At 40.8% G+C, this 68,600-nt stretch overlaps 4 protein-coding genes and 1 long non-coding RNA gene across 5 annotated transcripts; 2 read left to right on the forward strand and 3 right to left on the reverse strand.

The window, feature by feature from the left end:
• Positions 1-8,465: 8,465 nt before the first annotated feature.
• Positions 8,466-28,695, reverse strand: LOC124290572 (ovoinhibitor-like). Its single transcript, XM_046727319.1, is given in 10 exon segments — positions 8,466-8,604; positions 10,161-10,280; positions 10,626-10,745; positions 11,606-11,725; positions 12,082-12,173; positions 12,176-12,206; positions 12,570-12,689; positions 13,548-13,667; positions 15,046-15,157; positions 28,611-28,695. Coding segments are annotated over 10 exon segments (1,059 nt in total).
• A 1,443-nt stretch (positions 28,696-30,138) lies between these two features.
• LOC124290660 lies at positions 30,139-31,123 on the forward strand. The gene is made up of 2 exons (XR_006901996.1): positions 30,139-30,175; positions 30,978-31,123. It is a non-coding gene; the product is annotated as an uncharacterized LOC124290660 (long non-coding RNA).
• A 3,755-nt stretch (positions 31,124-34,878) lies between these two features.
• Positions 34,879-36,298, reverse strand: LOC124290573. Its single transcript, XM_046727320.1, has 2 exons — positions 36,147-36,298; positions 34,879-35,362 (listed from the first exon to the last, which is right to left on the reverse strand). Exons 1-2 carry the CDS (start codon positions 36,296-36,298, stop codon positions 34,879-34,881), a joined length of 636 nt encoding a protein of 211 aa, XP_046583276.1.
• Positions 36,299-44,293: 7,995 nt separating this feature from the next.
• Positions 44,294-52,612, forward strand: LOC124290631 (organic cation transporter protein-like). The gene is made up of 10 exons (XM_046727399.1): positions 44,294-44,436; positions 46,912-47,131; positions 47,554-47,657; positions 47,836-47,990; positions 49,191-49,359; positions 49,699-49,914; positions 50,313-50,539; positions 51,073-51,254; positions 51,705-51,856; positions 52,069-52,612. Exons 1-10 carry the CDS (start codon positions 44,294-44,296, stop codon positions 52,172-52,174), a joined length of 1,674 nt encoding a protein of 557 aa, XP_046583355.1. The 3' UTR covers positions 52,175-52,612.
• A 2,773-nt stretch (positions 52,613-55,385) lies between these two features.
• LOC124290630 (organic cation transporter protein-like) lies at positions 55,386-64,508 on the reverse strand. Its single transcript, XM_046727398.1, has 10 exons — positions 64,312-64,508; positions 63,903-64,122; positions 63,043-63,146; positions 62,076-62,230; positions 61,564-61,732; positions 60,929-61,144; positions 59,695-59,921; positions 57,375-57,556; positions 56,586-56,737; positions 55,386-55,728 (listed from the first exon to the last, which is right to left on the reverse strand). Exons 1-10 carry the CDS (start codon positions 64,452-64,454, stop codon positions 55,578-55,580), a joined length of 1,719 nt encoding a protein of 572 aa, XP_046583354.1. The 5' UTR covers positions 64,455-64,508; the 3' UTR covers positions 55,386-55,577.
• Between the last annotated feature and the right edge of the window lie 4,092 nt (positions 64,509-68,600).

The following is a 68,600-nucleotide window of genomic DNA, read 5'->3' on the forward strand; positions in this document are numbered from 1 at the left end:
CCAGTTCCTGCAGAACTGGCATAGTTCCATTACTGAAAGCCCGAGAGGTGTGTACTTATAATATAAGTTTTGAAAAATACCTTTATCTACCTAAAAACGTCTATTATCCAATCTTGAAATTTAGAACAACAAATTACAACTTACCAGTTGAAACCGGACGCTGGTCTGATACCCCAAGAGTGGAACGTCTGTGCAATCTATGTAATTCCCCGGCGGTTGGTGACGAGTTCCACTACCTTTTTAGGTGTGAAGCCCTTCTCCAGCTGCGGTTTATACACATACATAAAGATCTCTACGAATGGGCTAAAATGTAAAGCTAAACAATGTCTATCTGGCACCAGAGTAAAAATGTGAAAAAAATGTCTAAATTCATCAACAACATCCTTAGATTAGTCGCAGCTGTATGAGACTCATGTTAACTTAAATTTGTCATATTTCATTGAAAATCTCACTCACTATATGTATTTACCTTATATTCCTGACATCCTGATTACATTATCATATGCGAATTTACATAATACTTTTCTCATGTACCACCGTTGGTGGGTTCTTCTGAGAATAAAAAGACTGTCAAGACTGATAATACGGGTGCATTATGAACAAATACAGTTGTCTTATGAAACGATTTATTTAAGTATGTTTCCAAAATGTACATGTAGAAGGGCATGGAGTCACTTAACCTGTCACCTCTATGGTCATGTGGACAAGGCGTCCGACTTTCTATGTAGAAGGTCTGCGGTAAGAATCTCAGCACGGGAATCGGACATTTTATGGCCGCTTCATACACATAATCCTAGCTCGCCATTCCCAGAGTATTAAATCGTCAATCCCAAAGTCATTTCTAGGTTATCAATTAAAACTTTAGACGAACAATTAGTTGTTTTAGTCGCACTTTGTGTTTTCGTTGGAAAGTCATAGTCATTTACGATCAGCTGGAATTGAATACGTGAAGGATGCAATCAGATGCAAGTTTGTTTTCGAGGTTTATATTTGTGTAAACGTCAGTCCCCACATTCAAATAAATGTCATAACATACTTACGGCATATGTTGGAATACAGATGATTATTTTCATTGACAGTAAAATGTCAACAGAAGGCACTGGGATACTGAAACAGCATTTATTGACCACCCAAAGGAAACTACTGTATTTCAAGAAGTAATGTTCCGAAAATAAAAGTCACAACATAACAGTATGACATACGTCATTTACCTAACATAAATGTTTGCTAACTGCAGCCGTAGAATTTAGGGTCACAGGCAGGGCATCGTTTGGTAATTCATACCAGTGAGTATAAATTATTATATGGACTTGTCTTTATCATTATCACAGCTAATTTTTAGTCGTCTAATATGGTCGCTGTTCTTTAGATTAAAACTTAATCTCAGTGTGTAATTGGTAACTGCTCTGTAAAAGTGCATATTCTTTCTCTGATAATGTATACGTGTTCTGATGATCAAATATCCGAAAGCAGCTGTGACGTGGTGCATGGTTTGTTGTATTTGCTTCATCGCTTAAACAAGATATTGGTTGAAATGCCATCTCAGTGATCCGGAAGCCACAAATTTCAGATTAGAGGTATAGAGATTTCACTTGCTGGACTCATAGCCCATGCCCGTTTAACGACCTCAGGTGAATGCCCAGGGCAAAAGTAGGGAAAGCTGAGCGCTTACTTCTTTGATACATGCTTCTGAATTATCATTCTGATATATTTTGTTTGTTGTTAGCGTCTGCACATGGGACCCAAACCCCCGGTTCACGTTTTTAGTTTCATCAGCACACTCTAAGCGCCACAGACCAGAAAGACTTCGTATTTACAGCCACTTCAATCTGACATGCCGTGGTTTAACCAAATTATTGTTGAAAATGGCATTTGTTTTCTATTTTACCAACGCTTCTCTAACGTGAACTCCAGGCTCGGTTATCCGGTTATCAGATAGCTAAGAAAACAGTTATTATTATATCTGGGCAAACACAATGCAAAGTACTGTCATTACACAAAAGAACACATGTAAACTTGGTTTTTATTCTTCCGATACCACACTTCTAGCTCTGCACCGAAATGTGCAGATTGTGTATTATTAGTATGGTTGTGTATGTCCGCAAGACCTCTTCATTAGCCGTCTGGCATGCGTACTTCTCTATGGAACAACGTTCACTCGGCACCCCAGCATGCCTGGTTGATCATATGGTCCTGAAGCTGGTTTGACGATTAGTCCTGTAAATATGAATCAGTGCATGTTTGTTTGTTTGGAGACAGATATCCGGTCAGTTTTCCTGAAGTCAACAACCTCAACATTCCGCCACTGTGTTCATTTACAAGTCAGTATGTTTGTTTATCTAATGCTGCTTAGAACAACAGGAAAAACAAACAAAGATTTGTTTGTTTCAGCAATATATCAGGCATATGGAGGCGGCCTGTGAATTATCGAGTCTGGACCAGACAATTCAGTGATCATCATCACGAGCATCCCTCTAAGCAGCTGACGTGTCAACCAAGTCAGTGAGCCTGACCACCCGATTTAGTCGCCTCTTTCGACAAGGATGAGTTGCTGAAGTTCAATTCAGGTTGTTCGAAATTGCTCACTTGCGAAACCGTAACATTTAGGGAACGTCGAGTATAATCTTTATTTATTATTATAGGGTTTCACGCGACGCAGAAATACTTGTTTTGTACGCACAATGTGTCGAATGAACTCAGAAAATGTATGTTTTTGATGTTTGAAATTAGTAACTTGGGTCCCAGTGTTGATATGTCCATGTATTTCTTCACAATCAATTCAGAACAAATAGATGAAAAAGGTTTTATATTATATGTATTGAATCACAAATATTTTTCTTACGTTCATTATTTGAGCAACAATGATTTTGTAAAAGGGACTAATATCACTTGTTGTGGTCGGGCTTTCCTGTTGTTAAAAGGTCACGCCACTTCTTAAAAGCAGGTGTATAACGCACAAGTACAAATCTCTCATTGCAAACATATTAATTACAGGGAAATACGCAGTGGATGGATTCAATGAAGGTTAATAAATTGCCGTGTATTTTCTTGAATACTGCGCAAAGTGACATAAAATGCAACAATCTGCATTTATGAAACCATGACTTTACTGGAATGTTGGTGTACATTTATATTCATGACGTTTGAGTATTTACACACGTACATGTTGTATTTACAAAGAATCGCTGATGCTACGGTCGCAAATACACTCAAGAATATCTTTATATCTACACACAAACCTATTTAGTACCTGTACACAATATATTTGTGATAATGATATGTACAGGGAAACACCGCTGTGTAGATTTTTAGAGATCCTTACATAGACTATTTACACACCCATCACAAGTAAAATCCACAAAATTCATGAAAACATAGCACCCTACACACATAGACACAAACGGCCTATTTAACCACAAACTGACTATGGTGTTTCTTTACTAGTGCAAACACCGTCTCTCTTCATCAGGTGACACGTCAAACAATGTTGACATTGCAATTGCTTTCCCTCAGCACACAATCGAGGTTTGGGGCTAAATCAAAAACATTAAAGTGCACAGGAGAAAATGGTGTGCTGGTATGTGTAGATCACTGACCGCAGCTATTGGCTCTAAATGCTCCCCATAGCTACTGTGACGGTTAAGGGGTTCTATAATTAACTTACTTTTCACAGTTGTCACATAACATTAATAATAATATAATAATAACACACGTTGGAAACAATAACCAGAACTTTATTTACATGGATAGTGACGATCAGGGTCGTTATCCCCAACAAGGTTATTAGACAAATTACTTATTATATTTAAAAATGCATAACTGGATTTGCACAACTATTACCTAAATACGAGATTGGAAATCATAAAGCCAGCGCAAAAGACAAGCTGGATTGCCGCTGACAGATCGTATTTACTCGGACTGAAGTCAGCGCACGTCCCTATCTTGTGATGTTTACAACCGCTCTCTTAACAGCTGATCGTTAGAAAAACAACGTCACAATCGAGACTTATGTCACTTCCGGGTCCATATGGAATGAACAGATACGATCCGTCAGCGCGAGAGTTACAACTTAGAATAATAACCAAGTTCATCATAACAACCAAGTATGAGAGAAAAATGGAAACGTAACATGATAAATAAACAACTTAAGATATTAGTTTATGCATAAAAAGAGTTACATTCGAAGAAACACAAATAGTGATGACGTCACAACTCAAAATGGCGCGGGCCAGTAACACAAGCGATCGAGACAACGAAATAAAAGACCGGTAAGGAAATTGAGGGGAAATGGAACGTAACCCCGGTGAACACAATGAAACAACTCATTCATAATAGTCCTCTGACTCCGAAACGAAAATGCTATAATCTACCAAGAAAGAATAATGACTATAAACCGAAAGATAAAGATTGATCGACAATAGGACAACGATGTATAAGGCTAACCATAACAGCTACCATGCAGCATATCGAATGTACGGTTTTATTGTTTCATTTTATTTATGTAAATGTCTATGTGGGAAACCGTTGACGTTAAAGCGACTTGAATGAATAACAAAATTCCTTGATAAACGCAGAGTTGGTACACAATATATTTCGTCTTAAGCAGCAGTAACATATAACTGTATTGTGTTTGAAGAGCTGACTCAATATACAACGTGTTTTATACATGCTTCAATATTTAGTTGTCAACATAAAATGAAATGTTTCTGGATCCTACTTGAAAATCACTAACCGCCCGTTGGTCCACACAAGCAAACAAAACACATACAGGAAATTCACGGCCCATGAGTGATTTACAGTTATTGCCGCACCATGTCTCAGCTAGTCATGGCTGAGCAAATACACAAACACTCACATAACAAACAGTGTTGTATAGATTGATGTATTCATACAACGGTTTAATGTCTTAATAACCTCCTGCACCGATACGATCGTCATAAGAGTCTGCATGAAGTAAATGTACAAATTAATTCAAATATCGCCACACCAAAGTACACCATGCTATGGGTCACATGGCTAGATTTGCAAACTGTTCATACCGCCGTGGAGAGAAGTATAACCATCAACATATTGGTTTCACACTTTCAAAGGGTCACGTGAGGCTCATATCCAATAAAACGTAACTACTATTATAAACTTTAAACCAAACCGATCCTTATCATCGCCAAGTAAAGATCCAGGTTACAGTTGGTCTTCCTATGTTATTCATGAGTATAGAATGCTTGTCAAACAAAAAAACAACAAAAACAACCATTCTGATAAGCGATAACCCAATGCCCATTTTCATGTTTTTTGTATGATATTGTGTTCAAATACCCAACGGTCATTGCTGATACCATATTAATTCTACATAACTTCCATTAATTAGACAGTCAGAACTATTCATGTTGTCGTAGCTCATGGGGAAGGTGTGGTAGCCAGCGGTTAGAGCAATTCTCGACATGATCACAATTTGTGAAACTTTTTTGGTGTCTTCAAGTTATTTTATTTTTGGAATTAAATGCGGCGTAAAAACACACTCATTCACTACCTTACTTAGTAACTTATTGACCCTTGAAGGTCCGGGTTAGAATGACCCTTCAGTAACCCATGCTTGTCGTAAGAGGCGACTAACGGGATCGGGTGGTCAGACTCGCTGGCTTGGTTGACACATGTCATCTGTTCCCAATTGCGCAGATCGATGCTCATGCTGTTGATCATTGGATTGTCTGGTCCAGACTCGATTATTTACAGACCGCCGCCATATAGCTGGAATATTGCTGAGTGCGGCGTAAAACTAAACTCACCCACTCGCTAGTAACTTATTGTTACTTCAAGACTTAATTAAAATATGTAACTAAATATCAGAGAATGATCTGTGTCGGTTATGTGCTTAAATATCATCTTGTCATTGATGTGCCTTCAGTCCTGCACAACGGACTCTAAATGGATTTCTTTTGATTAAGGAAGAGTGGTTCGGACTATTCTGTTTTGTTTTACTTTTGTCTTCTGTATAAGAGTTGTTAGTTTATAAAATATTTTTTTTAAATTCTGAATAAAAGGTATCTGTAGGAGAGTGGGATATTTCTTGAGGGGATGTTGTATCACGATAAATAAATCATAGTGACAATGGTAGGTGTTGACGACAAAATCTTCTGTTTACCAAAGGTAGTTTGTAAGTGCCCCCGTAATCGCGCCGGGTATGGGTGAAGTTCCTGATTTTGACAAGTCTGTCTCTGTGGAATATTATTTCTAAGTGATTCTGCTCATCATATTTACCTAATTTCATTCATTGTTTGTGTGTGAACTAGCTTTGCGGCATCTGCGAACAGCGGAGACTGCACACTTGGTGATACAGCCAATAAATATATCATTCACAGTCTGCAAATAGCAGACCACGGAACAAATATCAACCTGATCCAAATATCAACCTAGTACAGGGTGTCTCAATCAGAAGACAATACTACAGGATCGATTGGTATGATACCAGGAACTACGAAATCGAACTCGTGCAAACGTACAAATAGCTTACTATTAACTAGCAACAGAAATACATTCTCGAACGCCCATGTCCAAGGTATGGAACATGGTACAGAAAATTGAAGGTAAAGGTACTAAATCTAGCGTCCATCATCTTAAACATGGAGATCAATTACTAACCGATAAATCATTGCGAATAAACTGGGTGAAACTCTTGCTAAACATTCTTCCTCTTCTAATTATGTGCCTAAATTCCAACAATATAAAAAACTTTTAATTTCAATTCAGATAATGGGGAAGATTATAATGAACTATTTTCTATTCATGAGCTCCATACTGCTCTTGAACAAGCTCACGATACTGCTACAGGAGCTGATAACATACATTATCAACTCCTGAAGCACTTAACAGAAATGGGGCAATTGTTGCCTGTCATGGGTTATGTCTTCAATGAATCACGATTGTCTTTCCACTATAGTGATGGTCCCGTCTGGTTAAACCGAGATGAACGTCAAACCAAAGTCAACCTCTTTCACTCACTCTCTCTCTCTCTGTCTCTCTCTCTCTCTCTCTCTCTCTCTCTCTCTGTCTCTCTCTCTCTCTCACACACACACACTCTCTCACTCTCGCTCTCTCTCTCTCCCTCTGTCTCTGTGTGTCTCTCTCTCACACACACTCTCGCTCTCTCTCTCTCTCTGTCTCTCTCTCTCTCACACACACTCTCGCTCTCTCTCTCTCTGTCTGTCTGTCTGTCTCTCTCTCTCTCTCACACACACTCTCTCTCACTCTCACACACACACACTCTCGCTCTCTCTCTCGCGCGCTCTCTCTCTCTCTCTCGCTCTCTCTCTCTCTCTCTCTCTCTCTCTCTCTGGTCGCTATTACCTCATACTGTGCAGGGAAGTGTCACTAAACAGTTCTATTGCGACAACATACTGACATCCGGCCTATTTTGGACATTTCGTCTTTCATGGATGCACAAATAATCAATTCAGCAGCATATCCGTAGAATGAGATGACCAGTCATGAGCCCAGACTTTCCTCCATTGAACACGTGTGGCACATGATCAGGAGACATAACATCGACGTCATTGATTACCGACCATGCTGGCTTAACTTGGCCTGATGTTGCAAGACGAACCGGACAGACTGCGTTACATATACTCTTTAATAAAGTAGGGGAACTTCATTTTCTTATTTACGATTGAAAAAATAGGGATGAGGGACAGACTGCGTCACATCATTATTGGCTGTATGCCTCGTCGAGTGAAGGGATGTTTGACAAATCGTGATGGTTATTACGCACTACTGACACACAACGTCAACTTCGAAAATACACGACCCCTGCCGTCCATCGAGACCGTTGGGTTGTGCGTTTAAAGTATGTGGCATTACATTCGTCTTCTTGAGTCGAACTTCATATTGTTTATACGAAAAATGTATATCTGTGCTGAAGGCTGATAAGCGGAAAGTCGAGTTGTCGGAGTGAACATTGTATGTAGTGTTATTTGCTAAGGTACTGTATAAATATATTGAGTCATGATTTAGAGTTATGCTCCTTTTGCTTATCAAATTACCGTGCTCTACTGACAACATGTCTTTCATGCGGCTGCATAGCATGAAGTAAGCTTGTATGTTTCAGTTCCAGGAAAAGAAAACGAATATATACATGTTATATATATGTTATGAGGTTTATTGAACTATTTGATTGATTGACTGGAGTAACAGTAAGTTATTGATTGTTATTTTGTATTTTGAAAACCAAGAGTATGAGCATCCTTTCTCAGTCACGTTTAGATCCAGGTATCAGCATTCGCCTGAAATGGAATGCAGATATATACACAAGGACGTTCAATCTGCAATGCCATTCACTCTCATATACACACGTAAAAGAAACATTCTACAATATAAAGGAATATTATACCGCAAACCAATATTCACGAGCAGTCATTTCTTTCTCAGTTTAAAAGAGACTACATATTTGGCTTTACATGAATGTTCTTACTTTACAACTTTCTCTGTACGGTGTTTCTGCCGGAATCAAGACGGATATTTCTCCAAGTCTGAAGGCGGAGACGAATCCACCTGATGATGTCTTGGAAACTGTAACCGCGACAGAACCCAATTCGGACTAAGGTGACACTCCTGAAGAGACAGAAGTAGCAAATATAATTCCAGCTAAGGACGTGTTGCAACATATATGCCTGAAAGTGAATGTGCCCTAAACATCGGGTAAGTTGTTCACCAACAAAAGGCTATAGTACAGTGTGTCTACACAGAGTCGGGAGTTCAGGTATTAATCTTATATTCGATAATAGTTTAATACATTATTTGAGGTAAAGGATAAAAGACATATTCAAAAGATCGTGTTTAAGGCTGATTATTTCAACAAGACTCATTATAAATATACACACCCTTAACTTTCCCGCAAAATGGCATACAGATATTTCTCATATGCATGGTCAAGAAGCAAGCATTGTTTGAAAATAACTAAAGGCATTATCCGGCAATGAATGAATACATAATTCATTGAAATTATCGTCCACGTAAAGTCATTCTTATTTGATGAACACACTTCCCAAGTATAAAGGGAAGAACTATTTGACAATAACCTAAGCCAGTATCTGGTAATGGATATACGTAGAAGCCGTTGAAATGATCGTATTTTTCAGTCTTTGTAAAGTGTTTCTAATCTGAAGAATACACATCCCAAATGTACACACCCTTGACACTCCAGCTGGCATTGGTTGTCATAAGTCACGCCATCACTGCCACAGACAGGTGAAAGGAGAAATTGACAGGCACAAACCTTGGGACATGCTCCGTCGGACACTTTCGTGGCACTATGGAAACACAAAGGTAAAGTTTAATTATAGGAAGTCTTCAAGGAATATTAACTACAAGTCTGACATCGTATTCTCCATATGCACGTGTAAGCGAATTTATCATCTTCAAAACTAAGTGTATACCTAGATGAGGAATCAACCATTTTGAATTATGTCAGTTTTTCATTATGATATTTAATACCCTTATTTTGTTCTTTGTTTCACATAAAGCAAAGGAAACATGCCTCCGAACAATATTCATTGGCATCGATATGGTAAAAGTAAAAAGGAAGGATTATTTGATGATGACTTAAGACACTATCTGATAATGGATATACATATAAACCATCGAAATGATCGTATTTTTCCGTCTTTGTAAAGTGTTTCTAATCTGAAGAATACACATCCCAAATGTACACACCCTTGACACTCCAGCAGGCAAAGGTTATCATAAGTCACGCTATCACTGCCACATACAGGTGACAAAAGACGAGGACAGGGCAAACCTTGGGACATGCTCCGTCAGACGCCTTAGTCGCACTTTTGAAGCTAAACAGTAGCGTTTAATTGTAGGAAGTCTGCTAAAAGTATGACATCGTTTTCTCTATATGCACATTTAAGCGTATTAATGATCTCCAAAACTGACCAGTGCATACTTCGATGATGAATCAGAGATTAATATTGTAAGAGCTGCCTCATTATACTAATAAACCCCTTGTTTTGTTCTGTGGTGGCCAGACAGGAAACCAACATCCGTTCCTAATAAAAACTATTCGTTGACGTAGATATGGTACACATACACAGGCAAAGATTTCTTATTTATACCTTAAGACCTTTCCCGGTAGATTTAAAGACACACATTCCAAATGTACACACCCTTGACACTCCAGCTGGCATTGGTTGTCATAAGTCACGCCATCATTACCGCAGACGGGTGAAAGGAGAAATGGACAGGCACAAACCTTGGTACATGCTCCGTCGGACACTTTCGTGGCACTATTGAAACACGACAGAAAAGTTTAATTGTAGGAAGTCTTCAAGGAATATTAACTGCTATGAGTGTGAAATCGTTTTCTCTATTTACGATTGTAAACGTATTAATCATCTCCAAAACTGACTAGTACATACCTCGATGATGAATCAAAGATTTATATTGTAACAGCTGCTTCATTATATTCATAAGCCTCTTGTTTTGGGTCTACAGAAAGAAAATATCCCCGTCCTAATAAAACATATTCGTTAGCGTAGATATGGTACAAGTACAGAAGCAAGGATTATTTGATTATTATACCTTAAGACATTTCCCATAATTTTAAAGACACACATCCCAAATGTACACACCCTTGACACTCCAGCTGGCATTGGTTGTCGTAAGTCACGCCATCACTGCCACAGACAGGTGAAAGGAGGAGTGGACAGGCACAAACCTTGGGACATGCTCCGTCGGACACTTTCGTGGCACTATGGAAACACAAAGGTAAAGTTTAATTATAGGAAGTCTTCAAGGAATATTAACTACAAGTCTGACATCGTATTCTCCATATGCACGTGTAAGCGAATTTATCATCTTCAAAACTAAGTGTATACCTAGATGAGGAATCAACCATTTTGAATTATGTCAGTTTTTCATTATGATATTTAATACCCTTGTTTTATTCTTTGTTTCACATAAAGCAAAGGAAACATGCCTCCGAACAATATTCATTGGCATCGATATGGTAAAAGTAAAAAGGGAAGGATTATTTGATGATGACTTAAGACACTATCTGATAATGGATATACATATAAACCATCGAAATGATCGTATTTTTCCGTCTTTGTAAAGTGTTTCTAATCTGAAGAATACACATCCCAAATGTACACACCCTTGACACTCCAGCAGGCAAAGGTTATCATAAGTCACGCTATCATTGCCGCATACAGGTGACAAAAGACGAGGACAGGGGCAAACCTTGGGACATGCTCCGTCAGACGCCTTAGTCGCACTTTTGAAGGAAAACAGTAGCGTTTAATTGTAGGAAGTCTGCTACAAGTATGACATCGTTTTCTCTATATGCACATTAAAGCGTATTAATGATCTCCAAAACTGACCAGTGCATACTTCGATGATGAATCAGAGATTAATATTGTAAAAGCTGCTTCATTATACTAATAAACCCTTTGTTTTGTTCTGTGGTGGCCAGACAGGAAACCAACATCCGTTCCTAATAAAAACTATTCGTTGACGTAGATATGGTACACATACACAGGCAAAGATTTCTTTATTATACCTTAAGACCTTTCCCGGTAGATTTAAAGACACACATTCCAAATGTACACACCCTTGACACTCCAGCTGGCATTGGTTGTCATAAGTCACGCCATCATTACCGCAGACGGGTGAAAGGAGAAATGGACAGGCACAAACCTTGGTACATGCTCCGTCGGACACTTTCGTGGCACTATTGAAACACGACAGAAAAGTTTAATTGTAGGAAGTCTTCAAGGAATATTAACTGCTATGAGTGTGAAATCGTTTTCTCTATTTACGATTGTAAGCGTATTAATCATCTCCAAAACTGACTAGTACATACCTCGATGATGAATCAAAGATTTATATTGTAACAGCTGCTTCATTATATTCATAAGCCTCTTGTTTTGGGTCTACAGAAAGAAAATATCCGCGTCCTAATAAAACATATTCGTTAGCGTAGATATGGTACAAGTAAAAAGAAGCAATGGATTATTTGATAATATTATACCGTTGAAAGACATTTCCCAGTAATTTAATAAAGACACACATCCCAAATGTACACACCCTTGACACTCCAGCTGGCATTGGTTGTCGTAAGTCACGCCATCACTGCCACAGACAGGTGAAAGGAGGAGTGGACAGGCACAAACCTTGTTTTGGGACATGCTCCGTCGGACACTTTCGTGGCACTATTGAAACACAAAGGTAAAGTTTAATTATAGGAAGTCTTCAAGGAATATTAACTGCTATGAGTCTGAAATCGTTTTCTCTTTGTAAAGTGTTTCTATATGCGATTGTAAGCGTATTAATCATCTCCAAAACTGACTAGTACATACCTCGATGATGAATCAAAGATTTATATTGTAACAGCTGCTTCATTATATTCATAAGCCTCTTTTGTTTTGGGTCTACAGAAAGAAAATATATCCCGTCCTAATAAAACATATTCGTTAGCGTAGATATGGTACAAGTACAGAAGCAAGGATTATTTGATTATTATACCTTAAGACATTTCCCATAATTTTAAAGACACACATCCCAAATGTACACACCCTTGACACTCCAGCTGGCATTGGTTGTCGTAAGTCACGCCATCACTGCCACAGACAGGTGAAAGGAGGAGTGGACAGGCACAAACCTTGGGACATGCTCCGTCGGACACTTTCGTGGCACTATGGAAACACAAAGGTAAAGTTTAATTATAGGAAGTCTTCAAGGAATATTAACTACAAGTCTGACATCGTATTCTCCATATGCACGTGTAAGCGAATTTATCATCTTCAAAACTAAGTGTATACCTAGATGAGGAATCAACCATTTTGAATTATGTCAGTTTTTCATTATGATATTTAATACCCTTGTTTTATTCTTTGTTTCACATAAAGCAAAGGAAACATGCCTCCGAACAATATTCATTGGCATCGATATGGTAAAAGTAAAAAGGGAAGGATTATTTGATGATGACTTAAGACACTATCTGATAATGGATATACATATAAACCATCGAAATGATCGTATTTTTCCGTCTTTGTAAAGTGTTTCTAATCTGAAGAATACACATCCCAAATGTACACACCCTTGACACTCCAGCAGGCAAAGGTTATCATAAGTCACGCTATCATTGCCGCATACAGGTGACAAAAGACGAGGACAGGGGCAAACCTTGGGACATGCTCCGTCAGACGCCTTAGTCGCACTTTTGAAGGAAAACAGTAGCGTTTAATTGTAAGAAGTCTGCTACAAGTATGACATCGTTTTCTCTATATGCACATTAAAGCGTATTAATGATCTCCAAAACTGACCAGTGCATACTTCGATGATGAATCAGAGATTAATATTGTAAAAGCTGCTTCATTATACTAATAAACCCTTTGTTTTGTTCTGTGGTGGCCAGACAGGAAACCAACATCCGTTCCTAATAAAAACTATTCGTTGACGTAGATATGGTACATATACACAGGCAAAGATTTCTTTATTATACCTTAAGACCTTTCCCGGTAGTTTTAAAGACACATTCCAAATGTACACACCCTTGACACTCCAGCTGGCATTGGTTGTCATAAGTCACGCCATCAGTGCCGCAGACGGGTGAAAGGAGAAATGGACAGGCACAAACCTTGGTACATGCTCCGTCGGACACTTTCGTGGCACTATTGAAACACGACAGAAAAGTTTAATTGTAGGAAGTCTTCAAGGAATATTAACTGCTATGAGTGTAACATCGTTTTCTCTATTTGCGATTGTAAACGTATTAATCATCTCCAAAACTGACTAGTTTATACCTGGATGATGAATCAGAGATTTATATTGTAACAGCTGCTTCATTATATTCATAAGCCTCTTGTTTTGGTTATTGGTCTACAGAAAGAAAATATCCCCGTCCTAATAAAACATATTCGTTAGCGTAGATATGGTACAAGTACAGAAGCAAGGATTATTTGATTATTATACCTTAAGACATTTCCCATAATTTTAAAGACACACATCCCAAATGTACACACCCTTGACACTCCAGCTGGCATTTGTTGTCGTAAGTTATGCCATCACTGCCACAGACAGGTGAAAGGAGAAATGGACAGGCACAAACCTTGGGACATGCTCCGTCGGATACTTTCGTGGCACTATTGAAACACAACAGAAAAGTTTAGTTGTAGGAAGTCTTCAAGGAATATTAACTGCTACAAGTCTGACATCGTTTTCGCTATATGCACGTGTAAGCGAACTAAGTGCATACCTAAATGAGGAAATAATCGATTTTGAATTATAACAGTTTTTTCATTATAGTATTAACAACTCCTCTTTTGTCCTTTGTTTCATATAAAGCAAATGAAACATGCCTCCGAACAATATTCATTGGCATTGATATGGTAAAAGTAAAAAGGGAAGGATCATTTGTCATACGTCATGCCACCATTGCCGCAGACAGGTGATAAAAGTCGAGGACAAGGGCAAACCTTGGGAGATGCTCCGTCGGTCGCCTTCGTGGCACTATTGAAGCACAAAATGTACTTTTGACTATAGGAAAGTCTAGAAACATATAATATGTGATGGAAGTTTGACATAATATTTTGTTTAATCATCACCAAGCACATTAACCATCTCGATAGCTGTATTAACAATGTAATGTTTCTAGGAGGTGTTTCATTATACTGTCATTGTTTGACAGCAAGCACACATATAGCTGATAACAATAATCATTCGCATGGGTATGGCGAAGGTAAAGAAGGATTCATTAGTTTAGGATAACCTGCAGGACGTACCCTGGCTCCTATGCTCGCACTCAAGGCGGTAGGGTAGCCTAGTGGTTAAAGCGTTGGCTCTTCACAATATGTGAAGCCCATTTCTGGTGTCCCTCGCCTTGATATTGCTGGAATATTGCTAAATGCGGCGTAAAACCATACTTACTCACTCACTCACATACATAAAACTGAAATACTGCTCAGGGCGATGTTAAACTCGCTACAGTTGTAAACATGCTCGATGATGCATAATATAAGGTAAATGTAGGATGACATGATGTATGCCTACCCGGCACAGGAGAGGAAACATTCGTTGGTGTAAGTGTTGCCGTCGTCCCCGCAGACAGGGGTGTTGGTGTCATCACAGGGATAGTCCTGACCTTGACAGACGCTGGTCAGAACTAAGTAAACACAGCGATCAAAGTAAGAGGGTTACAAGGCATCGAGGAACACAGAGGACGTACTCAAATTCGGCCACCATTACCTATCTGTTAAAAATCATACTTAAAACAGACAGAATATGTTTATCAACAAAACTGTCATCATAAAATGGCGAAGATATGATACCTTCAAAGTGGCGTAAAATAACATACCAACCAATGATATGATACGATGGAACAATGCCTTACATATGCATGCTGTTATAGGAAATATGACATACCCGCCAGCACTATGATATACTTCATCCATTCACCCATGTCGTCAGTTAGAACTGTGTTTCAAGGTCCCAGAGCACACCTCAATATATACAGGGGATCTGATGGCAATAGTTGTTTCATGACCTGGCCGTGATTGACTTGAAGCAATATACACAAATATATATTGCCACTTGAGTGTGTTGTTTATGGGTTTTACACCACATGAAAACGGCTTTATGAATTAAAAGAATCAAACAAATGTAGACCGAATGTGGGTCGCGAAACAGTGGTCTGTTATTGCGTAGTGGAGGTAACGGTGACGCTGGTCACGTTGCATCCATCTATCTTTTCTTTTTGTCCTGTGAGATTTCACATATTAAAATATTTCATTGAATCATTAAGTGGGACTGTGTAATAATGGTATGGACAGTTTTAGGCAAGTGACATTCATCTGAAATGCAATGAAACCCTTAGAAACATGTATACCCATGCCAATAATGGTTGTCACCCACTTCAATTTTATTAATAGGCAACATTGGCATGAGTATATATCGCTAGGAGAAAGTATGTGCATCTCTTAAATCCGGTAAATCTTATCTGATATCCAGACAGGTTTAGAACGTTTACATTCCAATAGTAAATTTCTCCTTTTGTCGGGCAAGTAATTAACGGCTCAGTCCTTTAATTGAGAAATATTCCAGTACATATATTCTTTTCAAAGAGCAAGATATTGGCATTGCTCTTTACCAACGTGCACGCCCGACATGTAATTTAGTTATAGAAGTCAAATAGTAATTTGTGTTCATTTGCTTTATGTACGAGTATGTTGTGAACGTTTTAGGTGAACGGTGTTCAGGAATTATCATTATTAGCATTTTACACCAGTACTTCAGACAACTAGTGTAAGATGCAAAATGAGTATCTCTCGTATTCTCCACGAAACATATTTCCTGGTGTTGAGATACCAACATTCAAAACCGTTTAGGATTAACCCTGTCAATTGTATAGAATTGTTTACATCCCTGTATCTTAGCTTCACAAAGTAAAGTAGGTTGTATTTGAGGAACAAGTAATTTAAAATGCAGGGCTTACATAACTGAACACTACACTAGGGTGGCACGATAATCTCTACAACTACTCTCGTGTAATCTGAATCGGAGGGGTGACCGATTCGTCCAAGACGCAACAATTCGAAGAGTTACGTCACTTAAGCCAGCCAGGATACCATGACAGTGAGTTCCGAGGTTTAAGCGAGACAAAACAAACAGCGTATAATATATAAACAGCAAAGATTAAGTAAAACGATTATCTTTATTTTTGAAGTCAGAAACACAAGTCCCAAATGATGTAAAGTACAAACCTACAACATTGTTGAGGCTTTTTCCAGTCACCTATAAAATATATAGCTTTTGGGGCAATATTAGCAATTAAAATTGTGAAATTATAATTATTTCTAAAATATTATTCATTCCACAGGTATGGTGTGAGTTGCAGCATAAAAGCTATTCTTCTAAGACAACTATAATAAAAATTTCTGGGAACATAAACGATTGCAAGCAATCCTTCCAAATTGATGTATTGAAAGGTTTATGGCCACTTAAGAACCGTACTCTTAACTTTATTATTTATGGAGAGCTTAAAAACCGCACACGTGTCATCCAGTTAAAAGCAGAATGATTTGTTTGCGTGGTAAAGCTTTAACTGCAAATCCTCCTCCTCTAAAGTACAAGCTCATTTATCATGACAGTATTTTAAGAAACTGTACTCACCAATGGATAACTTGCATAAATTAGTCAACTATGTACATCACATCAATGGATAACTTGCATAAATGAGTCAACTATGTACATCACATCAATGTATAACTTGCATAAATTAGTCAACTATGTACATCACATCAATGGATAACTTGCATAAATTAGTCAACTATGTACATCACATCAATGGATAACTTACATAAATTAGTCAACTATATACATCACATCAATAGATAACTTGCATAAATGAGTCAACTATGTACATCACATCAATGGATAACTTGCATAAATAAGTCAACTATGTACATCACATCAATGGATAACTTGCATAAATGAGTCAACTATGTACATCACATCAATGGATAACTTGCATAAATAAGTCAACTATGTACATCACATCAATGGATAACTTGCATAAATTAGTCAACTATGTACATCACATCAATGGATAACTTGCATAAATTAGTCAACTATGTACATCACATCAATGGATAACTTGCATAAATTAGTCAACTATGTACATCACATCAATGTATCAAACTATGTACATCACATCAATTGCATAAATTAGTCAACTATAACATCACATCACATCAATGGATAACTTGCATAAATTAGTCAACTATGTACATCACATCAATGGATAACTTGCATAAATTAGTCAACTATGTACATCACATCAATGGATAACTTGCATAAATTAGTCAACTATATACATCACATCAATGGATAACTTGCATAAATGAGTCAACATGTACATCACATCAATGGATAAACTTGCATAAATTAGTCAACTATGTCCACATCATCACATCAATGGATAACTTGCATAAATTAGTCAACTATGGGATAACTTGCATAAATTAGTCAACTATATACATCACTTGCTATCAACTATGTACATCACATCAATGTATAACTTGCATAAATTAGTCAACTATGTACATCACATCAATGGATAACTTCAATGGATAACATAAATTAGTCAACTATATACATCACATCAATGTATAACTTGCATAAATTAGTCAACTATATACATCACATCAATGGATAACTTGCATAAATTAGTCAACTATATACATCACATCAATAGATAACTTGCATAAATTAGTCAACTATGTACATCACATCAATGGATAACTTGCATAAATTAGTCAACTATGTACATCACATCAATGGATAACTTGCATAAATTAGTCAACTATATACATAACATCAATGGATAACTTGCATAAATTAGTCAACTATGTACATCACATCAATAGATAACTTGCATAAATTAGTCAACTATGTACATCAAATCGCTTTCAAAGTACTAAACTGTTAAAAGTGCATGTTCTTAAGAAATCGCATTTAAATGCATTGAGCAAGGGCCATAACTCTTGAAACAATTCATTTAGTACACCAATGTTTGCCTCATTTCAGACCATGGCAAAACATTTTGTGTTTTGGAATTTTAGTCCCCACTGAGAAGCTGTCGGAAGGACTGGTCGACGAACGAACTGAAAAACTCCGTTCCTATGTCGTCCACCCAAATTCACAATTTGTAGCGAAGGTAATCTCAGGTTAATATGCGTGCAACCTGAACACTGATTGAGAGAGCTTGAGTTTATCATTGCGTTACATAGTCTTCAGTGTTCAGTCCTCAGTTCAAGGTCAAGTTATCAAAGACTTTGATAATAATTTCGATCACTGGTTTCCAGTCATGATTAATTACGGACGGTTGCTACAGTAACATGACTGCTGCGTTAAAATAGTGCTTGAGGTATGCCTTACTATCATCTTCTCAGACAGGTCTTAACTGAGATGAACTGTTGCAGTCATCGGGAGGAGCAGTTGGGTTTCTTCCATCAGTCATTTCATTTACACCACTGAAACAACATATGTGCAGACCCGTGAAGATCCAGGTTAGAATTGATCTTCAGCAACCCATGCTTGTAGTAAGTGGCGACTAACGGGATTGGGTGGTCAGGCTCGCTGACTTGGTTGACACTTATCATCGGTTCCCAATTGCGCAGATCGATGCTCATGCTGTTGATCACCGGATTGTCTGGTCCAGACTCGATTATTTACAGACAACCGCCATATAGCTGGAATATTGCTGAGTGCGGCGTAAAGCTAAACTCACTCACTCACTCACTCACTCACATATGTGCAAGTGAAAAGGCTACACTTACATTCAAACTAATGTGGAACAAAATGTTGAGTCAGTATCGTATAAGTCCAGCTTTCGAGTTTGGTCTCCACTCGTGCACAGAATCAAACCAAGGATTCAGGTTTGATGAGACAATGCTTTAGCTTCACTGTTCAATGGTAAAATAGATCATGGGAATTTGTATCTGATAGAATGGCGACTTCTTTAATCTTTATCTGAGAACATATTTATGATCGACCAAACTGACTAAACACCACCTTGATAAATCAACGATTTACAAAAGTCCTTATTGGTTGAGCGTTTTTTACGTTGGCTAACATGACACACAAAACATATCTAAAATGATATTCGTTAACATGGTTAAGACAGAAGGATGATTTGATCATAACATATGACATTCATGGAAATATTGTATTCGACGTATTTAGCACCCTTCCCTAATAAGCGTCCCCTATTAAAAATACGTTGCACGCTCAGTTCTAACGCTAAATACGTCCAATACAGTAATTACATTGCATTATTTTGTAGAAAATGACGTTGGATCGGTCATGTCTGCAGGATGCACCCACATTCAATGCCAAGGGTTGCAATGCGATGGACACCAGCAGGAAAAAGAAACAAAGGACATCCAAAGGTGACTTTGGGAACATCTGTGCAGGCAGAGATGAAGGACGCAGGGTGGACCTGGGGAGTGGTGCAGCAATGGGCCCAGGACAGACACCATTGCAAAACTCTAGTATCAGTCTGATGTCTTGAGAGCACAAAGAGGAATAAATAAGTAAGTAATTTGTTATATATTGATCTGTAATTCTAGTTACTTTTATGATACATTGGTTTCACACTTAATTATTGTGTGTGAGATTATTACAAACTGGAACTCAACATACGCTCCAACATTTTTTTATTTTAAATGCCTGTACACGTGAATGTGGAAAAACGGGAACACACAGGGAATCGTATGCTGATAGTTATTGGCTTCGACAAATAATGGTTGTCATGGGCGTAGCATAACAACAGATGAAAACGGTTATATAATCCAGAAGGTATATATAACAAAGGTCGGGTTAATATAGGGCGGGCCACCCTTATCTGTCGTTATGGCGCTCTGGAATCAATGACAGTGGTTAAACACTTTTGTATTGGGTTTTGTTGCTTTTCAAACATTTAAATGTTTCATTGAATCATAAAGTTGGATAATATAATGATCGGTTGGACGTATAAGTACACAACTGATATTCACATGAAACTGTATAAGTAGTTCCAGTTTCCATGAACTCTTTCATGGGTATTCAAGGGGTTTATGTGGCATTCATTTTCAGGGGTGAAACAAATTCTATTCCGACACTTCATCATGTTTAAGGCAGAACATGAAACACGGAGGAACATTTTCTGTCGCCCGACGAAAAAACTGCATCTTCAGATGTCTTGGCTCATTTTAAATTGAAAAGATTTATGGTAGAACGTCATGAAAACCCAACTGCCTTGCCAGACCTGTGCAGTGCTTTTATCAATATTGAAATAAGGAGATAAAAATAATTCCATTTCCCATCTGTAGATCCCTAAAAGTAATCTATAAACCGATCGTGTACAGGATGGAAGAAAGTTATGTTATTAGTGTTTGATTTTACGACTGTGTGTCACTCTAACTTATTTTCACAATAAACTGTGTACTGATTCAATGCATATTCGATTTGTTATATTGTTGTCATATGTAACAATCTTAATATTTTTGGAGGACATAAAGATGATCTGTCTATCTATCTATCCTGACATCTCTGGTGTTGACGTCTTATAGTAGTATCAGTCTAATTTAAAGATAAAATTGGCCTTGCATAGATGTTTGCAGTTGCTAATGAATTTTAATCAATGGAACCATGACAATTTGTCAAACTTACCAATTAGAATGCAAGTTACAAACCAACCTCAATCTTGAGCTGTCAATATCAGTACAGACAGTGGAAACCGCCTAAGTAAACAGACCGGATAAGTAAACACTATTCTTTGGTCCCGTCAAATTTCTTCATTAATTAACACTATTAGAGTCCGGTTAACGGTATCTTCCCATTAGACAGACCTCCCAAAAGACAGACCTCTTAAAGCAACACATTTTGTGGTTGGTTGCATAAGGCTTTATTAAGCTGTACCCTTGATAATAATGGTATGTGCCCATTTTAAATTAAGACATATTGCATCAACATATATGTACATAAACATATATTTGCCAGATCACATTTACTTGTGAATATTATCCAAAATAATAATTTATATACATGTACCTTTCAAACATACTATGAGACCAAGCACCATATTATTTTACAACACATGTTTGTCAGTGCACAGATAACACTTATTAGAAAGTCACTTGAACATCATCATTTTCTCCTTTCACCTTGTTCTTGGCATACAGGTAGCCATTAGAAGGGTGATCGGAAATAAGGTCATAGGAAAAAAGTCATTGAAAAAAGGTCAAGAAATATAACTATTAGAATACATCCTGTTCTCCAGTTATATACTTTGTTTTTACTGAATTTTATAAATACTATTTCACTTTTGTCTTCAAATAATCTTAAGTACTAAAAACATCCTATTCTCCTGTTATTGGCAAAAACTAATTCAACAACTGTTATAAAAACGTCGTATTGTCCAGTTATTTATACTTGCATGATCTTGAGTGTTTTCTTTATGAACATGATGTAACTGGCCTCGAACATGTAAATAGGCTTATTGAGGTGAGCTTATGCATAACTTGTGAAGTTAGATGTCTGTTCTGTAAACATCCTACTATTGAAGAAATTGTTTATCTTATGAAAAGTGAATATTCACCGCTTAACTCTTAGGTTGCCAAATTTATCAAAACTGGACTTTGTTCAATGTTATAATATGTATCAATATGCTGTATGTTCTCTGTGTCACTATATGTGATTTTTTAGAATAAAATCTCGGTTCTATTCTGTTCTGTTCAGTAAAAGGATTTGTTATATGTTTTGAGAAGGACACAGGAGATAGGGGTGTGTTGTTACTATACGTACGCTGTAATGACTCTGGGTCAGCTCATTAATTAAATAGGGGTGGACAGCATGGCTCAGCTAATAAGGGTACTCATTGAGTCTGTCTTATGGGAGGTCTGTCTTTTGGGAGTGAACCCGGTTAACTAAACTCGGATCAGTAAACAATATACCGTTTAACTAAACGTTTTCCCATGGGCCCTGGAAGTAAATTACTTAACAAAAGAGACCGGATAACTAAATTAGCGATCACCACATAATCCGACATGAGGGGCACGTGTCAGTCTCCAGCTAAACAAACATCCTACTTACAGCTCAGTGGCGTCATGCAGTTGACAATACACTGACATTTGGAGGCCAGCGCTGATAAGTTGTTCATTGTTTTATGTCGTATTACTTACAAATGTTGCCTGTTATTCTGTTGTATACATATACATGCATATGGTTGTCATTTGCAGGTTTTGATAAGTTTGGATAAATAAAATACCTGATAAGTAAACAATTTTGGCGAGTCCCTTGAAGTTTTACTTATCAGATTTCCACAGTATTTCGACCGGTTTCACTCGAGAAATTCGCAGTAGAAAGTCGTACTTTCTTGTTGGAAAGGGTGTCTTTGTGTCACCATGACCGTAGCTTTGGTTTCTGGATAATAGGAGTTACGTTGACGTTCGATTGGTCGGAAAAGTGACAATGAAACCAAACGCCGTTAAGTTGAGATTTGGAGTGGATCTAGGGATAGCGTACGTTTAACGATGTGCTGAACCTGGAGATACAGATGATGACTGAAAGCTCAACAGGAAACCAATCATTAAAATACACGAACCAAACCAATAACGGGTTGCTTGACAACGCTATAAGAATCTATACCGAAACGTCGCATCATAACATAACGAAAAAGTTGTTATCCATAAAGTATCGTAACTTTCTGAAGCTCCGGTTCTTGTCAAAATGTCTTCTGTGTCGCCTAGTATCATGCATTGGAACAACGCAACAGAAACTGCTTACCCGTCTCTTTATGAAGCTGCCCATAATCATACTAACCAGTTGAAATAGATTTTCATGCCAATCCCATCATGAGTAAATGTATAAATATGTTTAAACCAAATAGATTTTCGTATAGACTATCCCTTAACACCACTTTTACCACCTGCAATTCCTAAAGACCCACGCCAAGTCAGCAATTCCTGTCATGGATATGCAACGATTTTGTAGGGTAGGGTATTGTCCTACGTTACCTGAAACAAGTAAGATGGGCGTTGTCCTCGTTTGTAAACTACCCGACAAAGAAACAACCATCCGAGTCATGCAGGCCAATATTTAGCTGGGACACAACAGACCAAAATGAAGACGATGGTCACTGTTAAGGGGTTCATCGGAACATTCACTATAAGGTAGGCCACAAAGATCTGTTACGCTTTCAGGTACAGTGTGTTTGTAAATATGTGTGTGTGTGCGAGTACGTGTGTTTGTATGTGTGTGTGTGTCCGCGCGTTGTTTGTGTAGGTTGGAGCTTGTGAATTGGATCAGTTTGTTTTAGTTTTGTTAATTATGGCATTATTTGCTATATAAGATCACACAGAGCCACAAAGTGCTTCTCTAAGCAATAGAACACTTCTCAAAGCATTCTCCCTTCGCATTGAGTGTGAATGATTCAGTTCCGTATGTGATCATCCTCCTAAGTACTCGCACATGCGAGTCATACTGAGCCCTGCCACTTCCACTTAAGAGTTACACTGTTTGTTGAGTGTGATTAAAGTGAAAATAACATAAGTTCTCTGAGTAAAAAATTGCCCTTCGAGTTAAGATATAAAGTTCAATGGTAGAAAGCATGTCCTGGAGACCTCATCCGGCCGCAATAGTCGGATACAGTAGATATGTGTGTGTCTGTTGTTCACTCCTTTTGCAGCGCCTGGCCTGTGTACTGTGTGGCATTTTCTCCCCCATCATGTCACAGACCTGCTCAGTAGGGGAAATGACCAAGGCTGGTCATGGCATTCAGGTAATCCTTTGTCCCTGGGGTAGTCAGGCATGCTACAAACAAGTTACGGACTATTGCCGCCAGTATAATGACTCAGTAGTTCTGTCTACTGACCCTTCCGAGGCTACTATGCAGTGGCGGTTTTCCAGGTATAGTGGTCGCTCAACATATCATAAGATAAAGCCCAAAATCTGCTATGTTCTAACGCCATTAGTGTCTGACAAGAACGTGTCGAGTTGACGACATTCCGGTGAGGTGCCCTCACCAATGTTTTGGTGTGTTAATGTTTTTGGTTCTGGTTTCGAAACCATTCTCCATATATCTTCGGGAGTCATCTTGTCAATCTGATCTTTCTTCTGAATACCTATGACAACCGATTTATTGCACGATCCCCTACGCTTTTGAAGACTTCAAAATGAGGCCAAGACAAAGGTGTGTTAAATGATCTGCTTGTTAACTTTGGTTGGGGGTCTTTCAGTTATACTGTGCACCAGTAAGGTGTGTATAGCGATGAATATGTGAACGTGATATGGGGTCTTTCAGTTATACTGTGCACCAGTAATGTGTGTATAGCGATGAATATGTGAACGTGATATGGGGTCTTTCAGTTATACTGTGCACCAGTAAGGTGTGTATAGCGATGAATATGTGAACCTGATATGGGGTCTTTCAGTTATACTGTGCACCAGTAAGGTGTGTATAGCGATGAATATGTGAACGTGATATGGGGTCTTTCAGTTATACTGTGCACCAGTAAGGTGTGTATAGCGATGAATATGTGAACCTGATATCTTGGTACTTATAACTGACCAATTTGGAATGTGTTTTATATTACTGTCCAGTTTTAATTAATTACCTATTTATTACGATGCGAACCGCTTACTGGGTCTCAATTTATATGTAATAGAGCACTTTGTTTCCATCGAAATTATATATATTTAGGTGTCTAGTCTAGTGTTAGTCTAGTTTTCTTCTTATTTATCGCATTTTGTGAGTCCATTGCATGAAGGGATTGTAAAGAAATTAATCAAACGTTCACTTGGCATGACCTTCAGTCGATGGTGGGTCAAGATCAGCATATCAATTCTTTGTTCAGAATTGAATGATATCGTGGAAAACCGAATGTCATGAGCTCAGTGTCGAGAAAATCCCTCTTTGTAAAACCTTGAGGTCGAGAGCTATCGAATCGGCTCACCCATTTACATAACTCAAGAATATCCAATCAAGATTTGCCACAAATGATTTTCAACATAAAGGCCATGCATTATGAACTTGCATGGCGTGAGGGTCATCAACACATGCATGGCGTGACGCTCAGTTAGGTTAGTGACTAAATGTTTGACAGAACACTCGGCCATATTCCAACAATGAAGTCTGGGACCAGCAAACTAGTGGTTGATAGGCAGAGCAGAAACGAATATGTCTTTGTTCCAGTGGTCCATTTGTATAGCACTCCATATGATTTAAAAACTAAGACAGTCCAAGGCGCTTGTTCACAGCAATTTAGACCAAATAGAATCGGTTTCCGAAGATCGTAGTAGGGCAGATAATAGAAAAAGCGTTCACTTTGTGATACGAGCAACACAATTTGCATGGGTGTTCACTTTGGTACACTAACTGAAAAAATAACGTTGGCCACTGGGATTTCTTTTGCAATGACGCTGAAACGTCACTTACAACGGCTCCGACCAAAAGCCATAAACACACAATGCCTTTTGACTGTGGTCAAATGTCCAGAACTTGTTATTAGCTACAAATTAAAGTTTAACACTCTCACCCACTGCATCCAAAATATGAACTATTCTTAATGTCAGGGAACAGACAGTGCACACGTGTCTGAGCGCGGCTGACATCACAATCTGCCGTTCTGACACCGGGCGGATAAGGGGAATATTATATTTTATGTACGTTTCAGTTAGTTTACCCGCCTGGATATATACTAGGCACAAAAAATAAAGGAACCCCTTGACTTTGTGAAGCATGTATAATTTAATCAGCACAACCGTACGGTAAGTATGTCAGATATACTTCATAACGATGGTGTCCACCATGAGCAGCAATACATGCACGACACCTTGCAGGCATGCTGGACACCAACCGCTGAATTGTCGCCCTAGGAATCACGTGCCACTCTTGCTGCAGTGCTCTCCCTAACACATCAAGATTTGCTGGTGCAGGCTCCCTGAGACGAACTCGACGCCCTTACACATCCCACAGATGTTTGATAGGGGATAGATCTGGTGTTTTAGCCGGCCAGGGTAAAGTTGTAACACCTTGTTGTTGCAAGAAGTTCACGGCAACACGAGTTCTGTGAGGACGTGCATTATCGTCCTGAAACACAAATCTTCGACCTGCCCTGTGAGCCACTGGAACCACGTGTGGCCGTAAGATCTCGTCCATATACCGCTGGCCTGTCAAATTACCCCGTATAAGAATCAAATAAGTCCTCCTATTGAAAGAAATTCCTCCCCAGACCACGACAGAGCCGCCTCTATAAGAATTGTGTTCCTTGAACCGTGGGTCTCCCATAACGCTCATCTCGGCGTCGCCACACACGCAATCGTCCATCCGTGAATCGCAAACAAAGCTAAACATCACATGTCGCCATTACCGGTTCCCCCCTCTTCTAACATTGCTGAGCCCACTGATAACGAAGACGTCTGCGGTTAGCTGTCATCGTCACGCCTTTGAATGGACGTCTTGACTCTCCTACGGAGCCTGTTTCGTACAGTAGAGTTCGAAATCCGTGTTCCTGCGACTCTGAAGAATACCATCTTCAAATCCGGGGCTGTGACAAATCGATTCCTCAGAGCTATAGCTCTCAGGATGTTGTCTTGTCTGAGGGTGGTTTTAGGGCGTCTTCGTCGACCGGTCCTCATGTTAACGCCCCTTGTCTGAAGGTAAAGGTTGATGAAACAGGAAATGACGCTTTTGGACTTCCTGAAGAACCGGGCAACACTATTCTGAGATTGTCCACCCTTTATCATGCCAATGGCCTGCCATTTCTGTGCGTTTGTCGGGTACTGTCGAGGTGGCATTTTCACAAGAGATATTGGGACACGCTTACTGTCAGTTTTATAGGCTAGAATGCACGTGTGGTGCATGATGCACGTGTATCATATAAAGGTAACATGGTGCTGACTGTCGTGTCAGCCGTAAGTGATTTCCGATCTGGGTTCGAATGCAATCAGCTTGCAACTTTTATGTAGCATTGTTTCAACTATAAATTCCACTTGGGGGTTCCCTTATTTCTTGTACCTAGTATATGTGTACTGAGGTGTCTGCGGTCCCACGACAAAAGTGAAGGTGCATCTATGTCCAAAGACTTTAAGGAAAACCTGATTTTCTTCATATGTGGTGATGGCGGAAATGTTTTTGTCCGGTGCCAGGCAATGGACATATGTCTTGCAATCTAAATTGGTGTTACAAATATCAGTTCTCAATGCAATACTTTTAATATACATGTCATCGTATCCCAATTGCGTAGATCGATGCTCATGATGTTGATTACTGGATTGTCTGGTCAAGATTCGATTATTTACAGACTATGGTATATTGTTAAGTAGAGATCCAGTTAATGTTAAAAAATGACGGCGGTCTCTAAATAATCGACTCTGGACCAGACAATTCAGTGATCAACAGCATGAACATGCATCTACATGTACGCATTTGGGATACGATGACATGCGTCAACCAAGTCAGCAACCCTGACAACCCGATCCCGTTAGCCGCCTCTTACGACAAGGGTTGCTGACGGCCAATTCTAAGCCCATATCTCTGGGTGAAGCGTGAGCCCATACCTATCAAAAACTTGTAAACACAGGGATGTAGAATGTCAGCATGTGCTTTATGATCATGTGAATGATCTTGTAACATACGTTATATTTGGGATTAAACTTTGTTAGTAAAGTGCAGGTTCTAGTACTTTTGTGGTTGAGTCCCATCCGGGATTCGAACCCACACCCTCAGAGTCAGGCACCTAATCTCCAGCGCACAAAGTCAGACGCCTATGTCGCTCAGCCACCGCGGTTTCCACAAAAATGGAAGTCGGACAACTGGTAGTCTAGACAGGCGATTGTCTCATTGATGGGACTCAACCCAAAAAGTACTAGAATCTGTACTTTACTAAGAAAGTGTAATCCCAAATATAACGTATGTTACGTTTGACCACTTTCAAAACTGGTGTTGTGTATTTCATAGCTTTCGGCAGCGGGAGCCGTGCCAATTAACACTTATCAGAGGGGTACACAAAGTCCGCTGTCTAGACTAACAGTTGTCCGACTTCTATTTTTGTGGAATTGTTCCTGTTTATGCTCACTTTGCAAATTTTTGGCATCTTCAATAGTTTCGGGCAATTTGCGACGGCGAGTTTCGGGCAGCCAGAGAGCAAGAATCCCCGCCATTATCGTCAGAACGCCGAACGCAATGAGGGGAAGGGCACTGCAGATATCCCCGTCAACCAACACACCAACACATCAAGATCAGCTTTAAATCTCCGGTATTTATGGCCCGACTGTTTTATTGTCGGGAGAGAAGAAGGTTTCTAAAGTTCCATATAATATCATGCACGCATGCAATTGCCTTACAAAGGATCCATGCGAAATTATGGACATATACAGTGGACTTGCCATTGCTGTATATCATATAATTAGTATATACAAAAGACCTACCGAGGTTCCACATAATATCATGGGCACATACAGCAGACTTATAAAGGCTACATATGATATCATGCGCATACACATTATCCTTACCTAGACCCCTTAGGAACGAGTGTATTGCATATGTTTCTATCATGAAGTTCAGGTAAAATGACTTTTGTCTAACCAGGTCGGCAATGTAAGCTACACTGATGGAAACTGCATGCCTGACATCCACCTCTTATCTCACAGGTGACGGACCGTCACATTACTGCAAGACGTCGTTGGTACCGCGCGTCGTTGGGAAAATGATTTCAGATGAATCGGGGTTTGATTTGGCGCAACCGAGTGTAGCGTAGACGGACTGAGCGTTTTCATACCGGTAACGTTCGACAGAACGGTCGTATTGGAGTGGCTGAGTAATGGTGGTGAAGGGTTGCTGTGACTGGCAGGACACATTCACGTGTTCTTCACGGACGTGTGACTGCGCAGTACTACCGTGACAACATCCTGGAGGCAGTACTACCGTGACAACACCCTGGAGGCACACGTGGCACACGCATCGACGTCGACGTGGTTTTGTATTTCAGGATGACAACGCTAGAACACACAGGGCTCATATTGTTATTGAGTACCTCCAACAGGAGAACATAACCACCTGGCCAGCACTCAGTCCAGACTTGTCACCCATGGAATATGTCTGGAAACGTCACTGTCAACAACCACCTACCACTCACTACGAACTTGGCGCTGCCCCGCAGGACGAATTGAATGGAATGAACCAAGTTGACATTGGGCGTTTGTTGAGGAGGATGTTTCGTACTTATCGGAATTGACAATAGAGGCGGATCCACGCGGATTTTATGAGTTTTCACGGTAATTGCGGGATGGACAATAGGGCGCTTTGGCCGATCATGTAACAAACGGTATGGTCATCTGACAACGGCGATTAATGCAAATCTCAGTTACACTGCTTTATCTCATTAAACATATAAAATATCATTACTTGTTTATTGAATATTATCACCTACTGTTACTAGAAAATAAACGACTTTCAACATCTTTATAAAGGTTAGGCAAATTATCTTGGACGTCATAAGGTTTAAAAGGATGTGCAACTATCCTTGATTCGCATAAAGCACAGGGAAAAGGGTACACAAGCAGGCGATCCCTCCTATTAACATACTTTCACAATGGAGAAAGAAAACTACTACAGGGATGGTTATGGTGAGCTGCAGGTGAAGTCAAGACGATATACTCACCAGTACAAACCCAAGAGAACTTCTACAGGGATGGTTATGGTGAGCTGTAGTTGAAGTCAAGACGATATACTCACCAGTACAAACCCAAGAGAACCACTATAGGGATGGTTATGGTCAGCTGTAGGTGAGGATCATCGGCTCGGTATTAAAACCAACCACCCTTGCATTTCTCAATCCCGTTATACTGACCAATTGGATGAGACTCCTAAAAAGGAGCCCTCGAGAGGTGAACATCTTTGTGACGTTGGCCTTGGGACCGGCATCCAGCGTATCCTTGTCAAATAGCTTCCGCGGAAGAGTCACACCGTTCACGTCTACCGCTATCCTCAGGATGTTTCTGCCCCCCTCTCACGGCCAACCAACAACAGCCATCTTGGGGACTCGGGAACAGCCCTAAATATTTTCATAGCTGTTTTAATATAAATATCTAAAAGTAAAGAATGAGTAATAGACAGAATCGTATGGCGGTAGGTGTTTTTCTGTAAATAAAGGCATGTCAAGAGAGATTTAGATTCAGATGGGGCGTAGTAACGACAAATATTTCATCATAAAGAAACACGTCAACGGAGTAACTTTGTCAAGCATGTTTGGTGTTTGTAATACCTTGGCACCACAGGTAAAGTAAAGGTAATATACTCACAAGTATCGAGTATCGATATATTCGCCAATACAAACTCAAGAAAACTACTACAGGGATGGTTATGGTGAGCTGCAGGTGAAGCCCAGACGAAATACGCACCAGTACAAACACAAGAGAACTACTACAGGGATGGTTATGGTGAGGCCAAGACGATATACTCACCAGTACAAACCCAAGAGAACTACTACAGGGATGGTTATGGTGAGCTGCAGGTGAAGCCAAGACGATATACTCACCAGTAAAAACCCAAGAGAACTACTACAGGGATGGTTATGGTGAGCTGCAGATGCAGCCCAGACGATATACTCACCAATACAAACCCAAGATAACTACTACAGGGATGGTTATGGTGAGCTGCAGGTGAGGCCAAGACGATATACTCACCAGTATAAACCCAAGAGAACTACAATAGGGATGGTTATGGTGAGCTGCAGGTGAGGCCAAGACGATATACTCACCAGTATAAACCCAAGAGAACTACTACAGGGATGGTTATGGTGAGCTGCAGGTGAGGCCAAGACGATATACTCACCAGTATAAACCCAAGAGAACTACTACAGGGATGGTTATGGTGAGCTGCAGGTGAGGCCAAGACGATATACTCACCAGTACAAACCCAAGAGAACTACTACATGGATGGTTATGGTGAGCTGCAGGTGATGCCAGTCACGGATGAAGTAGGCAAGACATCCAACGAGGAATAGGCCAAAGCACCAGAAGAACTCGATGACTACACCTGCGAAGGTTCGTTTATAGCGCATAAATATGATCAGATCACAAACTCTACCCAACTTGTCTCACCTTGCAGGAGAGGAATGCACATTGCATACACAAAACAAGCTGATCTGACACTCGATTGAAAGAAACACTCTTGTCTCAAAAGCACAAGACTTTGACTTTAAAAATGCTAAGTTCTTATTTACGTTTGCAGACAAACTCTTTCAACGCAATTTGTTCCATATACACACCATAAACGAAGGTGGATATCAAGAGTATGATACTGGAGGCACCGTTGAAGAACCTGATAATGACAAAAGCAGTCCCTATTCCTGTGCCAAGGTGACGCAACACAGCTAGCAACAGTGACTTCTTGCGGCCAAACCTAGAAAAATATCCCAATAGATGGTTGCAGTAAAATATGGGGTAGAATGATATTTTAATCGCATTTCATGTTTTTTTAAGTTTATTGTGCTTTCTGTCTAGAAAAGATGTTCACCTTATATTTACATTAAGTCAAATAATAATCTCAACAGAATATTACGAAAGGGTACATGTGACCTCAGACTGGACAATACGTACAGATCTGAAATGATGCCGAAGACCAAAGAACCGAAGAGAAGTCCTGCAAAAAGAATGCTGTTGGCCAGAGATCGGAGTCCTCTGGTGCCATACACCATGTTGAACTGGAAATAAACTAGTTGCAGTTATGGGAAGGGGTGAGTGAATACATGGACAGTGCGCCCGATTTCATAGTGAACAATGTTAAAACATGTGTCCTCTCTGTACTGAAACTGATGCAGAATTGTGTTATTTTTTCAATGTCTTGATAGCATGGTTCGATTTTGCAAACCCAATCAAGTTGCTGATAGAAACAAAAGTATCTACCTCTGTGATAACGGTGTTCTTGAAGACAGAGTTGTCGTACACCCAGGCGCTGCATTCCTGAGTTGTTCTGTTCTGACCTCCTGAAACATCGTCTTTGTAGATGAGACAGGAGTCCCTGACACTGACGCCTTTCTCCGTCTTCCAGGGTATGGAGGCGTTATATGCAGACCTTTAGTCTGTAATAACGATCAGCTGCGGCTGATGAGGATGACATTAATATGGTATGTCTACCCAATGAAAGACTACACAACGCAGAAGTGTGGATGACAATGAGCGCGGTGTGGATGGCGCCGACGGGACCGGATATATAGCTTAGCTTTTTGCGGCCCTCCGCCGTGTAAAGGCAGACAGGCAAAGCATAGGCAAGTTTGCACTTCCTCCCGCGGAGACAGCAGGCAGGTAAGGCATTGCAAACTTTGTACTTCCTCCCGCGGAGACAGCAGGCAGGAAAAGCAGGCTGATAAGGCATTGCAAACCTTGTATATCCTCCCGCGGAGACAGCAGGCAGGAAAAGCAGGCTGATAAGGCATTGGAAACTTTTGTACTTCCTCCCGCGGAGACAGCAGGCAGGAAGGTTTGGGCTGCCACTGTGAAAGCAGAAGCCAAGTATCCCCCTTATTAAGCCTATTTAGTGTTTAGTCCCGTCGGCACCATGCCCACCGCACCTGTTTATTACAAAGGAAGCAAGACACAAAGGTTATGGTACATGTTATGCATACTGAGAACTGTACAAAGACTTAATATAAGTCGTGCATTTAACAACCTCTGCGCCCAGCACCCCCACTCCCCAGATCATGTGCTGCAGCAGGAAGGGTGGGTGGGAAATTATTATGGATGAAGCAAGATGGTGAACCTGTCAGGACAGCATGCAGAATAGAAAGGAAACGGACGTGACGTATGCCTGCGGATGTGACATCACTCCGGAAGTGACGTAGCTACTATTATGGAATGCGGAAATAATACACTGCCACGTGCGTTGCTACACTGGATACTTATCATAAGATAAGTGTATGAATACTTTGCAAAGAATTGTATATTCCACCCATCCCCCTTTTATCAAATTATGCCGCCTTAGTACCTAAAGGTTAAGACAGATATTTCACGAACTACACTGCCGACTGTGTGTTAGCCGCATGCCGAAATGAAGATGATTAGAAATGACATAATTCAAGGTGAAGTTAAACGTTACATATCCGAGTGTATTTCACTTGCCAGAGCAGTGCTAGAGCTGTGCGAATGTAAATGCTGCCTATAAACCCATTTAGCAACTAATGCTAAATGCCATTATATGCAGACCTTTAGTCTGTAATAACGATCAGCTGCGGCTGATGAGGATGACATTAATATGGTATGTCTACCCAATGAAAGACTACACAACGCAGAAGTGTGGATGACAATGAGCGCGGTGTGGATGGCGCCGACGGGACCGGATATATAGCTTAGCTTTTTGCGGCCCTCCGCCGTGTAAAGGCAGACAGGCAAAGCATAGGCAAGTTTGCACTTCCTCCCGCGGAGACAGCAGGCAGGTAAGGCATTGCAAACTTTGTACTTCCTCCCGCGGAGACAGCAGGCAGGAAAAGCAGGCTGATAAGGCATTGCAAACCTTGTATATCCTCCCGCGGAGACAGCAGGCAGGAAAAGCAGGCTGATAAGGCATTGGAAACTTTTGTACTTCCTCCCGCGGAGACAGCAGGCAGGAAGGTTTGGGCTGCCACTGTGAAAGCAGAAGCCAAGTATCCCCCTTATTAAGCCTATTTAGTGTTTAGTCCCGTCGGCACCATGCCAACAGGCCCGCACGCTGCCCACTGCCGGACAGCGAGCGGGGCTGCCATCCACAACGAGTTAAAGAGTTAAAGGTGGGAGTAGGGGAGAGGACGCAGAAAAGGTCTTAATGTTTGAATGCTGCCAGGATGGCACGATGTTGGGCGTCCATACCTGGCTTGGTTAGGTGAACCCCGTCCAGATAATGAGCGGGGTCAGGTGTGAATGATACAACCCCGCCGCCCAGCTGCTCTTTCACGATGTTGCTGACTCTACGATTTAATTTCTTTCTCTTCAGCTCGAGGGCGCGGAGATCAATAGCTCCACGCCACTCGAGCCGAGGCAGCATCTGCGACCAGATGATGGTGGCAGCTGGGCAGCGCAGGCGAATATACAGCAATTCCTGGTGCATGTCATCGTAGAGGACTTTGGAAGGGACCTCACACAGGTCGTTAGAACCCAGGTGGATCACGATAAACGACCTGCATGGGCCCCTCGCCCTTATTAGCCCGTCCACCCTGCTGCGTAGTTCCGACCACCTGAGGCCCCCCCTTGCCGACCAGATGACCCCCCCGGCGAGGCCCAGGCTGCTTCGGTGCGGCCCGAGGTGTTGTTGCAGCCTCGCCATGTAGCTTGAGCCAATCACCCACGATGGTCCTGCAACCCATATTTCTTAAATTAGTTTTGTGTGCTTAGCCGGGGGATACGGATATACGCCTGGTAGGCATTCGATCTCCAGCGGCCAAATTCCTGAATCTGAACTGCCGGAATTCCTTGCAACGCTGCTGTGGTTGCTGCCCCTATCCGAAATGAATGAGAAGAGTAAAGATTAATATTGATGGGTTGTTTTGCTGCCGCTAGCGTCTTCCTGAGCACTGCCTGAAACTGAAATCTTGTTAGAGGAGCGGAATTAGTGTGAATAAAGAAATATCCATCTGTACGTGGCCGCACTGCCAAAAATCGTGTCAAAGCTTTGACGGGGCACAGTATGGACCGAGGGACTGCTTGAATGGCGATGCGTGTGCCGCGGCCTTGTTGATCTGTTTTGGAGGCCCGTAGGACCACCTCGACGTAGGATTGGTCGCTAGCGAAAGATAGGTCATTCAGCAACAACGCCCGCTGTGATGAGTCGCTGATTGAACCGGCAACTACCTCACTTACCCTGAAAAACCCAAAAAATGTTAGCAGGTATGCCGCTGAAAACATAGAAGCTTCATATGAAGACCTACATACAGTGGGGAGGAGTTGCACAATGCGAGTTAGCAGATCGAGTGTAATCGGCTGACGTGTATCTGGCTGCCTCGATCTCCTGGCCATCCCTGCAATGGCTTTCTGCACTAGGAAGTGGTTAGACATGCACTGCAAGGAATTGAGCTTGTGTATGGAGGATAATGCTGAAATGTAAGAACGGGCCGTGCTGGGAGACCTACCTGATAATGAGAGATAAGCTATAAAATGAAGCATATGATCTAAAGGTACAGGCCATATGTCAGGCAGGGAGTACACCACCCGAAATAGCCGTAGTGACTGTACCGCCGACTCATAAGTCCTCCAAGTGTTTGCTGCCATCGAGTTTGCTACTAGACTGTTTGCTTCCGCTGTTAGATGAGCCAGATGTCCGCTGGGATTCCTGAGGCCTGATGATCCGCCTGTGGGGCTGCTGCTCGAAACCGTGACCACTGAAATCTCGAAAGAGCGTCTGCTATTATGTTGGCCTGAGTTGGTATATACTGTGCTTTGAAGTGTATGTTGTTCTGCAAGCATATGAGGACCATTCGTCTGAGCAGTTTCATTACCCTTTGCCCTTTGGCAGTGTGCCTGTTGATAATACTCACCACGGCCTGGTTGTCACAGAACATTAGTACCCTTTTGTTGGCCAGACTGCTGCCCCATATGCGCAATGCCACGACTATAGGAAAGAGCTCTAAGCATGTAATGTCTTTCACCCATCCTTGTTGTATCCATAGATCTGGCCACCTGGCATTGGCCCAATGACCTTGGAAATATGCACCCCAACCCTGAGCGCCAGCTGCATCTGTATAAAGTTGGAGTATTGGGGTTGTAACCCAACCCTGTTCCAAGAATAAGGTTGTGCCATTGTGCCTGGCAAGAAACTGAAGCCACAGATTAAGGTCTTCACGCATACCCGCTGATACCCGTATCCTGTGGTGTGGCTTGCGTGCCCCCTTTTTGTGCGTCGATGAGACGCCGCAAGAATGGACGACCCATGGGAATTGCCTTGCATACAAAGTTTAGCTTTCCCACTATTGACTGCAGCGTATGCAGTGTAACTTTCTTGGATGATGAGTCTACCAGCTGTGACAGCTGATGGACCAGTTGGCTATCTTGTCCTCCGGTATCCTGATTTCACCCCGAGCCGTGTCTATGGTGAGGCCCAGGAATGTCAGACAAGTTGTAGGTTGTACAGTCTTCTGGTGAGCGATAGGCACGCCCAGATTATCAGCCAGTTGCAAAGAGGTGTTAAGCATGTTGGAGCATTTGCTTAGGTCCACTGCCGCCAGGATAAAATCATCAAGGTAATGAGCGATGTCCTGACTGCACGTAGTGGCCTTGATAGCCCATTCAATGAAAGTGCTGAATGACTCAAATAGGGCACAAGAAATGGAACAGCCAAAGGGAAGGCATTTATCAATGTAAAATTGTTCTTGAAACTTAATGCCGAGTAGCTGAAAGTCCGATGGTACCACAGGCAGGAGGCGAAAGGCTGATTTGACGTCAAATTTTGACATGTAAGCACCCCTGCCCAAGTTTTGAATCATGGCTACAGCCTGGTCGAAACTGGTGTACTGCACTGTACATGCTTCCTGTGGTATAAAATCATTGATTGATGAGCCTTGAGGATGCGATAAATGATGGATGAGGCGGAAGGCAGCCTCACCATGAACTGATGAATCAACTTTCTTAGGCACCAAGCCGATTGGGGAAACTATAAGAGATTGCACTGGTCTGTACGAAAATGGGCCTGCCATGCGACCCAACAGAATTTCTTTTTGCAGCTTTTGCTCCACTATTAGTGGCTGTTCCCTGGCAGATTTAAGGTTGACAGCGTCCCGAATGACCCGTGGCCCTTCGTAGTTTAAGCTGAAACCCTTACTGAAACCCTCCTGTAGTAACTGAGCTGCTGCTGGATTGCACAATTTATATTGCTGCAACCATTGTTCCAAGCAAGGGATGTTAATTGGAGTTGGGGCCGTGTGAAATAGCTCTGCCTGGCAAGGTAGGTTGACGCTTAAGAGATTGGGCGGTGGTGACTGTGTTCTTTTTGCCACGAAAACAAGACATGGCGCCATGCCCGCCTATGTTACATGCTGAGCACCTGTGTGCATAACGGCACATCTGACCCCTCTCGCAAGTGCCACGATTGAAGTTTCTACATACCTCTGTGCGCTGCTGAGTGTAGGTGGAGGCTCTGGCTGGGTAGGCAAATGCCTGCTGCTTGTGGCTGGGGAGCATTAACTGCAGCCACAGTTGTCCGTCGATGGCACCCCATGACCGAAATGGGTCCCTCTCCATTTTTTTGCCTAAACTGGACGTCGTACTGAGACCAGCAGTCACCGCCAAATCGTGATGCGGCACCGCGGATCGTCTCCATGTACGAGAGCATTTGTTGTATCTTGTTGACATCCGCCTGACGCTCTATTACCACGCTGATAAAAGTCAAGAAAGCAGATGTCCAAGCCCCAATGTTTAATTGACGGACAGACAGCTGCTTGGGTTTAAAAAACTACCTGTCCTGAAATATCAAGCTCCATTGTGAAGTTGGAACTCTCCTGTGCTGCCTGGTTCTCTGGTGGCAATAGGGACCTCATATCTACAAATTCCCCACGATGGATCTTTTCCCTCACTGCTTGCTTCACATGGAAACTTATAGTCTCCGCCCTGAAGTTCAGCTGTTGATTTGACAGTGCCTCTGCATTAATCAGTGACTCCGGATTAGAGAAGGGTTGCCCCTGTATACAGAAGTTTGGCATAGCGGTGGGGACCTGCGGTGGCTGTAACTCAACATCAGGCCTAACAGAGCTTGGAATTAACAACTCCGGCGAAATACTAATATGCCCAAAGTGAGACGTACCTTGATTAGTGGATGACGGAGCCATCGGGGTGATGAAGCTTGGCTCCAGCGGGGGGTGTCACATTGATGGTTGCCGGAGGAACCTCACGTGGTGTAGACACAGAGGGTGGTGCGGGTTGGTTGGCCTGAGGGGCAGCGCTCCCAGGGACAACACCAGAAGCGCGTGCCCCCTTTGCCTGACGCCTGGCAACCTTAGGGCGTCCCCTGACCACAGCGTGGTTGATGGCTGCCTTGCGCTTTGGTGGCATGATGAGTTGCTCGGAAAGAAAGTTGTACAATTATTTAAAACAATCAAGAATTCAGATGAAAAGGACGTAATGTGATAGCGGATGCGAATTAAGTATTAAGTTAATTCAGAATTTTTACGAGATAACAAAATTTGAGCGAAGATCGAGAAATTATTATGGATGAAGCAAGATGGTGAACCTGTCAGGACAGCATGCAGAATAGAAAGGAAACGGACGTGACGTATGCCTGCGGATGTGACATCACTCCGGAAGTGACGTAGCTACTATTATGGAATGCGGAAATAATACACTGCCACGTGCGTTGCTACACTGGATACTTATCATAAGATAAGTGTATGAATACTTTGCAAAGAATTGTATATTCCACCCATCCCCCCTTTTATCAAATTATGCCGCCTTAGTACCTAAAGGTTAAGACAGATATTTCACGAACTACACTGCCGACTGTGTGTTAGCCGCATGCCGAAATGAAGATGATTAGAAATGACATAATTCAAGGTGAAGTTAAACGTTACATATCCGAGTGTATTTCACTTGCCAGAGCAGTGCTAGAGCTGTGCGAATGTAAATGCTGCCTATAAACCCATTTAGCAACTAATGCTAAATGCCATTGAGATAAAGTATGTTTTGTCAGACTAAATATTGTATTCAGATGGAAAGTATTGAGGTTCTTTTTTGTTACAGGATTTCAATTTTGTGTGTGGCTTTGATATGAATAACACATTCCTTGACAGGCTAACGAGCTGACGGGCTGCCCAGAGTCGATCAGGCGTGCTCAACACGATGACAAAGGAATCGGATCTGGTTGATGTTCCAGACACTGTGATCTCTTATTTATATAGGCATGGTTGATGCCCAGCGAATGTATACCACAATGCCCCGTCTTCATTTCACGTAGTACTCGCAGCGTTCGATATAATCGCCAGCCCGGAGGCCCAGCGCCGGTTGTTATTGTATCGGGCCGGCAGTTTCAAATATTTGTTGGCCCTTGTGGCCTTCAGTAAATTTTCTGTATTTTTTTCAATTGGAATCTTTCCCCTTTTTTTCTTTATTAACGTTCGGGTATCATCCATGATCCATCATGCCACGATAACTTACAGTTTCACTTCCTGGTATTTCAGTGCTAAAATAACGCACATGGGAATGTCAACACCAGTCTTTATCAAATATAAAGAAAGTTCGCTAATTGATTTTGTACAAACGGCGTGAAACTGTGTACAGTGTAGTCTATTTTGTTCTTATTGATTTGACTTAAACAAAATGGGCCTGCAGATTTCATTCAGGGCCAGTAGATTTTAAAGCTTTCAGGCGGCAGCAGGCCCTGATGGCCAACTGGCAAATTAAAGTATTGCAAACACTGAGTACTTGTGAGATTAATAATTACTTAAGGCAAGTACCCGGATGAACCTTGGCGATTCCTGGTGTGTTTGGGATTGTAAATATCCAGTATTGGGAACACGTATTTTCGCTATCCTTTATTTCGTGTTTTTTTGTTGCGAGTTTTCAATACTTATAAGAACAACATTCAAAAGGATTGTCAACATGAAATCACATATATATCCTAACATAAATATTCATAAATACAATCTAAGGATCACTTATTGATGCAGAATGCATGAAATAGTTACCACATAGTAATACAATAGCAAGCGCCACAGGTTTTGTTCATTAATATTCATGAGTGTGTTCCTCTTATGGAAGGGTTCACTCGGTATCTATGACGCCAATGGTTGAAACTCTGACCTTCGATGCCATAGATAGGGGCCACATGCTAATCGGAAAATTGCCACATGCTGAGTGACAGTAGCTCAGGGCCCTACTCATGTTTGGGTAAAATAATACGCCGAGCCATGCTGTTTTGTTTTGAATGAATAAAATAATCAGCATTTGTTCGCGTTTTCTTACCTTTGAATGTTTACATTTGTATTTTTAAAAGGTAAGAAGTGTATATTTATTCAGCTTTTATAAAAGTTAATCCCACCTGAAACATTTCAAAAGAGAAAATACCCGTGAAGGTCCGGGTTAGAATGAACCTTCAGTAACCCATGCTTGTAAGAGGCGACTAACGGGATCGTGTGGACAGGCTCACTGGCTTGGTTGACACATGTCATCTGTTCCCAATTGCGCAGATCAATGCTCATGCTGTTGATCACTGGCTTGTCTGGTCCAGATTCGATTATTTACACACCACCGCCATATAGCTGGAATATTGCTGAGTGCGGCGTAAAACTAAACTCACTCACATATTCCTACTTATGCCTTTCGTGATGGAGTGTGTGAGAAAGTATGGTTTTAGGCCGCTTTTAGCTATATTCCAGCAATAATACGGCGGGGGACACCAAAAATGGGCTCCACACATTATAGTATATTGCAGTATATTGCAGGGGTAGATGCGCATCTATGGAACACCCAGAGGATTCCATTATGTTACAGAGACTATGTACTATTCAACTCAAGTCCTCAGCGCTTTGTGAATATAGGTCGGTAGGTCAGGGACAGTGATCTCACTTTCTGGACCATCGCCCACTTAACCATGACCCTGTAACAGCCAAGGGAATCTAGGTTCTGCCTTCAGAAGCCTGGCCACCCGTTAGTGGTCTTACGACAAACATGGGTTGCTGACGATATTAGCCGGATGATCACGGGTGTGATACATGGTAAACTTGATTGTTGTAGACAGCATGAGGAAACTGAAATGGTCTCTTCTGATCTTACTGAGGTTTAACCCTACCTGTGTATGATTAATGGTACTTAATATGAGTGCACTTGTCAAATGTCAAAGCTGCCATATTGAAAGTAAACACGTGTTTTGTGATGCAGTTAAAGATGAATATCACCTCTTTTTACTTAACATAATCGTCAACGCCAGATAAAACCAGTCTCGATTATCCGTTGTGGAAAACTTTATTCGGTGAAAAGACAAAATAGATGTTGAAGGTAAGTTTATATTATGTGAGAAGAATAAAACTCCTTTCAAGGTTGTATATGCATCCGTAATAGAAGCAACAAAACCCGCTCCACATTTATAGGACATCTAAATTGTAATTCTCAAAGTGTAACCTGGGCCTATGGACTATATTACTTTTTCTGACATAAACCGCCATACGTTGTACAATTGTGATTATATCATGATCATATATTTGTTTCAGCAGAATTGCAGCTGTATGATGTTGTTTGTAAACACATGTACTCTGGACCAGACAATCCCGTGATTGCCACCATGCGAATCGAGGAGCTCTGATTCAGCCTCTGGAGTGATGGCGTTTCCCATTGTGATATCTGTTCTTAATGATTCCGGTACAACACTTTTAGCTCTACACCGTAACGTTGCACTGACAAAAAGAGCAAAGCAATAACACATTCCGCATCTACAACAGCCTTTTACAGACACTGGAGGATCTTTCTCAAATGTCTGACCATAATATACAACTTCGGTTTATGGTGTGGTTTGTATTATTTGTATTCAGTGGTATGCGTGCGTGAGCAGTGGCAAAGGTACTGTGTAGCAGTAAAAGCAGATGCCCTGGCTCTAATTTGAAGTAACGAAATTGTAAAAGTGTTTATTAAAATGCTTCATGCCAGGTGTGCGCCAGATGTGTGTCACGAAGTATCAAACTTAAAGCATCTGTCATAGTGTCCACTTTATTCTATTGTTTCTGCTTACAACCTTTGTGAAGTAAAAGTAATTGATATTAAAATTAATAAGGGATGTAATAATTTCATCAAAATAGGAACAGTTAGTTTCCCTTTTGTGGCTAATTTCATATGAAAAGATTAATCAGGAGCAAGACAGTCAAAATTTGACAATTTCAAGAGAAATGATTCTTTGTTAAACAGTCCAAATCATATACATTTGTTCTCTGTCTATGAGTCCAGCAGATTTTACCCCGACCACGTCCCATTTTGGGAACCAGTGAAACCGCTTCAGCACAGTCCATATTAACACCTACACATAAACCTACAATGACGTCATTCTATTGTCATTTAGAAGATAAATAGTTTGGTTTGTTCAATTTCCGGGATTCATTGGAATTCAATTGCAACATAGGCAAATTTAGTTTAAAACCGACGGAGTTTAAAGCCCCAAATTGTATTTCTCTCGGTTGCTTTCGATAATGGCCAATGAAGTATTTCCCTCAGGCCATTCTCATCAACCTTAGCAAAGCGGGACTGTGGAGGGACGCTCGGTGGACAAGATGGAGGCTTTAGTGCTGGAATTTCCAGTGGAAGTGGAAACGTCCGGACTGCTGGGATTGGTGTCTTTTGGAAGATCAATATCCAGAAACAAGTAGCATTAACGTATTCTTTGGCTGAATAATAATCTTTAACCTTCGAATATTGTACCAAATTAAATACACGAATGCTTGAGAATTGCAGAGCAGTTCATTTGTGAAGACATCATTGAAGGATATTATTTTATGGCTCTTCTATCACTTTACTATTTTCTGATCACACATTGATTATGTGGCATGGGATTGTACTCCCCATCATCTTTGAATAACTCTTCCGAGAATTTGTCGTCTTCGAAGATTTTATCAAAATCCCCCAGAAAGAAATTGAGGTAGTAATCTTCCTCCATTATGCAAATTCATGCAGCGAAAGTAGTACGGTATTAGTGCCAACGAATTAATGTGCGCTTATTAAGCCATCATTTTCAGGTATGTCGAACACTATTCGACAAGGGTAATCAACCAATCAGATTGCGGAAAACAATAACTATTGGTTAACAATTCAAAATGATATTTCTTCGACAGAAACACCTGGTTACTTCATACTACCGTTCTGAGGGACCTCAGATATGTCGAAGAGCTATTCTACAGAAAGTGTCCCCTACCCATGGACATTTCATACAAAGTCTCTTAGTTCTCCCAGTGTTATAACACTTTAACTCACTACGTAAAAGTAAAATATAAATGTTGTTCGTGCATCAGGGTGTGTGTGTAGCTTGTTGGGAGAGCCACGAGGCTACAGAGTTTGCGGTGACGTGTCATTTAATCACATGTACCCCTATTGAAACGGCAGAAATGGATAAGGTTGAGTACAGAGGAGTCCGAAAGTTTTTGGTCCTCGAGGGCCACCCGGTGAAGCACATTTAAGCACATGGATTAGCAGTCACTGGAAGTGTTGATCCCCATGCATCACGTCATTTTAAAAATAAAGCGCGGACTTCCGAGAACACGAACCTGCTCTTCAGCATCACCTAAATAAAAATAAATAAATAAATAAATAAATGAATGAATGAATGAATGAATGAATGAATGAATGAATGAATGAATGAATGAATGAATGAATGAATGAATGAATGAATGAATGAATGAATAGCGCGAACTATACTACAAGATGAAGTGAGATTATTGTGTACAGTTTGTAATTAGCAAAACAATGACGAAGTTGAGGCAAGGTAGCAGGCCTGCGCAGAAACGAGCGCACTACCAAAGGTGGAAAATAAGTATACGCGAACTGGATGACAATGCAAAACATTAATTATTCACCTATTTCAAAGTGCATATTGACTCAGTGTTTCCCTGTGGATGAAGCCGCGCGCGTATCAATGTCCGCGTCAGTACAGCAGCAGTGTTTAATGCTCCTTCAAGCATTTATGTTTGAACTGGTTCCCCCCAAGCGTATAAGGTTATATCGGTCCCTTGTACGAATATGACACGCCCTCAACAGGACCAATCCTGTCACGTGGTTTAACGCTCTTTTCTTAAAGATTGGGTGACCGCAGCACAGTAGCTGCGAGACGTTAAGGATGAAGTTTGACACAATATTAGATCACTTGGGGGAGTTTGGTGCCTACCAAAAACGCCTGTACTTACTGGTGTGTTTATCTGCAATCTCAATCGCCTTTCAGACGCTACTACCTGTGTTTTACTTAGCCCTCCCGGATTTCAGGTAAGGTTTTACACAGCACAATACAATGCAATCTATTGTAAACAATGAAACCTGTTTATTGGTTCATGCACAATGATTATACTACATTATTTACAAAGGTTGTAAAAGGAATTTCAGAGTATATACTATATGCTTCATTATTTCCAACCATTCGAATATTTCCTGTTCTGTTTTTCATTATACGAAAGGTTAGCAGTAGGTGCGCAAATTGTGGTTCCATGTTACATGAACATGTGCATAACACAAAATTGAAGTCTCCAACAAATCTTGATGTTACAGAGAGGCTAAAAACATAGCTTGAAATGCAATACATTTACGAATATAAGAATATCTGGTGAAAATTGAATAATGAATAAGTAAATAATTATCATATGCCAAGTCACATTTCATTTTGTTTCCCTCAGAACAATCACTGAAAATGTTCTTTAAGAAATCATGGTGTTTGGAACGCGATAGCAATCTTTTATCGGTCACTATAAACGTGCAATACCCATGATCATACACTTTCATATGAAGGTTATGTGGAACGGGCACCTGCAGGTGTACAACGTTCCCCATTCCGTATGCTGATATTAAGCAACATTGACCATATAAAACAAATACAAATATTTGTTGACGTTACATAGTTAAAGAAAATCGGTTTCTTTCATTGTGAAAGACACCCATAGTCTTGCCTTGTCACATAGAGAACTTTGTATCAGAGTCTTGTATTCACATCATCTTCCTTTCACCTTTCGCTATCCCTGACCCCATAACACGGCCATGAAAGTGTGATTATGTTCCCGTATGTTTGTCAGGTAAACATCAGCGGTAACGATGTATTGACCAGTACCACTTCACCTCTGTCGCCATACCTACCGTGTTTGACTTACCTCTTTGCAGCTCGTATCATTGCTTCAAACCGACACATACTATCCATGAAAGGAGATGATGTCACCATGTAACCATGTCCACACTATTAAACTTTGTCGATGGAGAGTATACCATGATGCACAGTGACATGAACATGTCACAAATCTATGTTCTGTTTCTCTCATAAATTGTCACATTTTGTTATAGTCTTCGACATAGTTAATATCCATTGACATTTCATTTCCATTATGCATTTTCTCATAAGGAAACTGAAAAGGTGTTTTCACGTACAAGTCATGGCATTAGAGGTTAATGATACAAGTCATTTCCACAAATCATTCAGGCAACGACTTGAATTTCAAATATTCAACAATAATAATGCAATGAATATCGTTATTTGTATAATAGTAGTGTTAGGCAGGAGGTATTATGCTGCCATACATATCAATGACGGACACGGAAGGTGTCAGTCTTTTCGACATTGGGCCAGCAGATTAAGTTACGATCTGTACAGAGTAGGATTAATCCCAGATCCATCCTGCGCATGTGGCAACCCATGCGAAAACACTTAGCATTATTTCTAAGAGTGTTCATTATACAATCAGCATAGACAAATCATGTTTAAAGCTATAATTCAAGATTTCTGTGATTGATATTATGTGATAATATTATCTGTTCTAATCATAAAAAACCCATTATGATTAAAATGTTATTTCTCTATACATTTTGTATTATAATATTTCCCCATAACTGTGAATCTACCTCTGTGTCTGTTTCTTATGATTGCTTCTGAAACTCATTGTTGTAAATAATCTTGGAGAGTGATTTTATGAGTTGTAAGAACTTGTCCCTTTTCACTTTGTGAGAAAAAAATGTTTAAACTAAACTAACCAGTCTGTTCAACTGAGAAGTATACGGGCACGTGTCCGTATATGTTTCATGAAACACAAACGTCTCACGTAACGCTTGTTAACGCATGCTTGAAGTCAAAGAATGTTTGTCTTGAAAAACACATGTTATTTTCTTTTGTCGGGGAGCATAAAGGCAGCTTTGTGACCCGTCGTGTACTTTTCGAAAACGAACTTAAGCCTAGTTCAACATTCAGCCCTTTACACATATCGAGCGTGAGAGAGCAGAGAGCATTCTCACCGCGGAGGGACCTATTGCCGACGTTGGACGTCGTACGTTACGTTACACGTGAATGGGCTACAATAATGAATGGCTGTCCTGGCAGTGGCATGTCAGAGATGACTAGATACTTTGTTAGCATAGATTAAGATATCTTAATATCTACTTTTCCACGTAATGCTTGCTTGAAAATGACTGTATTGTGTAAAACAAATGTAAATAGTCAAATGTAACAATGCCAGTTGGAAAATAGCTTTTTGATGCTGCGGTTGGGTTTCTGTATCTTCGCACTACCTACGTCATGGTGAGGGGTGCTACAAGTAGAGCAAGACTTACCTGTTTGCGAACCGCTGTTGTCACCAGTGTATATCAGCGATACACTGACCTAACCTACACTACCAGTTTGTCCTAGACGATGCGGCGGCGTAAAATCGAGACTGACTATTCTCTGGCACTGACGTTGTATATCCATGAGGAAATTATTGTCCTTTCCAGATGTGCAGTTCCTGGCCTTGATAATGATTCTTACACGAGTCAAGGTTCTTCTCACGACGTCATCATCAACGGTACTATACCTTGGGAGCGGGATGATGACGGTGTATCGACGTTGTCAGAGTGCAACGTGTACACTAACTTAACAGCGGGCAACCAGACACGAGAGTGTAAATCCTGGGTGTACGACAAAGCCACCTTCACCTCCACAGCTCTAGCCCAAGTGAGTGTGCATACAACACATTTGGTAATTTCAAACCTAAATTATACCCCTCACTCATTTCGAAATGATATATAGACATCAGATAGAAAGAGTATGTGCCTGTTTTACTTTTCGCTGGAATTAAACGCATGGTACGTTGTGGAAAATGGAGGTTTTACCAATTTTCGACCTTTGTCTATTCTTACCATATATTTCCACATTCTACATTCTACTCTAATCCTTAACACGTAGAATTTGTAAACATCCAATTCTGGCAATGACGAAGAGGCACACTTTTTCAAAGTGAATTAGCACACATCCATGTCCAAAACACGGAAATTCAAGCATTCAGGTTGTGCGATTACACATTCAGGGCACATCAAACATTTTACAAATACAGACACATGATTTCAATTGCAGACGTTTTTCCTTATTTCAAACAGTTCAACATAGTGTGCAGTGACAAGGGATGGCGGGCAACGTCCAACTCTATCAATTTCGCAGGAAGTCTGTGTGGGGCCTTCTTTCTGGGATTCCTGTCAGATTTGTGAGTATCTCTGTGAGTTGATCTAATCATGTCTCGTTATACTTTATCTTTTTATCTGAGTAATTGTTCGTAATTTACTATTTTCGTTAAATTTTGTGTTTGAACATATGTAAGAAACAGTTTACATTTGGAAATGGTTCCGATACGGAAATAATGTTTCAAATGCATTCACATTCAGGATCGGCCGCAAGAAGACATTCTTCCTGAGTGCGTTTTTCCATTGTGCATCTGGTATCAGTTTAGCCTTCGCCCCAAACTTCGAAGGTTTCATAGCACTTCGGTTCATCAACGGAGTTGCCAATGCCGGCCTCTTTATGTCGGCCTTCGTTATCGGTGAGATCAGCGTTTAACAGAGTTTTAACATTCAATGTCAGTTAAATAATCTTTTGGTTACTCAAAAGTACTTTCCAACTGACTTCAATAGTAAACGTTTTCATTTAAGAAAAAAACCTTTAACAGCTAGTACATCTACATGTGTGCGTAGTCAGGCCATAAAGCAACAATAAAAACAAATGACTACCTCAACCACTTCCTTTTCCTGGTACATGAAGCTAAATATACAAATCCCAGTTCAGCACAAAACGTCATCGGCATATATCATCATGTTGAACGAGGCAGCACTAAATATTTAAAATATTGGTCATTTTTAATTACTAGATGGATGCACATTTTAAAGACACAAAACCACCCAATCACAGCTGTCAGATAATTCAGTCGCCACGGAAGTGCTTGTTAAACTAAGGATTCTGATTTGGTGGCATAACCTATACAACCGGGCTTATGATTTGGGGGCATATTGTTACAGATATAAATTTGGTATCTTGAACTAGAACAATGTGACACCTAGATTCCGTTAGGTGTATAAACCTGAGCATATGATTCAGAGTGGCAACTGAAAAAATAACAAATAGTTCCCACAAGGCTTTAAGACAAGAGGGATGACTTCAACTTTCCATTCGCACAAAATTCTTGCAACTGCGGCCTTCGGTGTCTACATTTCACATGGTTTGAGGTACAATAGAGTATGATACAAAGAGCTTCATGTTCGAAAGTTGCTTGATCAAGGTTACAGCATACAGGGTTTATGATATATATTTTAAAGGGTTGTTTTAAAAAAATTGTTTGTGCCCAAAATATTGCCAGATGTAATGCCCTATTTTGACTCCTACCATATGTTGTTTCAGGTAAACAATTGACGTTCCTTTGCATGTATTTCTGACAGGTGGTGCTGGTTCACACTTTTCACAAACACCACATCTTGATATGATTGATAGGGATACTCATGATACAGTCGGAATCGTATGTTTTATGCTTTTAACAGAGATTTCTTATGACTTTTTTTTAGGGTTTTACATTTTGTTAGAGGAAACTTCGTCCTTGGTGTATTTGCTCTTAATCTGGAGTGTAACTGTATTGGGGTATTCTGTTTTTATCGTTACATTTTCACAAACATACTAGTTTCCAATATTAGTAACGGCCGAACCTAATGGCCTTTAATGATTAGATCATTTCGGATATTTTGTCCACTTGAAGGTGTTGAGCTTGTCGGGCCCTCCAAAAGAGTACTCGCTGGAATTGTCATCGAATTGTTCTGGTGCCTCGGTCTCTTCATCCTGGGAGCTGTGGCTTATGGTATTCGAAACTGGCAGCATCTGCAACTGGTTCTCTCTGTGCCGTCTGTACTCCTGCTCTTCCTGTGGTGGTAGGTAGTGATCTCATTACATTATATAGATCAGACCGTCCACTCCTTAAGTTGCATCATCACAAAGCGATTCGTCCGTGACTTATGAATTTACCCGACTTCATGCACTGTTGAGTTTATGTTTGTTGACTTCCTTATTATAAGGAACAAAACTTCGAATATATCCTCACTCATTCATTCGGTGAACGATTTCGTCTTTTTATTTTCTGAAAATCCAGCAAGTGACGATTTACTGGTACCAATGTTTCTAATTGTGTGAAATATCGTACCCATATGGCTTGGACCGTTCATGAATTGTGTCATCATACTTTATAACCACAAATCATGCTTTTCTCTTAGGTTTATCCCAGAATCTCCAAGATGGCTGCTGTCACGTGGGAGGGATGCTGAAGCGGAACAAATAATAAGGAAGGCGGCAGAAGTCAATGACGTCGACCTTCCTCCCAAAATATTCGACAAATCCACTGTGGATCTGAACCAGCCTCAAGCAAGAGTGTGGGAAATGTTCACTACCCCAGTTCTCCTCATAAGAAGTCTCATCATCTTCTTAAACTGGTAAATGGACGTACATGAACTCTTCCTTCTCCAGTTCATGGACACGGGTCTTTGTAATGTTTAACTAGAACAAAAACACTTTGATTTTGAAGACGTCCCTTGTCATGCCGAGACAATCACAGTCATGCAGTGGCGCTGGTGAGATATTGTTCGACCCGTGAAGATCCGGGTTGGAATTGGTCTTCAGCAACCCATACTTGACGTAAGACGCGACTAACGGGATCGGGTGGACACTCAGGCTCACTTTTGTCTTGTCCAGACCTGATACTATTTACAGACCTTTGTCGCATAGCTGGAATATTGCTGAGTGCGGTGTTTAACAAGAAACAGACAAAGAGATATTGTTCAAAGCGGCGTCAATCCCCATCTTTATTGCGAAAATGGTGACTTTGTTGTAGGTTTGTGATCAGCATGGTATACTACGGCCTTGGACTAAACGTACAAAACCTCAGCGGAGACATCTACCTCAACTTCACCATTGCTAACATAGTGGAGACACTGGCCTACGTAATATGTATCTTTTTCCTCGACCGTGCCGGAAGAAAGAAACTGCATTGTGGGAGTATGATGCTGGGTGGTGTAGCGTGTCTGGCGACCATGTTTCCGGTCATGTATGGCGACAGCTGTGAGATTTTATTAGCGCTTAGAGTAAAACATCGAATGTCTTTTACACATAGAAGGAGCAATGTCGTAAATTAATGTATTTATGCATTGTATGGTTTACAGTACATCGGTACATCATTTCTTTGACAGCCAGAAAGGCATTATATCATTATAGGCCATTGGTCGAACACTTACACACGTGAGACCAAGTACAACTGAAATCATGACTATTTGATAGTAATTCACGAATGTAAATGCTCATGATGTTGTCAGAATCGTTTTATTATGAATAGGGAATTGTCTTTCATCGTTTATTTCTACCAAACGAAAGGAGTGCCCAACTATGGACGTTTCATTGCTGTAAGACACATCTGTTACAGATTATCAGTGAATACGTTATCAATTATAATATAATGTACTGATCTATACCTTCTTCAGCTGTTTCATGTTGAAAATACAAGTCATTCGTTGGACTGATATACTCTTGACGAAAACAGTCACCAGATCATCGTACAAATATTTGATACATGTAAGAGATGTAGCTGTTTGTTTCAGCCCACGCCTGGATTACCACGACATTGTCAATGATTGGGAAACTCGGTGCTTCTGCAGCCTTTGCCATCATATACGTATTTTCTGCCGAACTTTTTCCGACAGTTGTCCGAAACTCCGGAATGGGCGCCAGCTCCACATTTGCACGAGTTGGGGGAATTATCTCCCCTTTTGTCGCTGATCTGGTAGGTACTTGTGTAGTCACGTTTGTTAAAAGGTCGAATGTACAGTGTAGCCTCTTTATGTTGTGAACAACCAATCACCTTTCTTTATCGGAATGCTGTGAGACATGAGGTCGCTAGTGACTGAATACCTGAATATAATTTGCATTTGCATAAGAAATCATGTTTTTTTATATTAAGTGTCTACACGCAATGTTATTCTTTTGTATTTTTTAAAGCAAGCACTAGCGTTCCACCAAACTATATATCTGTGGATTAGGTCACTTTTGGCAATGTTGCTACTAAAATCATTGATATGAGTCAATGTTGAAGTACACAAGGCGGACATACAGTTTTGGAATAATTTTGAGTTGATTTCAAATTAGTCGGGGTACTCCTATGTCTCGGTTTTTGGTCGGATATATACAATTTGGTCATTGTAGACAAAGAAATTATGGTTTCCATTTTGAACAGGGATTACTTGTTGAAGGGAACCTGAAGACAGCTCTTCCACTTGTTGTGTTCGGAGCCGTGACTGTCGGGGCTGGACTGCTATCACTGATACTTCCGGAAACCCTGAACCGGAAACTTCCCGAGAACATCGAAGACGCCAAAACATTTGGAAGGTAGGTCTTCTGTGACATAAAGAGTTTCTTGAGGATAATATTGAAAGGACATAGCTCTTCAGTTTGGCCACCAATCACATATGCTGTATATAACTATAGAATCACAACAATTATATGAAAAACCTGATACATGTTTTTCCTACATGAATGTTGATCTAATAATATTATCATGCGAATCATTAAATATATGAATGCGCTCATCATCTTTTTAGAACCAACAGCAGCAGCCAAAACTATCTGGATACGCTCGGCGGTATAAAATCAGCTGATAAACAAATTAGTGGAAAGTTTAAGAAGATATACGACGAAAAGTTTTAATTCGAGCAGGCAGAGAAAGGTGACAATGGAGCTAAACAATAGACCGAATTCACCTCTCACCGTGAAGCAATATCATTATCGAAGACTGGTAACAATGTATCATACAAGATATGGTCATCAACCAACAGTGATGAGTAGATATGGTCAAGACAGATACACTCTTGTCTCCACTGTGATTCGCGTTTTTTGGTTCAAGACTTTCCTTAAATATGCTGTTCTGTTATAAAATAGTTAATTGACTCTCAGATTGGAGAACTTACACCAACGTTTGACAGCCACTTTCCTGTATACTTTGCTTATATGTATTGTATATGTTGTAATATGATTTGTGACACCCCATACAACATTGATATGTAATTATTCGTGTTTTCGTGGAGCATTTGACATATGAAGTATGCCATAAGTAATGATAATAAACCAGTATGGCCTGATTATGTTGGATCTGACTAGACTACGCGACATCCACACGTCTCAGAAACGACAAATACAAAAATACACAAGGAGTGTTTCACGTTCGTTTTACACACAAGGCAGCATAATCTAACAACAGTCGTTTCACAACAGTCGCAAACACACTCTGTGGAAAGGGGAACAAGGTCTTTCCGAAACTACAGATTGAATATACGTCAATGGTATAGGAGGGGTTTGCTATTGCCAATTGCGTATTTAGTGTAGATGACATTATCTCTGATTTTCAGCAATCAATTTATATACACAAGAGTACACCACATGAATAAACAAATCGGGGTGCAAACAGTCGAACATACCCAAGCCTACTGAAATGCACATGTAAAACATGTGCTTCACACAATATTTGCGTTGCGATGCGATGTTCACCTGCTGCGAAGGTGCCAAGCACAGAGTGGAATAAATGTCACAACTGTACAATGTGCACTACAGTTTTCTTAACTGATGTAAACGATAACTGTACTAAAATTAACCTCTCTTCAGATGGCAAGAGGTAGACTTTCAGGAAATACTGGTGTTCCTGGGATGTTCTGTCCCAATGCTGACTTGAATAACAACCACTCAGTTAATATCTGAGTTGTGAGGAAGCATGTAACCACCGGTGAAGTAAAGGATTGTCCAAGACCTGGAAGACCAAGAACTGTGCAAGCACGTGCCCGCCGGTGAAGTAAAGGATCGGCCAAGACTTGGAAGACCCAGAGCTGTGCAAGCATGGGACCACCGGTGAAGTAAAGGATCGTCCAAGACCTGGAAGACCATGAACTGTGCAAGCATGTGCCCACCGGTGAAGTAATACGATCGTCCAAGACCTGGAAAACTGACAGAACTGGTTGTAAGCTCCATGGGACAACTCGTGAAGTAATGTCAGCGATCATCCAAGACCTGGATGACCCAGGAATTATTATGCAAGCATGTGACCACCGGTGAAGTAAAGGATCGTCCAAGACCTGGAAGACCAAGAACTGTGCAAGCATGTGACCACCGGTGAAGTAAAGGATCGTCCAAGACCTGGAAGACCCAGAACTGTGCAAGCATGTGACCGCCGGTGAAGTAAAGGATAGTCCAATACCTGGAAGACCCAGAACTGTGCAAGCATGTGACCACCGGTGAAGTAAAGGATCGTCCAAGACCTGGGAGACCCAAGAACTGTGCAAGCATGTGCCAGACGGTGAAGTAAAGGATCGTCCAAGACCTGGGAGACCCAGAACTGTGCAAGCATGTGCCCACCGGTTAATTAAAGGATCGTCCAAGACCTGGAAGACCAGAACTGTGCAAGCATATCGATAGTGGGAGTCCGACTTTCCACCAGTATCATCCCTTCCTCACGGGCAGGAACGTCTGGCGAGATGCGGGCTCCGAGAAAACCGGAAGGTGAGGACATCGCATAGGGTTCATTGGTCTGATGATGGTCTCCAGTGCTTTACCGACAGCTGTTGTCGCGTATGGAGACATCGTGACAAGGCAAATCAATGATCTATGCAGCTGAACTCTTTGGTGCTGGGTCAGTGATGGTGTGGGGAAACGTTTCTGGGATTTTCAATGACCAACGTTGTCGATAGGAAGTAGTGGATACCGCCATCGTGCCTCATTTTGATAAACATCCGCTTACCAGTCGTCCGATATTCAAGGGTGACAACACTGGACCTCATCGTTCTCGAGCTGTCATCGCCAATTTGAACAGTGCCATCGAAACATTACCATGACCAACAAGGAAATCCGATATGCACATCTTTAGGACTATCTTGGGGGCAAAGGTTGAGCTGGAGATTCTCCTGTTCAAAATATGCAGGTGTGGACGCAGGCACTCCTTGAGGAAAGGCGGAAGAATCCCATGATGAGACTTGATGGACAATGTGTGGAGGAGACTATCAGACGTTATCCGTGCGAGGGATGGCTCGTCGTTGAAGTCAAAAATAGAATGGAAGAAGATATGGTTTGAAGGCGTGAAGTCATGTGCTGTTTATTTCCTTACACATTCAGTATTATACAACACTACATCGGTATTTATGTGGACTTTGCAAGATGTACGGCTTTTTCGTCAAACGAGAGGTTGACCACGAAACAGCCAGTTATTCGTCTTTCACCTCTCAAGCTCAACCGTAAGATGGTTCATGTCACTTAAATATAAATAAGCATAGTGATAGGGCTCGACACACATTCTGCACATCATTAAGTATTTCTTTTTAAATAATCAGTGCGTGGAGTATGACAAACATATAATACCATCTATTATTAGGCACCATGACATAAACATTGCATGAGTCGCATGATATAATTAAAGCATTCTGTATTATAATTAAAACTAAGCACGTATTCAGAGACATAATAATGATAATGATGAATGCATAAATATGATACATTTTTCCGTGATATGTTCCGTATTCAGCACACATGACAATCATTGCATGTTCTAACGTGATACACTTTTTATCCCGTTCATGATATTTAATTACCCTTATATACATTATTTGATTCAATGTGTAATAACAGAAGTCATGATGAATCAAACAAGTCCTGTCCATAATATACATTCTATATCTTTAAATAAAGCACACAGATGTCTGGTCAGATATACCCCGCACCTCATCCACAATGTCATGTTTATGCCCTTCTACACTCCATATCATGATACATTTTGTTGATTTCATTTTGTGATATATGAGTTTCAATTTACAAACTGCATGAACTTTGGTTCCAAAATGCTTAGATACTTTGTTTAATGATAAGTTTTGCAAATACATAACATTTAATCAAGGAAGTAGAATTTCAAAGTAACTGGAAGGCATGTCAAGAGTCATCCAAACTGAATTGAAAACGCGACAGAGTTTCACCTTTATAGAATCGTATTATATGTGAATGAAGAGCAATGTCCATTGGGTTTGAAAGCCCGGTCTGATTTCCATACAAACTGGTGCATGGCCATGGATCTCAGGATTCATTTAGACCATTTTAGTGTGACGTCTATGACGTCACTACCTTGTAAGTTAAAGCAGGTTTCACTGTCTCCTTGCTTGAACTTGTCTTGAGTTCCATCTGTGTACGAGTCACCCAGCGTATTTCGATGTGGTCCATGGTTGTTGTTGGCTCTGAAATTCATGGCACAGGTTCATGCTCAGCTAAAAAGCAAGTGCTATACATTAGAACTGGGGGCGCGGTGTGGATCTTAGAACCCCACCGTAATATTCATTTTGGTTTGATTTGAACAGAAAGGTAAGCTTGTGAACCGTCATTGATACGATTACTATCTTGTGAGCAGATATTGATCAACCCGGCCCTGCTGATTAACGTCTCTCATACACTAGTAGTATATGTGTATGGTTCTAGTGGATAGGGATTGATTGCCGCAGTAACTTGGAATGTTTAAAGGTTGACGAGTTGGCACAAAAATACTGTTGTCTGTTGTCTAGTAAATTTTGTATCACTGTAACCACTTTTCTGTTCATGGTCTGATTACGCTACTAGCGAAAAGTGCTTCCAAAGGTTCATCCTTACTATTTCAAACGTTATCGGTGATGTATTTGTGTGTGACAATCAGATAGATCTGTTTTGGGATTGCCATTGGACTAGGAGTGTGTTTACAAGAAGTGTAATGAGTGATCGAGTGAGTGAGTTTAGTTTGACGCCGCTTTAGTATTACTCTAGCAATATCACAGCTGGGGACACCAGAAATGGGCTTCACACGTTGTACCCATGTGGGGAATCGAACCCGCATCTTCGGCGTAACGAGCGAACGCTTTGACCACCAGGCTACCCAACCGCCCCACAAGAAGTGTAAGCAGTATCAGCTGAGAAGTGACATGATCATCGTACATGGTTGCCTCACGCCCCGTTGGGCTTTCTCCAGACAGCTAACTTCTTTTAAGAATAAAGATAAAGTAAAATGCAGGGCGTCGGGATAGCTTATGCTGGAACCTGTTACATTATAGAATATACTCAATCATACTTTCCAAATGTTTTGGCATCCTCGATATTTTCGGGGAGTTGTTGGCGTCTGGTTTCCGGAAGTAGAAGTGAAAGAAGTCCCGCACAAACACTAACAGCTCCGAAAACAATCAGCGGAAGTACTGTCTTTAGGTTGCCCCCGAGAAGGATGCCCTGTGAAGAAGTAATGACAAGAGCAGTTTTCACCACATCATGTTTAAAACATGACACTAACTTAAGTGAACAGTTAAACGTCTTGGTCAAATTCCCTTGTTTTAACTTTTGCTAATACAAACAGGAATACAGGTTGATGTGTAGGAAGAAACAGATTATCAAGGAGGTTGTGTACAACTGTATCATATGTATTATGTAATACAAATCAGGGCAACGAAACCCTTTCCACAATTATAAGAAATCATATGCACGATTCAGACTGTATCTTAATATGTGTTCCTAAAATCATACCCGTGAAGATCCGGGTTAGAATATTGATCTTGTAACCCATGCTTGTCGCAAGAGGCGACAAACGGGATCGGGTGGTCAGGCTCGCTGACTTGGTTGACACATGTTGTTGATCACTGGATTATCTGGTCCAGACTCGATTATTTACAGACCGCCGCCATATAGCTGGAATATTGCTGAGTGCGGCGTAAAACTAAAGTCACTCACTCACTCCTAAAATCACTTATCAATACATTGGAGATAACACCAACTTGAGCATTTCACTCCCATGGTTGTACATATCAAATGGTTTGTCTGTCAACTTTTAAGAATCGTTTTACAGATGAGTGTATCTCAACACCATACTTACCAGATCTGCAATATAGGGGGAGATAACTCCTCCAACAGATGAAAATACGGAGTTGACGCCCATCGCAGAGTTTCGCACTACAGTTGGAAACAGTTCGGCAGAAAATACGTATATGACGGCAAACGCTGCAGAAGCACCGAGTTTCCCAATCATTGATAGTGCTGTTGTAATCCACACGTGAGCTGTCAAAACATAAAACAGCATATCCATTCTTGTAGTTAGTAGTATAAATTGCGATGTAAGTGAAAGTTCACAAACTATAGTTTCCATGGAAAATGTCATTCATGATTTCTAAATATTATTGCATGGATACACCGTTTACATGATGACAATAGGGGTGTAGGTTGTTCTTTTTGATTTATTCACCACGAAAGAACTACTCCTAATAAATAATATGTGACCTTAAGTAGCCTCTGATTCCTGCATCTCGAGCGTACGTGCACAGTATGGTACCTCGGCCGTATACAAGCGACCCCTCGGCTCTATACAAGCGGGCATTATACGAACCTTTTTCAACATTAAAATGATATATATTAACAATATATGATACCGTAATAAAGAGTGAGTAAAGTAAAATTTGATGTTGAATCAGCCCTTCAGCAAGCAGCATAAAGAGAAACATATACATGCCAAAGTTAAGCTTCATCAGCCAGACAAGTCATTCGAAAAGATGTTTACACAGTCAAATATCTTGAGGGAAATGTAGAGAATAACAATGGACTTCGATGCTGACTGGATAAGTACAAACAAGAGGTTTAACTGATTTACGAGAGTACCACGATATGTACTACGGTAAAGTAACTGTGCATTATTTGATGTTGTGCCATTTTGTAAAATGTAAACGATGATAACATGATTTGTGGTGTTTTTCCTAAATCATTGTTTAACTGTTGACAGGACAATATCAGAATCTGTATAATTATGACACAAGGCATCGTGACACGCCCTTGAAGAGATGTGGTGTCAAAAGTTCACAAATTCAGTATCGTGTGTGTCCACCATTGGTTTTGATACAGGCTTGACAACGACGGCGCATAGACGACATAAGGGATTGGAAAAAGCTTGGGGAATGTTGTTCCATGTCTGAACCAACGCTTGTCCCAATTCAGCTAACGTCAAAGGCTGATTTTGGGCCTAACGTAAACGTCACGCCATTTTATCCCAAATGATACGGGACAGGTCCAGCTGGCCAGGGGAGTACCGGAACGTTCAGGCCATCTGCTGTCTCAAGAAATCTGTCACAACACGAGCGACATGTGGACGGGTATTATTTTGCTACAGCGTGAACATACGTCTCTGTCCTTGAATGAACGGATGCACATGAGGCCCAATGATCTCATCCCTGTATCGCAGACAAATTGGGTCCGACCATGAGATGTGATGATTCCCCATGCCATAACGCTGATACCACCAAACTGTCGACGTTGAACAATGACATGCGTCAGCATACCGTTCACCTCTCCGTTTGTACATCCATGCCGTGCCTTATGAGCAATCCAGATAAAACCTCGATTTGTCAGTGAACAAAACACCATCTCAATCTTGTCTCCAGTACTGTAAATGGTGTCTGCACCAGGCAAGATGTCGGTGACGTTGGAGCAAAATTGAACGAATTGCAGGCCGTCGGGCCGGATGTTGTGCTCCCTCAGTCGGTTCCGTACAGTTCTGGAACTGATTAGGCGCAAGCCAGGAATGGTCCGAGCAGTCAAACGGACAGTGTGGAATCAATTTCTTAGATGGGTCAGCCGAATGTGGTTGTCTTGTGACGTCACGCGTGGACGGCCGGTCGGAGGCTAATCTCTCGTGTTCCAGTTATGTTGAAGACGTCTCCATAGACAATTCCAGTCTTCAGCATACTCACGGCGCGGAGACGCTGATTTTCTGTAAGCTGTGGCATGACGTACTCGCAGTTAAGGTTGAACTTAACGTGTTTTCCACAACATTCAGAGGCTAGAGAATAATCAACCGTTCTTCAATCAGGTGTGTGATCTTCAGGTGCAAAAAAAGTATGCAAAAAGTGAGTAAGTTCATTGTGCACAAAGTGCACGTGCCACCAAATTCGATGTAAAGTGCTTTGCTACACGTTTATTTAGGGTTATTTTTATACCTTTTCTAATAAATGAATAAATAACTCGCTCAGTCGCTTGCTTCAAGATGAAACGCCGTATCACGTCATATCGACTCTGATGTAACTGAAAGCTCCATACACTCCATATGGTGTGGGGATAGAATAACCGCTCCTTGAAATATGTCGTGATACTTTCTTCATTCTATTCAACAACTCACGGAATCGGGACAATAAACAGACTTAAATGCTTACAGTTATCGCCATACACAACAGGGAATATAGTCGCCAGACACGCTATGCCACCCAGCATCATACTCCCACAATGCAGTTTCTTCCTTCCGGTACGGTCGAGCAGGATGATGCATAGGACGTAAGCTACAGTCTCCATGATGTTAGCGATGGTGAAGTTGAGGTAGATGTCTCCGCTGAGGTTTTGTACGTTCAGTCCGAGACCGTAGTACACCATGCTGACTACAAGCCTGCAACAGTGAAGGCCGCATTTGAGAAACTGAAAACTTATTCATTCTATTTTTTATTCTATTTAAAATCCTCTCGAGTCGGATACGATGACAACCGAGTTAGCAAATATGCTAATAGCTTCCAAATACTAAGACATTATTTTGTTATACAGAAGTTCACAGTCATAACATTTGACGTTAAAACATTGTCATAACTATTGATCGCGGTAGGTGCAAGTGTTTCCGGATATAATACATTTTATATAGTTGTTAGAATCGAGTTATTTTGGTATGAATAACGCTTCTGTATAGCATCAATATATCAATTTCATATTTGTTTATAGGTAGCATTATTAACAACACGCGTTAAGGCATAACCTATATATTCAGTGTCATTCATGGCTTAAATTACATGGAGTAATTGGTAAGTCTCTTGAATTCTTGAATAAAACTTTAAAAACGTGAAAATGATATAATTTTCATCATGATCCTCTTCCATACTGATACACTTTCGCCATCAATGATGGGGCTTTTACCCCAGTTCCTTAGAGGACCTACATTACCACGAAACATGGTGTAACGTGTGTTTTTGGTCAAAACTCAGAAGCTTTGGAACCCAGCAAACAAATACGTTTTTCACTGCCAATGCTTCTGTGAGAATGGAATATATTCTCTCACATAGGAAATGCCAAATGAACTAAAAATATATTTCCCATAGTTATTAACCTTTTGGTCTGGATTGGTTCTTGTGTTTATAACGTGACAAGCCTTTCGGATCAGATTCACTCACCCACGTTTACCACAAAGGTGACAGCCATGGGCACGGATGCACAGGCAGTGCTGCTGACAAACCTGGTCTTGGCGAACCCCCAAATATATGACAATATGTGTCTGGCATGTCAAAAGATAGATACTCACTCACACACACACACACACACACACACACACACACACACATAACACAGGTAATATTTAGGTATAGTATACACCAGGAAAGGGTAACGTGTCTGTTGGTTTATCCCACCCACCAGTTAAAGAAGACGATGAGACATCTGACGAGGAGACGTGGCGTTGTGAACATTTCCCACACTTTGCCTTGAGGCTGGTTCTTCTCAGTGCTTGATTTGGTAAATACGGAGGGAGGAAGATCAACGCCATTCACTTCCGCCGCCTTCCGGATTATCATTTCAGCTTCAGCATCCCTCCCACGTGACATCAGCCATCGTGGAGACTCGGGAATAAACCTGCGAGAAAGAGATTATATGATGACAAAATGCAATAATATCACCTGCAATTTCCATTCTTGCCTCGTACAATCATATGTTTCCGTCCGTGTTTGTACATGTAAACACTTGTCTTGACTTACGTGTGCTTGCGATGGGTGACAATGGGTAGGTTTTAAAAAACAACAACTGGTATCTTCACTAGTTGACAATGATTCATTTACAAAAGCTTATGTTATAGTCATAATTTCACAATCATCGCATGTTTCTGTCGTATTTTAGTCAGTATTATTTGTGACTTAGCGTCCACACGCACGCGTGAATCAATATATTGTGAGGAATAGTGCAAACCCGAGAAATATACACCATTACAAGCATCTTACATTTATTAACCTGCAAAACAAGACAAGCATATAAGTTAAACTTTGTATCGCACTAACCACCACATTATTAGCATCAGTGCTGAAGGGGCAGAGAGAGCCAGCTGCAAATGTTGCCAGTCTCGCAGAAAATAGGCAACGGCGCCGAGGATGAACAAACCAAGACACCAAAACAGGTCAATGACCATTCCTGCAATCACTCGCTTTGATGGTCCTATAAACTCCATCCCTGAAAGTAAGAAGAAATAATTTTCAGCACATAACTTGACAATAGATCTGAATACATGACACTTTTTATGAATACCAACTCTTTATTCTTTATATGACGTTTCAGAGCTAATTCTTGCTCCTTCATCAGGTGAATGCTGACTCGGGGAACAGAGTGAATATATATAGATAGAACATGTTTACGCAACGGGAAGTGGGAGAATGTACAACGGTAACAATATAATGACAAAGCCAAGAGGGGTGGATCTTACGAACAAAATTTCCGGATGACATACAACAAATCTGGTGAACAGATATGGGTGTTCCAGTAGAAACAATAAATGGTGATAATTACATGGACTGACCTATGACATATGCCACCATGTAGAGACCGGAATCAGCCATGCCCTCGGTGAACCTCAAGGCGTTAAAGGTCATCATATTGTGAGAAAAGGCTATTCCGATACCACAAGCAGAGTGGAGTAACACACCTAAAAAGAACGTTATTTTCCGACCAAACCTGAAAGTAGGAAAGTTCGTTGTATCTCGTAATAAACACACAACGTGGCTACAAGGACACCGAACATTGAGTGAAGATTTTTTGTATTCCCCAATAGGTAATTTTGTATGCAAGAACAGTATTCGAGTTACATGACTGCGTGCCAGCTGTATGTGAGAGGAAGATTCGGAGTTGGTGTCAGACTTTTACCACTTTGGTTTAAGTCACTAGCATGGGTTTGGTGCCGACAAACCTAATCGTGGGAACCAGGATTCGAACCCATGATCGCGGTTGTGGTACGTTAACGCAACTCTGCACGTCTCACATACCGGACCACCCATCCCATATTGTACTTTAGATAAAGTACCATGACTTGGATGAACCTGGCGAGAACCTAAGTAATAGATATTCAAACACACTCTTTTACTATTTGCTACGATGTAAATGCCTCTTCGACAGACCCACTGGTCAAAGGTACCTAGTGTTAGCCGATGTCTGGTCTAACATTGACAAACTTTATGGATGACAACTTCTTTTATGTCGTGAGTGCAACGTTTCGATAAAGGTTCCTATACTGTTGCCAAGCTTGACAGGTTTGTCATTATTGACAAACTGTATGGATAACAACTTCTTTTTATTTCGTGTGTGTGACGTTTCGATACAGAATCTTGTACAACTTTGACAATCTTGATCAAGAAACTGCATCGATGTTTGTCAACATTATACTTCCCAAATATGCCACTCATAGAAGGAACTCTGGGCCGCCCCAATGTCAGCAGTACGCATACACAAAACCCATACAACTTAAATATAACTCAAAGGGATCAACTTACAAATCCGACGACAAACCGAACACGAACGCCCCGGTCAGCCTACCCGCAAAAGCTATGGAGTTAGATGTGGCTCGCCATCCCTTGTTATCACACACAATGTTGAACTGCATAGAAACAAGTAAATGATAAAAATAGATTCTTTTCTGAGACAGAAGCACAACAATGAGTAGAAGTGACTTTTCTGAAGTATAGACGAGGCGTAAATATATTTTGTGTGACTATTGCACCCTTATGCCACGGCGTCCTTTGCCGTCCAATGACGTCCTTCCGCTGTTGCATTATGGTTGTCGTGGATTCGAACACCAGACTGCCTTTGTATTTATAAAACTTGCAAAAACAACTTGTAAAGAACACTTTGTAAAAGTTGTAAACGTGGATCATTTGTTTTTGAACTTCATAAACGCACTGTCCAAACAGGTATTAATTCCAGTAAATATTAATTGTGGATAGTGCAATTATGTTTGTGTTTCAAATGGAGATGACAACAGCTGGTAACACATGCAATTGCAAAGTCTATTGTTTACCTGACAGAAACCGGGAACACAGGGTATAACAAATTACACTGAATCGTATTGATGCGTGGAGATGTCGTGTCTACCATAAATAATTTTGGAAGCGTTAGACCTCCAATACTGTAACCTCGATTAACGTTTGAACTAGAGTGACATAACGCTATTAAGTCTAATCCTGGAGTCGCGTACCTTAGCCGTGCCTGGAGCATGTGGCCGCTAGTTCAAATCCAGGTGTAAAATCTGTGGCACATTTGACCTTAAATTATGAAATGTACCTTGTTAAGCGTAAATGTTTCATTTTTTCTGGGGTTGATATACAGCATTCCCATAGTGGTAATTGAAACTTACTTCTGACTGGGTTGTGGAAGTGAAGGTGGTTTTGTCGTACACCCAGGATGTACACTCTTGTGTCTGGTTGCCAGCTGTCAAGTTCTTGTACACGTTGCACTGTGACAAAGTCGCTACGCCGTCGTCATTGCGTTCCCAGGGGATACTGCCGTTCACTGTCATGCCATGACCTTGACCTTGGCTCTGGTAGGTATCATTGGCCAATCCTGGAACTGCACACCTGGATTCCAAAAATACGAGCTCTAAATTGTAGGAAAATGTTGAGTTAAATCAAATGCAAATCGTCCGTTTGGCACGCCAGGCACTCACTCATTAAGCAGTATCCTTGATGAATTGCTCTTTGATTCTATATTGATTCAGATTCATAATACATCTTACTTGAGTTCTAAAAGTGCTCTTTACAACTTACCTGAAATTCGGAAAAGCCATGGTAAATACAGGTAACAGCGACTGAAAGGCGCACGTGATGGCAGGTATGCACACCATCAGGTACATGCGTTTCTGATAGGGGCCAAACTCCCCCAAATGTTCTAATATTGTATCAAACTTCATTGTCACTTTAATCCCAGCAACTTCTTCGGGCAAAGGGATGGGCGAACTGACAGCTAGGTGTTCTGTAAGGAATATGTTACAATCATCATTGTAACTCCATATGTGGTGACATACACGATACCGAGCGGATCTGACCTTAATGCATACTTCGGTCTACACAAACTGGTCATAGATAGTCTTGTCACACACAAACACAACGCATGGATTATGCGTTTGGCTTTACGGTAACAGACAAGGAACGCGTACAAATGTGCCTCTGGAAGTTGAACTCTAGATGTGTCTCTGAAGACATACTTACAGTACAGCCTGTCCCGAGCTACATGACATTATCTCAATCTGGCTACAGTTGCCCAAGATGGCTGTGTCAGTGACATGGATCATTATTAATTATACTGATAACTGGACGCCCTGGTCGACACTGTTTACAGGCCGCCGTTGTATGGCAAGAGTAGGGTTAAATGTGGCGTTAGGCAATACCAAACCCGTGAAAATATTTGTGGTGGATGCTTGTTCCTTTCGCCTTGTGTCATGGTTAATGTATTTCAAGTGATGACAATTTTACGCCTTATGTTATCTTTTCGATGGAGACTGATAATTAATACGGTTTGAATTGAATGAGTAAGTATTATAGATGTTGGCAACACCGTTAGCTAAAACACATTAATTTCAAAAAATCCAAATAATAATATATGTCTATATAAAAAGAAATATCCCTTCTATATCAACTATACAAAGACACCTCTAAACGATAAACAAACACATGCTTATGATGTAGTTGCAATTGTACAATAGACTGTGCCTTTAGCAGAGATTTCTTATGGATGTGGAAAAGGTTTAATCGCTTTTATTTACCTGTATACTCCACCGTTGAAAAGACTGTAAGGCGATACTTGGTTCTGAGAGCTCTTGAGAAATGTGTTGTATAATTTGCATACATGTGGTCTGAGCCCGATCCCCATGCGTTTAGCTATCTAGGAAAGGCTGAGGTGGGCTGTATATCGACACCCTACCCCACTGGATGTCACTCCAGCAAATGGGTTGAGCGTCTCTGGGGAAAGATGACGGCCGGGAGTTCCATCACTAGCCGAGACATACCCTAAGAAATATGAAACTGTACTGAATGTTACTCTGCTCAGCATGAGGCATTCAGGGGATAAAGATAGGGTTGATCGGCTCGGACTCCGAGTACTGTGTTCGAGGTGGGTATTCATCAACTGCCGCACGGTATCTTACAGGGTTGACACCATAAAGAGCGGCAATACCTACACACAGGAACACTCACACTCATACATACCTATATAAGTGCAATACGTTTGAACGCGATAAATATGAAATGTATGTGCAAAAGGAAAACTGGCAAAATAGTTGCAAAAAGTATATGATGAAACCCATGACAATCAGTAATGACACCAGGTGTTCGCAAAAAGGGTAAGCATGTCCTCCCGGCAGCACCTGTCATTCACAGTATTTGCATGAAAAAGTAGCATTTATTGCCCGACACCACACAGCAATACTTCTGCCAACCCTGTTTCACCTCAAGACTCTAGCACAAAACATATTACAGTTTGAATTTTGTTTAACGCTGCAAACTGAAAACAAGTATATACCTGCGCTATAGCTAGTTTCATAGCTTTTTTTACACACGAAGAAGAATTTTACAGGTACTTCAACTATAAATGCAAGCATAAGAATGAGCACAACTTGTAGATCATCATCTAACACTTCTGTCTTTGTCACCGAAATAAAAATGAAGACTAGTATATTTCATATCGAGTGAATCGAAACCTTTGCGTTTGTTTGTTTTTCGTTTTTTCCACCTCAGCACTGACTCCTCATCAGAATGCCGTATAACCTATCTCTGCCATCTCGTTCGAGAGGTTCGCGTAGTCACGTGGTATCATGCAGTGTCTCGCGGTGTCATGCGGTGTCAGTATCAGTGTGATCCTTTTGTGGCCAGGCAGGAGAGGCGCAATGTGTTTATTTGTCAAACATACTGATGACATCGCAGGATAGGGAAAAAGTATTAGAATCAACAACGGGATAACAGTGACTTGGCAAAAATTCATCAGAAAGCACATATCGCATATGGGACGTAATAAGATATTAACATCGATTATTCATGTGTTTATGTGTTCACCATGCAGAGACCGCCCTCGTGAGGTGTAAAGCCCGAGACTATAATATTGTTGTAAAATTGTTTTAAGCATCATTTCAGATGAAAAAATGGGGCAATGGTTTATTGTCACTTGTCACGAACATAAAAAGTTATGCCCCAAGGTATTCCATCTCAGGAATATCGGCACCATCAGGCACCTGATAACCAGGGATGCTCTGCACAGCAGCCTTGGTCCGCTTCCTCATATTTTCTTGGCTAGACTAATGCAATAGTTTTTTTAGTCTGGAATATCACAAGAATCCATTCAAAGACTTCAACATCTACAGAACACTGCAGCACGCTTACACCCACGTTCTTCCACATACAAACTGTCCGAAAGACTATACACTGGTTGCCTATTCAAGCCAGGAAAGAATTCACAGTACAAAAACTCGCATATAGATGTCTATATGGTACAGCACCACCGTACCTCTGTGAGCAATATCACCCAACCAGAACACTAAGATCTGAAAGAGTTGAAAAGAACACTAAGTCTTGATGTTTTCAAGTCAGACGTAAAGACCCTCCTCTTTAAGAAATCTAGTGAGCTAGTCAAATCTGTAGCACTATGAGCATACCTTCTGGCGTGGAGTTTAGCGCATTACAAATGGACTCATCATTATGGTGCTGACACCAATGACGGGACGATTTCGGGATTCAATCTCAGAATAAGCGGAGCCAGGAATACAACTTTTGACGGCTCTGTGTTTCAGGTTAACCCTTCTTCGTTGTTTACCGACATCTTAACTAATGACTGTGGAAAAAAGCCAAGTTTCCATCCCTGCCTACTGTTGCTAGAATTACGATTTCTATCCCTTCTATTGGCCAATCAGATTCACTTAACTTGCATTTGCTTCAAACAAAATGGCGGCAAGCCTACAATCAAGATCTATTGCGTAAAGGAACTGGTCTTTCCTCGCGAAATACCTAATAAAAATACTTTAAAAGATTTGGGAAATATGTGTATACGTCCAGATGACGGTTGATGGCTTTGCCTATCTTTGCAATCCTTTGTTTTACGAACCAGATTTTGTCGGACCATGTTTAGATTCGTTAGTGAAGACAAAACCTAACTTGGAAATTCCCGTCCAGTTCAGCAAGAGTGAAGTGTTTTCAAGTGAGCGAACTCCCTTCAAGTGCTGTTACGCGGTGTCCTATATTTGTGACCCTTTGTTTGCAGACATGATCGTCCTGTGTTTATCTGACAAACAGGATGATCGTGGAAGATCGTACAAAAGTATTCAAAGGACTGTATCGTATCATATACCTTCTGTAAACATTCTCGTTGAACGATGTACCCATACTACCCCAGTCTGAGGTCAGTATTGGCAGGTGCTCTGTTGTGAAGTAATGCAGAACTGGGTAAAGTCAATAGAAATCTCATACACATGTGTGTACAACCTCATGTGAGCCCTTGACAAGGGCTGAAGCCGTGGCCTGTATGCATGCATACACAAGCACGCACGCACACAAACACGCACACACATGAGCCTACCTATATACATGTGGCAAGTTGTAAGTGTCGACCTGTTGTTACAGGTAAGGTGAACAGAGATCATATAGTATGTCAGCGAACATGTAAATGTCTAGCATCTTTGTATAGAGCAATATATGATGGTTTTCAGCAATTCCTTAGCATGATCACTGCTAACAAAGTGTTTGATAAGTATCTCATAGCTACACAATCAATGATCGCATTCACAAGCCACATCCGTGAGCTCCAAACAAGCACATAAAATATCAGATGGATGGCTATTCTTTTCTTCCTCCTTAAAATGAAGATTACATTGATATAAACATCATACGTTTTAAGAAAGGATATTACCATTAGAGTAATGCTTTACAATAATCTCACTGTTAGGAGGAATTATGGATATTTCAGAACATTACCGAAGAATACTGTACCAACTTGGAACTGGGGAGTTCACGGTCAACAGCAATTCTGACCAAATGTTGTAATTTAATTAATCTTTATAATGGGCAGGCATCCC

This window comes from Haliotis rubra, unplaced genomic scaffold (genome assembly GCF_003918875.1).
Source record: "Haliotis rubra isolate DU_JTF1 unplaced genomic scaffold, ASM391887v1 Scf47, whole genome shotgun sequence".
In the NCBI taxonomy this organism is placed as follows: domain Eukaryota; kingdom Metazoa; phylum Mollusca; class Gastropoda; order Lepetellida; family Haliotidae; genus Haliotis; species Haliotis rubra.

Coding starts and splice junctions, on each gene's coding strand:
- LOC124290573 (XM_046727320.1), bottom strand. CDS start 36,298: ATGGCACAACCTTATTCTTGGAACAGGGTTGGGTTACAACCCCAATAC. Junction 35,363..36,146: donor TATGGATACAACAAGGATGG/GTGAAAGACATT, acceptor TGGGTTTTTCAG/GGTAAGTGAGGTAGTTGCCG.
- LOC124290631 (XM_046727399.1), top strand. CDS start 44,294: ATGAAGTTTGACACAATATTAGATCACTTGGGGGAGTTTGGTGCCTAC. Junction 44,437..46,911: donor TTAGCCCTCCCGGATTTCAG/GTAAGGTTTTAC, acceptor TGTCCTTTCCAG/ATGTGCAGTTCCTGGCCTTG. Junction 47,132..47,553: donor CCTCCACAGCTCTAGCCCAA/GTGAGTGTGCAT, acceptor TATTTCAAACAG/TTCAACATAGTGTGCAGTGA.
- LOC124290630 (XM_046727398.1), bottom strand. CDS start 64,454: ATGAAGTTTGATACAATATTAGAACATTTGGGGGAGTTTGGCCCCTAT. Junction 64,123..64,311: donor ATGGCTTTTCCGAATTTCAG/GTAAGTTGTAAA, acceptor TTTGGAATCCAG/GTGTGCAGTTCCAGGATTGG. Junction 59,922..60,928: donor CTCATCGTCTTCTTTAACTG/GTGGGTGGGATA, acceptor TCACTGTTGCAG/GCTTGTAGTCAGCATGGTGT.